The sequence below is a fragment of the Vanessa atalanta genome, chromosome 28, assembly GCF_905147765.1.
Source record: "Vanessa atalanta chromosome 28, ilVanAtal1.2, whole genome shotgun sequence".
In the NCBI taxonomy this organism is placed as follows: domain Eukaryota; kingdom Metazoa; phylum Arthropoda; class Insecta; order Lepidoptera; family Nymphalidae; genus Vanessa; species Vanessa atalanta.
Window position 1 is genome coordinate 6,301,927 of NC_061898.1, and position 63,074 is coordinate 6,365,000.

At 35.9% G+C, this 63,074-nt stretch overlaps 1 protein-coding gene across 1 annotated transcript; it reads right to left on the reverse strand.

Moving 5' to 3' along the window:
* Window positions 1-35,155: 35,155 nt before the first annotated feature.
* LOC125074848 lies at window positions 35,156-60,725 on the reverse strand. Its single transcript, XM_047686305.1, has 29 exons — window positions 60,666-60,725; window positions 58,839-58,882; window positions 58,348-58,538; window positions 57,524-57,616; window positions 56,913-57,035; window positions 56,245-56,388; window positions 55,398-55,519; window positions 55,032-55,188; window positions 54,225-54,319; window positions 53,701-53,869; window positions 53,071-53,317; window positions 52,655-52,818; window positions 51,788-52,008; window positions 50,361-50,553; window positions 49,243-49,380; window positions 48,241-48,334; window positions 47,556-47,657; window positions 46,941-47,055; window positions 46,399-46,545; window positions 45,103-45,223; window positions 43,854-43,945; window positions 43,305-43,499; window positions 42,478-42,622; window positions 41,856-42,086; window positions 41,052-41,156; window positions 38,603-38,729; window positions 36,781-36,895; window positions 36,329-36,427; window positions 35,156-35,328 (listed from the first exon to the last, which is right to left on the reverse strand). Exons 2-29 carry the CDS (start codon window positions 58,867-58,869, stop codon window positions 35,172-35,174), a joined length of 3,933 nt encoding a protein of 1,310 aa, XP_047542261.1. The 5' UTR covers window positions 58,870-58,882; window positions 60,666-60,725; the 3' UTR covers window positions 35,156-35,171.
* Between the last annotated feature and the right edge of the window lie 2,349 nt (window positions 60,726-63,074).

Here is a 63,074-nt window from a genome sequence, read left to right on the forward strand (position 1 = left end):
ATATAATAAATGGCAAACATGGGCAACACGAAACGCTTAACAATGTGGTTACCCCGGGAGATGTAAGGAGACCATATAAAAGAAATTTCGAAACACAGATGTAAATCTCGTTCTACGATGTAGGAGGGGCCTACGCCGTAGAGGCTGCTACAAAACATTTATTTTTAATTTATTTAATATTATTGTAAGCTAGATAAACACTCATGTTATGTTTAGTTGTAGTGGAAATTAAGCTTATTTATTCATTTAGCTTACTACTAGACGGTATAATGTTAATTAATATTGAAGTCCGAGCGATTAAAACCGATAATTTTACAAGAACACGATGTTAATAAAAAGGAATATGCTCATATTCTTACTCTGCACTACAACAAATATAATTGCATCATTAGCAGCCTGTAAATTTTCCACTGCTGGGCTAAGGCCACTTCTACCTTTGAAGAGAATGTTTGGAGCATATTCCACCACGCTGCTCCAATGCGGTTTGCTGGAATACACATGTGGCACAATTTCGTTGAAATGAGACACATGCAGGTTTCCTCACGATGTTTTCCTTCACCGCCGAGCACGAAATAAATTATGAACACAATTAAGCACATGAAAATTCAGTGATACTTGTCTGGGCTTGAACCCGAAATCATCGGTTGAAATGCACGCGTTCTAACCACTGGGCCATCTCGGCTCAGTTGCATCATACTATTATAAATGATATATTTAATATTCTGAGGTGGTAACATTATTTAATAATATAATTATAATTGTAATATGTAAATTATTTCGTATGTGTTACCTGCAAATAGTATTACCGACGTGATATTGTGGTAGTCATAGGTACTAGCAACTCATAAATAACTAGCTTAAGTTCGTGGCTTTGGTTATATTATTCAAATTATATGAAACTTGAACGAGTATTACAATGAAAATAATAGAGAAGTTCAAGAGGTTTAATTGTGTAAATCTCAACTCAAGACTGCGAATTTGAACCCAGATATGCACGTTTTATTCACGTACTCGCTGAAGGAAACCACGTGAGGAAACTTAAGTGGAGTTAACTTCTGTTTAAGAGGAGAAGTGGTCTGTTGTGTTATGTGTGTAAAAATAACATACATATATCATGCAAATATTTAGGCAGAGATAAATACATTTCTCAATGATAACTTAGTAATATAGTTATTAATATAGTTGATATTAAGTTGTAGGCGATTTGTTTTTATTTTCTTTGATTTATTTCATCTGTTCTATAATTAAATTTATTGATTTGAACTTGAAACTTGCCCTAAAGATGATCTATTTTAAGAATACTCATTTCTTCCGTATTAAAGGAGCAAGTGTTAGATAACCTGTGTTCCTTTTTCATACTCCTAGCAGCATGCAAGCTAAAATTTCATAAAAATCGACTAAGTCGTTGAGTTGTTAACGTAACGTATAAAATGTACTAGTTTTTGTTTACGGGTTTGCGCGCAGCTTAGAGGTCGTCAGGTATACGTACTTCCTTGAAGTTCGAGCTTGCTTCAAAGCAATTTTCATCAAATTCGGTCAGTGGTTTGGTCGTGATAGAGTTACTTTCCCGTTATAATATTAGTATAGAGTAATTAGGAAATCCAGACGTGTAGCTCATACTCGTGATTTTTAGGCAGAATGTATGTAAATTTAATTGTATTTGATTGACATTTTGTGACTGAAATGATTGATATACATAGCTGGTGTGTTTCATGTTTTCCTTTTGGTAGAATACGAGTATACATTCTGAATTGGCGTAGGTAACGTGTAGTAAAATTACTATCAAAGTCTAGATGGTCCAGTTTTTAGGACGCATCTTAACCGATAATTGCGGGTTCGAAGTCTGATAGGCAATGCTGAATGTGTTTAATTTGTGTTTGTAGTTCTCCTCGTGCTCGGCGGTGAAGAAAACACCGTGAGTAAACCTGCGTATCCAACCTGCGCTGGTTTCGATGTGTGATGAATATATCTTCAAGCCTTCTCCTCAAAGGGAGAGGAGGCCCAAGCAGAGGAAAATTTACAGACTAATATCAGGTACTAGACTATAGTGGATTACCAACGTCTTGAATATAGTATATTTTGATTTTAAGCCGCGTTCATATCAACTGGTATTGTAATATTTTACGACGTTATGTCAGCTCGCACCTGTCGGGGTCTTATTGGACATAATGCTTTTTTTATCAACAACGCGGAACCCGGTACTACATAAATTTCATAAAGTTTAAGTGCTTCGAGTAACATCCGCGCGGTCCGGTTTTATAAGTGTGATCGCGGCTTTAAAGTAGTAGAGAATAATGATAAATATGAATTGTAATTCTAACGTGATATGTCTTCTAACGATCATAAATACGGCTCATTATTTAATGTTTTATAAAACGATTACAATTTGTTGTTTGGCAAAATTAATAGTTACATCCTTGATTAATTTTTAATTTAATCTTAACCTTAGGGACTTCAAATGTTATGTCCGTTTTGCTTGTAAGTGTGCGAGCATATATTTCAAATTAAAATTTCGGTTGTTTTACAGCTTATTAAGGAATAAATCGAAACTAATGAGAAGTAGGCTTCTGTAAGAATTCACTTCGTATTTGACCTTTCCAATATTGACAACCAACTTACTATACGCCATTTTGATATGTGTGTTATATACATTTTATAATAATTTTAGTCATTGTCGCTTATTACCTTTTGATATATCAAGCTCGTGTTCTGCGGTAAGATTCGAGTTTCTTCCTGTAGAATAGCTCCACAGACAGGTTTCTTCAAGGAATTTGTAATTCATCTCATTTCCCGCGTTCTCTTTGAACGTAAATTAATTCCTTAAGATGCAAATGGACGCCCGAGCGGGTTTGATCCCGCGGTCGTTGCTTTAATTCTTTCTATATTACCACGTCCTTGCGTTTGATTTTAATTTTTTTATCAAATCGAAACTTTTTAATTCATTTGTGAAGTATGCTTGGACGTTTCGGGATTAAAGAGTTATTGATTTAACGTGAGAAACTTCTAGTTACTCGTATATATGTAATTATTTTATTCGTAATGAGCGAATGGACCGAGTAAACGGTAAGTGGCCGCCACCGTCCACAGAAGTTATTAAATGATCCCCTTACATCGCCAAAGCGTCACTTTGGGAACCACAATATTGCACAAATTCGTAAACATATAATTATAAAATGTAATATTGGTTATAATAATAAGAACCTTGAGCTATCGCAGTACATTTCTTCAACAAAAGTAATTATTTACATGTATTTATTTATTACTTATAAAGATAAATAAATCACGATGTTGAGGTCACCTTTGGTCACAATTGACAAAACAATACGTATAAATTATCCTGAATAGTTTTTACAAAAGAACAATATAAGCCGCTACGGAATGTCTGCTACGTGGGAGGTACGCTTGTAGAGGTTCCACGGAGCCCTTATGAGTGGGTTGTTATTTATTTATCTCAACTAGCTACCCTTCCCGACTCCACGCGTCTATATTTTCAAATCTGTCTACGGTACATTGATGTTTTAAAATGTGTTACGACACCCACCCCTCTTTTTTTTCAGCCATTTATATTTCTAAAACATTTGGTCTAAACTCTTGTCCAAGTAACGAAGCGAAATGAAGAATAAATAATAAATTTATTATTTTGTTACTATTCGATTGAATTAATTCGATAACTTTGACATTCGTCTCAGACGTAATGTTTATTAATTTAAGAACGGTTGAAAATTTAATTTATTTTAAATATTTTATAGTAGACATTACATTTACCATTATATAAAGTTCAAGAGTTTATCCCAAGATCTAACAGACCGAATAAAAAATGTTTTTGCGTCAGATAAATCATAAATTGAGAAAGGTACTGTATAACGTTACGATCTACGGGGGCGGAGCGGTGAGGAACACCAATGAAACATCGCGGGGCTGGAAGTTATAGCCGATAATAATAACTTATAAATGCCTTTATAAACTCAATAGAAAATCAAAACTTAGCAAGTACTAGCTTAAAAGCCCACACAAGTACTTTGAATTGTTATTTTAAATGCATCACACACGTGTACCACACACACAGATCTAACAAAACGCACTGGCGAGGCGTAGTTGAAAAAGGTCGAAGGATCTACGATCTACATAAGAGGATTCATTTGCCCAACTGTGGAGTATTTAGTGGGCTGTTCCTTTTTTATTATCAATTTTAATCAGCGTTTCAAAAACCAAAGTAAGTGTTATATATAATTTCTTGCAAGTCCAAGGAACGGAACACTCATAAAATAATAATAATCCGTTTCATTTTCAGCCTGTCATGACTGATAAAGGCTTGTGAGTAATGGTCAAGTGGCCAAACTTCGTTATGTAAAGAAAAGACCTTGACACTTATAATTGAATTAGTGACTTCCTGGGGAAGGGGGATTGAAGCTTTCAAGTCCCGGGTAACGGTGAAGTTTTTAATTTTAATAGTGACACTGAATAACGCTTTATTGTAATTATCGTGACTAATTAAAATCAGACTTCATGGGTCTCGAGGTTTTTATGTTAGTTGGGATCAGTTCTCATTATCGTTGTGTCTTTAATGCTTTAATTACTATTCTTCTATTAAGATGAAGGAAGGAAGAGCCGAGGTGGCCCAGTGGTTAGAACGCGTGCATCTTAACCGATGATTTCGGGTTCAACTCAGGCAAGAACCACTGAATTTTCATGTGCTTAATTTGTGTTTATAATACATCACGTGCTCGGCGGTGAAGTAAAACATCGAGAGGAAACCGGCGTGTGTCTAATTTCAACGAAATTCTGCCACATGTGTATTCCATCAACCCGCATTGGAGCAGCGTGGAATATGCTCTAAATCTTCTCCTCAAAAGGGAGAGGAGGTTTTAGCCCAGCAATGGGAAATTTACAGGTTGCTAATGAACGATGAATGAATGATGAAAGGAAGTTTGAAGTTTATTCCAACTCCCGACTGCATTGTGACTTAAGGGATGTATTCGAAAAATGATATTTTCCTTCGATGGTTACTTTACGATTTCTTTAACTATCGTTGAATAATGATAACCCATGTGTTCTTGGTAAGAGAGCTTTGTGCAAGTTGGACTTGGATAAGTTATTACTCATCACATATTCTAATTCCAAACAGTCGAACTCAGTGTTGTTGTGTAAAACGGTTGGTGGTGGATTAACCATGTCAAGTCAGTATATTTATGTTTATTTTAATTTTTTATAAGATATAGGTAGGTGGACGAGCAAATGGACAACCTGATAGTAAGTGGTTATCACCGACCAGATAATAGCCCCGTAAGAAAAATTAACAACGCCAACGTGCCCCCAAACTTGGGAACTAAGATAATATGTCCCTTGGACACTATAGCAACACTCGCCCGCTCACTCTTCAAGCCGAAACAAAACTATATTGGATAGTACTGTTTGGCGGTAGACTTACTGACAAGTGGGTGGTACCTAACCTAACCTACCCAGACGGGCTACCAGCAATTAATATGTTACAATGCTATTTACCGGTATTTTGGTTGGTTGGTTGGTTGTGGTATATTTGTGTTTTTCATTATGAATATAAAAATAAAAACAGAAATATCTATTTTCAGATGGATGTAAATGCAATACTATGATGATATCATAATATGAATATTTCATGTTATTAAAAAAACATTTGTCGAAAATAATATAAAATAAATTAACGTGCTCATTGTGCGACCAACCTTATAATCATTCTGATTTAATTAAACAACCTTTGTGGAGGAGTTGTTCTGAGTTTTTATGTTTATTAACTAAAGTACCTCGGTTCGGTTCCCAGAATTGATAAAAAATAGTTTTTGTTTAGTGTTCCTGAGATTTACCCTCTGTTGAAGATAATATTAAAGTATTTTAGTAATTATTTGTATATTTATGTGATGTTGTGATTGTGTATTATATGAAGTGTATGTGTGAGTGTGAAATACATATAATACTTCTTTAATTACGATTCAAAACCTATATTGAATATTTATTAGTTCAAAATTATCATTTAAATTGATTTTATTTTGCTACAGAAGTTCTACACATGCTACGATTTCTCTACGTGATTTTGATACTACGGTGATGCTACGGCGTAGACTAAATTGAGCAGAATTGGATAATTATTATTTATTTTTTATTATACAAACTTTCAATCTGAAGCGTAATATAGTATTTCGGAATGAATATTATTTTAAGTTAATATTTGTTTTCTCTTTATGTTACATTGTTCTCATGTTATCATAAGTAATTCGAGCGGAATTGTACTCTCATATTGAAATCTATAAACAATTAATCAATTTATTGAATATGTTTTACGTATTATTATTTTTTTATTTTACATAATATATTTAAACAATTTAGTGATATGTCTATTTGTCTTTTTGTAAAAATAAGTCTTCGTAAATATTTTATAAGACTTAAGCCATTAATGAAAAAGTCTTTTTGTGACATTACTCGGAACAGTTCATCCATCATATAATTTATTTAAGAAGACCCTCACAGGCACTTTTGAATCGTCACTTCAATTAATTGTAAGGTATTACTTGGTCGAAGTAAAGGTTCTGAGAAGAGGCGAAATTCTACTCAGAAAATGTTTCTGTAAACTAATTACATATTATCTCAAATGTTTTGCATGAAAATCAACCAACCAACTTGATGATTTTCTTATATCTATATTTATTAGTGTTTCATATAAAATTTAAATATAACAATTGTCAATAAATTAGTCTGAGAGTTTTTTCGTAAAAATGAATACGTTGTCCCGGTAAAGATTTATTGAGTTTGCGGAGTCGAAAACTTTGTTACAAACATATCTTCACTTCTGGTATTGTTATCGTAGACAATGTTCTCCGTGTTTCTACAATGATTATAAACAATATTGCCGTAAATATAATACAAAAAGTGCTCATTTTCTTGTTTTGTTAAAAATCTAGCAAATTTGATTTTGGCATCAAAGCTAAAAATAGTATTACGACAACTTATTAATAATATTCAGTATTACGCAGTTACTTAAGGATACAGAATGTGAGACAAAATTTAATTACATTTATACAAAATCAAAATGTAATTTATTCAAGTTTCAAGCTTTTACAAGCACTTTTTGATGTTGATTTATATGATGTTATGTTTTAAATGGAAATATGGAATTTTTAATTTGATATGTTTTATACTTTGTCCTGTAATAATTAAGTTCGAATTTGCATGACATTGTGTTGTGTAACCGTTATTTACCTATTTTTTTGTACCATATTCATTTGTTACCATGTTCATTAATTAAATACCACTATGTAACATTTTTTTTTTGTTTAAATCCAGTTAATTCAATATTAATTAGCTTAGTTTGGCAATAGAGCAGATGGCTTATCTCATGGAAAGTGGCTACCAACGTCCATGGACATCACCGAGGTGCTTGCGGGGTGCGGCCTTCAAGAAATGTGTAAGCTCCTTTCTTGAAGGTCCCCAAGTCGTATCGGTTTGAAAAAACCGCCGAAAACTGGTTCCGTAAAGTAGTGGTGCAAGGCAGAAAATGGCTTAAAAATCGCGCTGTTAAATTGAAGGAACACATACATTGTAAAACATTATAGCACGATGTAATGTACTCATAAATGTGTTTCCTTTGTTGTAGATCCTTAATAAATAAACTTTAATTGACTTTCACCGCGATCCTATAATAATTAATGGTGATTAACTTCTCTGGTTAAGTTAAAGCCGTTCTTATAATTGTACGCCCTCCACTGTTGTTTCCTGCTTACAGATTATTAAAAATAAATTCGCTGCGTTCAAAGATCTATACTAATATTACAAAGAAGTAAAATTTGTTTGTATGTAGGTAATATCTAGAACTAATGCTGCAATTTCATTTTCTTTATTAATAAATTGCATCCGCGTGAAGTCGGGATGGGTCGCTAGTATTTATATACATATATGGGAAAGACAAAACATTTCAGCGCCCTTTTCTTACCCGTGTGTCAAATTATTTCCTTTTCTATTGAAGAGTTTCATTGCTGTCAATAAATTATTAAAATAAAAAAAATTCAATTAGAAAAATGTTCGCAACATCTAACTTATATTTTGCCTTTTATTTTTCACTAATGCTTATTATGGAATTTTGCCCACTTCGCTGACACTAGTTAAAATAAATGTCTAATATTTTTATTTTGAGTAGCTTTGCGTTTAAGAATACTTGCGTTTAAGAACACTTAAGAATTTATCCTAGTAGACGATTTGTATAGTAGATTGCCCGTGGAATAAGTTACGTATATATAGTATATACACGTAACTTATTCCACGGGCATAACGAATCGCTTCTTGAATATACTAACCGAGCATTACATTAAGTTTTAATAAACAGGGCAAATGCGTGTTTTCGCTTGTGCGTCTTAGTAAGACTTCAACTTCTTCGATGTGATCATCACAAAAATTTATATTAATAAACAAAGAGGCCTTTCTTTCGTATTGTCTAACTGAGAAAACGACTAAACCATTATACATAAAATCCTTACCTGAAGATGCAGCGCTTTTCGGAGAAGGTACATGTTTAGCTATTACAATAAAAGAGGTTGAACTTCGCAGTTCAACACTTAAAATTTAGAATATTTACGTGGCGAGCATGAATATCATGTTATTGTTTGAAACATTTTATGAAAATAGTTACTTATGTAACTGCTTTGAGTAAACGTACTTGTCTACTAAGGTACCGTCCACGAATTAACCGGCAAACAGTATTTAAAATATACAGGGTATCTCAGAAATCAACGTCAAGCCGGCAATAGACGATAGGCCAATTGATAGGGGTTATCAGAAAAATAATAAGCCGCTGTAGAAAAATAAGATTGATTATATTTTCATGTTTGTTAATATATGATCACAAATAAGAAAAATAATATTTAATTTTACACGTTAATTATAAATTAAAGAGAGAATACACCCAAGACCAGCTCTGCTGTCAATTATAAGTCACTATTGTCCCGTGATGGCGACACGTCCCGACGTGACGGCGCAGATATACGTCAACTCTTTATTAACTTTTCATAAAAGTTATCCTCAATGTAGAACCACAGTAGATGAAAATGCCTCATTTTATATTTTTGTGGTAAGACTGAGAGTAATAAGTTACTACAGGCGTAAGGGATACGAATCTCGGTGCGTTAGATTTAAAAAGATATTCTGCCAAAATAAGCAGTATCGGGCTATTAATTAATTTTCCAATGTTATTAAAAAATCTTTTGATAAAAGGAAAAAAGTTAATAACATCGAAACCCGAGGGCGCTTTGTATACTTATTTCTATTACTTCTAATTGTTTTTCTTTTATTTAAACTAAGTGGACATGCTAGACGTACGTTGCGTGGGTTTAAATATATATTACATTTTCAGCTGACAACAATTACTGCGATTAAAGGCAACGTATCTTATTTGATTTTTAAGTTTATCGATGACTTAATGGTGACCTCTACGATACCAATATGATAACTAGTATACTTAAAATATTTGTTTTTTTAGTATAATATGATTTTTTGCGACAATCATTCAAAGGGGCAAATGGCTTGAACACGTGAATCTTAACAAAGGATAGCGAGTTCAACCAGGGCAAGCGTTACTGTTCGAACGCCCGACCTGTACTTAAAATTCATCTCGCAGGTGATGAAAGAAAACATAGTAATAAAACTTGCATGCGTTTAATAATTATAAGAGCATTTAGTAAATCAAAATCCAAAAAAAAAAATATCTAAGAAAATAAATTATAAATAAAATTCGAGGCCATTGAAATTTTCATCTCGTATGTGTTCACACAGGTTGATACTTTTACTTCTTGATAGTTTAAATTGTACCAAATCGGTTCATTAGTGACGAAGTTTTGAGGCAACGAACTTTAAAATACAATCGTATTGAGAACTTTCCTCTCATTTTGAATTCGGTTAAAAATTTGCCTCGTGTGTATCCAAATTTTCTGAAGTAGCTGTGATGCATGGTGGTTGTTGTTGTTGTCAAGCTGTCGTACACGTTAATTGATGTTTGTACAAATATATATATACATATATATATACATATAAAAACGAGATATCACTCACTGATTAATCACAAAAACTCAGAAACTATATAAGACTACAAACTTGAAATTTGGCAGGTAGGTCCTTATAGAGTGTAGACATCCGCTAAGAACAGATTTTACGAAATTTCACCACTAAGGGGGTAAAACGTGGGTTGGAAGTTTGTGTTTTATCAATTTTCAGATTCAGCAAGTATAAAATAAAAAACTCGGTTGACAAATGCCACGGCAGAGTCAATCGCCTCAACTACCTTTTGATTAAATTTTACCAATTTATCAAAGAACAGATCTACAGGCTGATACTTAATTGTAATTCCCCCCCCCCCAACAATCCTCTTAACATGGCTGACATCACTTGAGCTGTTTGAAGTCGACCATCAAAATAGAATGATTCTAAGTACGATTTATCAACCGTATTTTGACATCAATCGAACTTTAGGTCAAGGTTAAATTTACATTCCTTCCTCCTTACTTTGTAACTTAATCGCGTACTTTTTTTTATTCATATTGCGTAAGTTGCAACCTGATACCGAGATATGGCGATGATTTAATATGACATCTTTGTTACCTTTAAATAAGTGTGATACGATATCTGATGAATTACTATTACTTGGTTGTAGGGCGTTGTTTACACATCTGGACATCTAATGTGGTTAGAATTTGATACATAGATTGTTTGAACATTGAATAAAATCTTAAATATAAGAAATACGTTTTATTATTATAGAATAGAATAAAGAATATTTGTAAAACAAATCATTAGCTCAGATTTTTAAGTCTGTTGTTAATCGCTCACTACTGATAATAGTTATCACACTAAGCTGGAGTGCATTGCTGTTTTGAAACTATAAACTGTTTATTTAGTGGTAGAGTTTTGTTCAAGTTCATCTAGGAAGGTACCACATACTCGTCTAAGGTTACAACGCTGAACAGTAATGCTTAGTATTGTATTTAATTGTTTTATTCGACATTTTAACAACTCAATAATGCTTATTTATAATAATGTATGTATTATTCTGAGTCTCCATTTTTTACTAAATTGTATTATGTTTCGTCACTAATGTGTTAATACTACAGACCCAAAATATAAACAAATATTAACGTAAAAATACACTTTTAAATTATATTTTGACGTAAGTTGTCTTTGTTTTATAACAATTTAGTCTCGATAAGGTTATTTTTTTAACTGAAAGCTCTTTTAACGAAGGCTAAACATGTGGGAAAAATGTTCTAATAATGTAGTATTAGTGAAAGAGGTCAATCGCCGAATCTAACACGATTAGAAGGCGTTCCTGGAAGCTGCGTTACATGTAATTGCTTAGTCAAAGGCTAATGTCTGTTTGTCCTCAGCCATTAGAGCTTATACGTGGTCACTGTTAGTGTTATAGGAAATGTCTCTCAGATGAATAGAATAAAATCTGAATCAAAATATACTTTATTCAAGAACGCTTTTCAGTAATTTTACAGGATTACACAAATGTTACGTAATCAAGCTAATAGTTAGGCAAGACAGTCAGTAGTTGTTCTTCAATTATTTCATGACAGAATTGTGTTAATCAAATCTAATTAAATTTATTTATCCACTTCGTAAAAAACAACAAGTATAATAAATAAAGATAACATTTTACTTTTTTACTATACATAAGTTACGCAATAGTATGTGCCACTGCTGGGCTAAGACGTCTGCTCTTGAGAAGAAGACTTAGTGCTTTTACCACCACGTTACTCCAATACAGGTCAGATGTACGTGGCAGATCATCTTATGATACAGGTTGCCATGAAAGAACAATGTTTTTATACAGATACGACATTGCAGTCCAAGCTATGAATGAAGGTTTATCCACCAATTCCCAGTATTTGTTTTTATAATAATATATTTCTTCACGCATCACATAGTAATAAGTCAGACTCTAATAAGGTATACCTCATTTCAAATAACCATATAAAGGCACGAGACAAAGACACGATTATTCATTAATAAAACACATTCTCGTAATAATTATGCTCCTATGAAAGCTACGGTGTAGCTTTAATGTAGAGGATTCGTAGCGTTTTGCTACGAATATTTGAGAGCAATTTTAATTATATTAAGTATATTATGTGTAATTCATGCTTTGCTATCGCGAATTGTGTCATAATTTACATTCGAGAATATTCACGCATTAAATATACTCTTAGTCACGAAAATGTGTTCATTAAGTCAATACACATTTCATTTCACAGCGATATACTTATTTCTATAAAAACTATTTATGTTTAATATTTTATTTTTGGTCTGTTTAAAAAACAAGTAAAAAATATATGTCTGTGTGAAAATAATCTACGATTTAAAAATAATTTTAATAATGGTAATGCCCTATTAAAATATACCTATTTACTCCCAAATTAAGCTTAAAGCTTGTGATAGGAGTGGAGGAACTGAACTATGAACCTCTGAACCACTTAACGGATGTAGATACGGTTGTCTCTAAGCGGAGAAGGTGTGTGTGTGTGTGAGTGTTTTGTACAAAATGGCTCATATGTTAAAGTATTTTGTCAAAAAACTTTTTTAAGTTGATATGGTCAACAATACATATATATTATCTTAAAGAATACTACAGAAAGTCCACAATAGCACGTGTCTATCTTTTAAGGTAAACTCATATATATTGTTATCTACCTATTATAAGTTCTCTTAAATTCATTATTAACAATTATTCAGATAATTTCGGGTTCAAACCCAAGCAAGCCACTGAATTTTCATGTGCTTAATTTGTGTATGAGGAGGCCTTAGCCCAGCAGTGGGAAATTTATAGGCTGCTAATGTAATGTATGTAGATAAACATTTGAATTACCTTGTATTTAATATTTTATAATAGTATTTAATATGGATTAGAATTGTCTTTTATAATATAACATTCGAATAGAGGATATCATTGTTTCCAAATGACGCGCAACAATACGAAATTGAATCGTTCGCGTGTGATCTGATAGCTGGCTAAAATATATAACAATAAAGTTTTGACCTACGCAGTTAAAATAATCCTTTGAATCTATAAATCATGGACACATTGATTAAACAATGAACTACTTCTTACATTATTCATACAGTACATACTTAAATAAACATTTTAATACAAATCTGCCCACTTTTAGTATAAATGATTGTTAATGGTATTAGTTTGACGTATGACGTAATTCCCATCTCGTGTGGGCCGCGGCAACGTGTGTATCGTTAGTGAGTCGTGATTTAAAATGAGCTAGTGTAACGTCCATCCCACAAACGACACTTGCCCTTAAAACATTTAAAGCTCATATAAAAGTATTGATAAATATTACTTAATACAAGATTATTTTAATGATAATAAAGTGTGGATTTAGTATTTATTAATTTCAAGGCTAGGATAGATATATGTATAAACATTTAATTATATTTTACTGACATACTCTGTGAATAATAGTTTCTTACCGGTTTTTTTCGGTAGATTTTACTTTCCAAACCGGTGGAAAATTTAATTCAATACAATAATTTGACGATTCAAAAGTGCTTTTATGAATCTACTTGAATAAAGTATATTCTGTTGTGTGTTTATGTGTTTTTTTTTTATTTAAAAGAAATTCATAAGACTTCCCCAGTAGTCTAAATAACTCGCAAGATCAACAGAATTCATTACGAGCCACTTACCAGCGAGGTATTAAAATACTCATACTTTATATAATATACTTAACCCGTAAAGGGTAATACAAACTTCCATCAAACATCCAAGCATCCCTCCCATTTAGGAGGCCTATATCTCCCATTGAAGTTGAAATTTCCATAAATCATTTCTTAGTGAACGTCTATGTCACGAAACGTAATTAGTACGTTAAATTTAAATTCCAATCGATCATACGATCCATATAGAAACTATAGAGTTACAAAGATCTCGTCAAGTCAAAAAATCTTTATTCAATACAGAAGTGTTTACACTTGCTTATTGATTGTCAAAAATCTACCACCGGTTCGGAATTTAGCAGCTCGGACCTGAGAAGAACCGGCGAAAGAAACTCAGCGGGATATTTTTTTTTCCAATTAGCATGTACAATAATAATTATATTTTAGTTATTTGAAACAGCCTGGAGGCGATCATTTTATTCCCGTCATGAGTCATTTTGCTTTAATATATGTTCTATTATTAACATATAATGAGAAGACATGTTCTGAAAGGAGAGAAATAATTTTTTTATATCGGTAGGCGACCTGACCTAGACGGTAGACCTGATAGTAAGTACTATACTTACACTAGCTCACTCACCCTTCAAACCGAAACACAACAATACTGAGTACTGCTATTTGGCCGTAGAATATTTGATGACTGGGTGGTACCTACTCAGACGGGCTTGCACAAAGCTCTACCACAAAATAAAGAATTACTAAACCAATATCTATAAAACTTATACTAAAAGAAGCAATGCCTTTCAGAGAAAGTTTAATATACAACGTCTGCCGACAGTTTCGCTCGTGTTAAATAAATGATGGATGTACGATAATGGGAGGTTAGTTGATTATAGAATCGCAGCCTCACCGACGGTTCCCGCTCGTTCACGCGTCGCTGCGCCGCTGATCAAAGCGTACGTTCAAAGGACACGCGAAACGCATCGTTCGTGAACCGTTTATTAACTAGACGGATTAACTGTCGTGTGGGTTTAAACAACTGTGAACACGTGGCCTGTTTCGTTATGTATGGTTTATTCTCTAGTGAATTAGCAAGCTGCTATCCGACCGTAAGTTCCCTCACGGTTAGATAGAGGCGGTATGGGAGAGTTTAATACTATAATCTTACAAGGTTTAAATAGAAATTAATATATTCTTTATTCAAGTCGGCTTTTACTTTGATTCGTCCTGTTACGAGATTAAATTGAACGAAAACCTAGCGGCAAGAAACGATAACAATTTTTATATCTTAAATATAAAACATTAAACGTATTTTTAATCAGTGTAATAGTTAGTATCGTTTCTTTGGATTCCGAAGATCTGGGTTCTAAGCCTAGGTCGGGCTCGTAAAAAGTTTTTGAAATTTTTCATTATAAAAATTCTCACTAGCAACCCGAACTTGGAAGTGTGCTCTACCGTGCTTCGCTACGCACGTAAAGCCGTTGGTCCTGCGACTGAACTCATTCCGGTTGCGTCGGTCACTCACTCACTCTTCAAATTGCCACCATGGCGGAAATAAGTCAGGACAATGTTATTATCAATAACAATACACGCAAACAAAAGTGGCTGTTTGTGATATCAAAATAAAATGTAACCGATTGAAAATGTGTTTCAATACGTCTGGTATTAATACTAAAACGATTCGACAAAACTGTGAAGGCACTGGTTTCGCGTATAAAGCTTTGAAGTGAAAACTTCTTTAGCCGCATTCGGCACTTTTCGGTAAGGGAAAATCTTATGGATCACGTAACCCGTCACCGACATGCTCTGGACTGGCGCATGCGCAGGGGCCGTGTGCTGTGCGCGATAGACGCTTTATGGACGGATAATATCTCGGGTGTTCTCGTCACCGACATAGTTAATAGTATATATTTGATTATTATTTGATTTTTTAATTTTAACACTTAAATTTTAATTCTAAAACTTCTAACAACCATTTTTTTTAAAGAAAAGTAGGAGCATTAATGCCCCATTTTAAGGAATAACTAATACTCCAATTAAACTTAAAACTAGGAGTGAGGACGACAATAGCCCAAGAGTCAAGATCGAACTTGCAACTTTTACATCGCCAGACGACCCGTTTGCCACTGCGCTATCGACGCCTTAAATATCCGCTTATTTAGTTACACTTAAAAGTATTTCTTGTTAGTATTTAATATTTAAAATCATGTTGTTCTCAATCCTATGTTCCTGCACCGTACGAAGTAATCCCCGGAGAACGAGTGAGCATCGCCAGTCCACTGACTCCATTTGAATGGGCTCATCCTGAAGTTAGGAACACATCTCTCGAGAGACTTAAATGGCTGCTTCTAGTCCGATTTATTTGATATCATAATATTCACTTATTTTGTAATAAAAAGTGAACTAAGAGTACGATTACGTCTCATGTGTTATTTTGGGAGGAAGTTCCACTAAGGCGCTCTAATGCGGAGCGTTAGATACACATTATATGTACATATTAGACTCACGATGTTTCCAACGCCGAGCGTGACATTAATTATAAACACAAATTATTCACATGAGAATTTAGGTGCTTGCCCAAGTTTGAACCTGAAACTTTTGGTTTATGTATTTATGCGTGTGAAAACGAAGGTGTGCGTTCTATTCGGTCGCTTTGTAATCCAACCTCCTTGAAACGTCTTTTTTAGATTCGGCCTTTTCGATTTTCCGAGACATGGGAGTCAACACTGGTGGCTTCCAATCTTTAGACTGTAAGTTAGTTTTTCTCGACAGAAAACTGAATTAGTTTTTATTGAACCTTTAAGGTTTGTGGCTTTAATAGATACTAAATGAACGAGACATACAGACATGCCCTATTGTCATGTTCTATTGTTGTAATTATTCTTGTCGGAGAAAAACACCACCACCACTACCCTCCTCGTCATCATCATAAGCAAGTCTTGTGGGCGTCATTCAATAATGCGAGCCAAAAACAAAGCTGTCATATTAATTAAAGTTTCACAATATTCAATCACTTCACAATTATTATTTCACAGTTTCTAATATAAAACATCAAACATTACAATCGGCGGGGAGTTCGCGACACCGATATAACTCCACTTTTCGTACTAACTTTTTAACAACATTACTCTTTCACATTAACTTTTCCAATGATCCACCTCGACCCAGCTTGCCGCCATATTGTTTGTTACGTATTACCCAAATTCCCGTCACAGATTATATAACCACTACTTATGTATTTCCCGCATAAAAGGTTGATGGCGCGTCGACCCCACTCAAGGACAATCCTCGACTCTGATCGGTCGTGACGTATGATACAAAATTATATTAGTAACTTTGAATGTATCAGTAAGATTTAACACGATAATAAACGTAACATTACAAATACAATTGAAATAATTATATAAATCAAAAAAAGTTACTCCGATAAATTATAAAAAAAAAAACACGAATGTACCTACATAAATATAGGGGAAAAACTAATTTAATGGATGAAATTGTTTACAAAAAGACCGAGAAAGGTTTCGGCGTGAAGAGAATCTTTTAACCTTCTACTTAAACAACTGACAATAACGTAGGTCTGACGTTAACAGGCCGACAGACCACGAGGTACCGTTATAAGTAATTCTGGGGCGCTATCTTGTAAAAACTCAGAGCTCAACGCAGAACACGGCTGTGTAGTGTTAGGTGTAGCATTAATTGATATTGTATTGTGTTTTAATGTACTTAGAAGTTGTTAGGAGTAAAATTTAAGGTGGTTTAAACAATTATTATGCCATTTTAAGTTTGTATGTATTACTTATTAAATAAATAAATATTTATTTTGACGACCTCCGTGGTCGAGTAGTGTGTACACCGGTTTTCATGGGTTACTTGGTGGTAGGGCTTTGTGCAAGCCCGTCTGGGTAGGTACCACCCACTCATCAGATATTCTACCGCCAAATAACAGTACTCTGTATTGTTGTGTTCCGGTTAGAAGGGTGAGTGAGCCCGTGTAATCACAGGCACAAGGGACATAACATCTTAGTTCATGCCATAAAAAAAAAACGTCACTCCAAGGTCCCGGGTTCGATTCTCGGCCGATTCGATGTAGAAAAAGTTCATTAGTTTTCTTTGTTGTCTTGGGTCTGGGCGATTGTGTAACTAAACTGTGGTAAGTGCATTAGCTACTTACATTGGGATCAGAGTAATGTATTTGATGTTGTCCAATATTTATTTATTTAAATAAATGTATAATAAAACGGCGTATCACTGTAAGTTGATTCTGCGCGAATGAGGTACAACTTAAGTTCGTAAAGAATAGTCCAGTATCAGCTTGTAAATATCCCACTGCTGGGCTAAAGCTTCCTCTCCCTTTTGAGGAGAACTTTAAACTTATCTGAATATTTAACACCAAGTGGTTCATTTGCTCCATATATCATTAAAAAAAAAACTCTTGAACAGTAATACAGAATCTTATATGAGAGCTAAAAATCAGTAATTCTTTATTTTCAACAGTGCAAACAATATTTCACCAAATACTTCAGGGTATCAATAAGCTACTAAAACAAAGAAACAGTTGAACTTCAAGTATGAACCAATAATGAATGAAGCTTTCGTATAAAAATATCAGTTCCATTAAACCTGTTCGAACCTTTTCTTAGTCTACTTAAAAATCTCAGTAGTAACTCGATGAATACCGAAAAAATGGGGAACCTGTCCCCCTCGGGCTTCGAGTGAAAGTCTTCGGATTTCTTCGTCCATTTAAAGTTGTCACATTAGTAAAGTAGAGCGCGACGGCTCTGCTCAACTTCGTTTTAAATATCGATTGACCGATAATGTCACTGTCGGGAAAAATATCGAAATTCGTTGAACTTTTTTGAGGGCTTTTCTCAATTATTATTTTTTTTCTATAATTGTCATTGTTGAATTTGTTCGAAGTAACAAAAAACAACAATGTAAACGCGATGCATAGCACATAGATTCTTAGGTTCATAATCACACAATGTTCAGGTGTGTGTCAACACAATTTTAACCCCTACTGAATCAGCGTGGTGAAATAAGTTCTAAAATTCAAGAGGACCGACCGACCGACGATGCAGTCAGTACTCCAAATCAAAGCCATTAAATTCTCCCTGCGCGCAGTATTCGTGTCTGTTATAAATGCCGCTGATATTTTTAACTTTGTATTCTAATAAATGTAAATAGATCATTTATTTTTATATAAACCTATATTGACGATAATTGATTCGTTAATTTCCGCACAGGAAATGTGCAATTAGAATTAATTGTACATTAATATGCCCTGGGATTATGAAACTTGTTTTAACTTATAATAGGTATATGGCGCGGACTTTTTCAAGAAATAACATTATACGATCTTGCTCTACCATTTGTCACGATAAATAGCCATAGAGTAGTAATGCTATGGTAGTGAGCCTCAACATAGTTATATATTCTATAAAAATACTAGCTACCCGCACCGGCTTCGCACGGGTGCAATGCTGATACTAAGAACTACTAAAGAAACCTCTGAAATTATCAGTATTTCTACTACTATACAGTGCATGTATTATACATATAAACCTTCCTATTAAAAACAACTGCATCAAAATCCGTTGTGTAATTTTAAAGATCTAAGCATACACAGGGACAGACAGCGGTAAGCGACTTTGTTTTATGTAATGATGACGCTTTGATAACAGATTATATAATAAGTCACACGGCGCGCGTGCATTTGTTCTTTAAGTACTTTTAGGTCGTTAGTGAGTCATTGGGCAAGTCTTTCTTTTCCCTGACGGAGTCCCAATGTATTTGGGATCGGCGCAGCATCATGTCTCCTTCCATTCTCCTCTATCATTTGTCATCTGATCGTTCAAATCCATCTCTCTCATATCCTTAATCACACACTCCATCCGTGTCTTCTTAGGTCGTCCTCTTCCCCTCCCTCCCTCTACACTCATTGAGCATGTATGAGAAAAAATAACTAGTAAGTTCTAGCCAGTTCTTCTGGCAAGAATCTAAATTAAACTATTGGTAGCTTTCAATTCAATGTATAGTACGACACAGCTTAGATCGTGGCATCGGCAAAATTCCTAAAACCGATCACGTCCGAATAAGTGCGCCAAAATCATCAATCTTTATTTATTTCTAACGTGAAAATTTTCTTTACGCAAACGTAATAATTTGTAATACATTCGTCAAATTATTATCGTTTTTTTTTTATGTCATAGGTGGCAAACGAGCAGGAGGCTCACCTGATGGAAAGTGACTACCACGGCCCATGGACATCTGCAGCACCCGAGAGGGGAGGAAGTCTTGCAGGTGATTGATTGTTTTTTTTTTATTTGTCGATGCTACATATAAAAAGTGTCGTAATATGACACGTTGCTTCAAGTGTCTATCAGCCTACTTGAATAAAGATTGGTTTTTATTCATAAGCTGTGTAATTGCCAGTGAGAGGTATATGTTATGAATATACATGAAATAAACTAATTTAAATACTCGAGGTAAGAGTTGATTTAATCACAAGTAATATTTTAATGAGAACAATACTTGTGTTGGCCCGAAAAACATCGCACGTTTGAACTCAACGAGTTGTTGAGCGAGTCGAAATTATTCAAAGTAACTCTCGGTTATATTCCAGTGCTGGTCTCGGCTAGCCTACATATGCACCACGCCTGCTCCTGACACTCATCTCCTCGGGTAAAGCCGCGACGGAATCTATTATGTATACAAAAAAAAACAAAAACAAAATATGCTTTATTCAAGTAACATAAAACCACGTTTGAATCGTCATGTTACATTGTCGAATTAAATAATTAACTAATACCGGTTCGGAAAGTAGATTCTACCGAGAAGAACCGGTAAGAATTTCAGTAGTAACTCTTTTTCACCATTTTAATTACAGAGTATACAGAGTCAGTAAAGTACAATTTATTTTTTATATATCCTGCCTAGAAATCAGTAATTACTTAGTACACGCTTTTATATCCTAAATATAATCTTGTATTTAGTAATAGGCCTTTTTTATTCATGTTTTTTTAAAGGAGCTTTACATTTTTTAATAGGTCTTTGGTCATTGTTTCCTTCCAACATAAACTCGCCACACAGCCAAGTCAGACCTTAATTATATTTAATGTAGTTATAAATAAATTTCAGAAAGGACTATTTAACTTGGCACAAATTTAGATCTCACTTCTTTTGCCGTTGAAGTCAACAACCAAGGTATATATCATAATATTTAACTTGGCTCTCATTTTTACATTTATGTTTTTGATGGGATATAACGATATCACGTACTATAACTAAGAAATGCTCTGAATCTTCTGGTAAAAGTTTATGTATATTGGTTCTTTAGGTTTTTACTTAGGCGCTACGAAAAAACGGCGCCCTATTTGTCAGACTTGACTTAACAAACGAAACGACAGCTTCCTTACGAAAAAGATCGATGTTCTAGTATATCTTAAGGTGTAAACGAAGCACGGGATGAGTATCGTTCTGTTTTTTAGCTCCCTCTAATGGGCTACATTTGTAATTAAATTCCACTGATGTTACTTCGACTGCACACTGGTGACTTTATAACCCAATTGCAATAATCTATATTAATTATCATAAGTTTAGTATTATAAGAAATTAAAATGCTTGTATGTATGTCGGGGGTAATCTCTGAAACCAAAGGTTTTATTATAAAAATATTATTCTGGTAGAAAGCTACATTCCGGACCGGTGGTAGCTTTATTTAATATAGTTTGTGAAATGACGATTCAAAAGTGCTTGTAAATGCTTACTTGTACCATTACATAGTATAAAAAAAAATCATTAAAATTACACAACGGATTTTGATGCGGTTGTTTTTAATAGATAGATTGATTCAAGAGAAAGGTTTATATGTATAATAAATGCACAATATAGTAGAGAAACAATGATTATTTTAGATGTTTCTGAAGTGATGTCGTAAATAAACACATTTTTTGCGCTTACGTTGCAAACGCTGGATGAACCCTACAAGAAAAATAATAATAATGTACTACAGTATTGTACACCTTAAATAGATTTTCAAAAATGTCTACGGTTGTGTGTCTATCTCTTAGGAAAAACCCACAATAATTCTTAACCAATAAAGTACCTTAATACATTGTACTTTTAATATGGCTCTTTAGAGCATGTCATTTAAATGAATATTTTCGAAGAAATTACATATTTAAAACGCAGGGACATAGCAGTTTGTATTGTCTAACGACTGAAAAATTGTGAACGTTGTAAAACATTTTGTAGTATATTTAGTATCATCATTGCACCCGCGCGAAGCCGCGGCGAGTCGCAAAGTATATTTTAATTTGATTTGATTTTTCCTGAGTGCTATAGTTTGTATATTGTATTTATATTGAATCATTTTCTGTTTTAGTAAATTAAACCGTTAGTAGTTGGAGCGGGACGCCAGTTATTAGTTTTTAACAGACTGTATTCACAACATCTACAGTTTTAGCTTAAAAGTACTACTAGGCATTGTTGTGCTCTGATTCGAAGGCAGTCTCATTACAGGCACATGAGGTAAACCTTCTTAATTTCCAAGGTCAGCAGCTCTATAGAACGAACAATATTTCTTACAGCACCAACTAGTGGCTCACTGCCAGTTCGCCTACCTAGTATAATTAAAAAAATTGCCATAAATCTCGACTGGTCTGCAATATGCGCCCTCGAAATTAAAACTGGCTCGCTCGGACAAGTCGAGGAATTTCCACCAGGGTTAAAACTACGTTATGTGCGCTCGTACTCGCTGTTTGATTGAATTTGTAAATGCTATCAATTAAGAAATGTTTGCTCGGGAATGTTAACTAGATGAACGTGTGCTTCATTTTCACAAGCTTTTATTTGAAATAAAATTAAATTGTGGATTTAATTGCGTTCAGTTTTGCCTCTAGTGCATGCTATTTCGCCGATGGCACGTAGGTTGGAGACGGAGGAGTTTAATCGCTGTATCAGAGAGCACAAAATTAACTACAAATTCTTATTTTTATCTGATATGTGGCAAACGAGGAAATTCACCTGATGGAAAGTGACCACCATTGATATCTTCAACACTTGCGTTGCCGGCCTTTAAGGTCTGTGTAGCCTTCGACACCAAATATTCTCACAGAGAATGTTCTCAAAGTGTGGAGTAACTGGTAATACGACAACTGGTGCCTTCTTAAAGATTAACGCAACGCAACTCGTGTCTTTTTGGTGTTGAATTGGACTAAAATTATCCGGCCCAAGTCTGAGACCTCGTTTAGCAAATACTCGATTTCAGACATAAATTTCTTCCGGTTATCGTCGACTTTTCACCGAAAAATATCAGTGCGATCGGTGTATTAGGTGTCTATGGTACTGTAGTCTATCATATCAGTGAATGTTGCTGATTTACGAGGCATTGATATGCAGAAGAAACAGAGTGGGGGATAGTACACAGCCCTGTGGAACACCAGATTATAAGTCAGAGCATGAATCGACAACGATTTGGATGAGAATTATTCTTTAAAAATGTGCCATTCTTGTCCTTCGTCGATCCAGGAGCGAGCACGCGTATGAAATGATTCAGCAGTCTCTGCGATCCGTATGGAGGACAGCCCTCGTAGGGGATTAAGTGGGTTTGAATCTCATATTACTCGGTTTCCACTTTCCGGGACAAGGGTGGCTTCCGAGAACATTTATCTATCTCGGAAAGCCACAGCGAAACAAAAAAGTAGGGTTAGCACGACCCTTACACAGTAAGCCGGTGTCCTATCCAAACAAAACGATCAAGAATTATGCATAAATTAACAGTAAACTTTATTATTGTCAAATATTAAATGAGCTATTTGTAAGAAAATGCGATGTACCCACATTTTTACAATTATTGTATAAAACGGGCTTAAACGTAATTCGAGACCAGTTCGTCGTGATTGTGTCGTGATGTCGATGTCTTTAGTGATTTTTTTTAATATACGGTGCTTATTAAATTTATTAATTACTTTTTAATTATAAAAAAATACTTATTAATTATTAAAAATAACCAACATCATTTACGTTAGTTAAAACGTGCCAAAAAATACTATTTTAAGCTAAAATTTTGACGTGAAAACTAATTCCGTTCATCCAATTATATAAGTGACATGATGATAACATGTGTGCTTACCTCCAGGGATTCCTGTCTTGGACTGGGAAACAGGAACGGAAATAATTGAGCCCTTAAAATTGCGATATATTATGTAATCCGCTTGGTAGCTTATACAACAACGGAGGCCATTTAGAAGTATAGAGATTATATTGTAGTTTTGATTATATGATATATTTGACGACCTCCATGGTCGAGTAGTGTTTTCATGGGTACGCTACTCCGAGGTCCCGGGTTCGATTCCCGGCCAAGTCGATGTAGAAAAAGTTTATTAGTTTTCTATGTTGTCTTGGGTCTGGATGTTTGTGATACCGTCGTTACTTCTGATTTTCCATAACACAAGTGCTTTAGCTACTTACATTGGGATCAGAGTAATGTAAAAAGAGTAACTACTGAGTTTCTTGCCGGTTCTTCTCGGTAGAATCTACATTCCGAACCGGTGGTAGCTTTACTTAATATAGTTTGTTAAATGACGATTCAAAAGTGCTTGTAAAAGCCTACTGAAATAAAGTATTTGACATGACACTTTTATACATAATAATCCTCATTATTACACTTTATGGTTGTGTCCTCGTTGAACGCTCAAGCCAGAGTGTCAACTATGACAGAGGAGCCGCTGTAATTGGCCAACGCTCCTGATTGGTTATCGCAAATGTAGTCAAATTAACATCTCATAATCGAAACATTAACTGATCGGGTAAAAATCAACCTCAGCTACTAATAATACATTTTTATAAGTAAATTGGTAGCTTGAAGATTTTTCACAGGATTATATTTCGAACTAGTGACGCTGAAGTCTTCAATAAATCTTATAAATGACAATTTATATTTGTCCGTGCGCTCGCAAATATAATCCGCAAGGACCCCTCCTCGTATTCCGTCACATATTTTCCGCATTCACTTCTACATTCACTCAACAATTTCTCTTCCGCTGCCATCGATCGCGTCGCAGAACTTGGCCACCTGTGTTACGCTCTGTGTAATACACTTTCCTTAAGTGCTTACTTTAAGAGTATTTCAAATCAAAATCAACATCAAAATATTACACCTTGTTCAAGTAGGATTACGTGATTAAATTAAATTTAAAGATGCGAGAAGAACCGGCAAGAAACTCAGTAGTTTCTATTCTGACAATTAGTTACTTAGATTATTATTAAATTCTATTATTGAGCAACGCCACCACCAACGCCACACTTTTTTGTCATCTTCGTCACCCTTCATCGAGCAATACGCCTTATTGACCAAAGTATTTTCAACATGTGAATGAAATGTATTACCAGACAATAAATTTTATATCATGTAAATCTATTCTGAGTGTGTTTTTAATCAGAAAATTTTTATTGTACAAGACATTTAACAAACTCAAAATATACTCTATTCGAGTGAAAGTGAAGCTACCACCGGTTCGGAATGCAGATTATACCGAAAAGAACCGGCAAGAACCGGCTCTATTTTGCAAAATAAAAACAGATTAAATATCAGTAGCGTTGCCCCAAGGTCAATCACCTACTCATTAGCGGCTCACCCTGACGTCATACAGGAGAGAATTTCCAAAAATCTGCACTTAGCAGTTACTTAAGTTATAAAATAAACCTATACAGTTAAGTGTCAAGTTGCACGCCTTTCATTTTCGTTTACATCAACGATAAACTATAATAATTACACGATACGATACAATAATCAAGTCAGTAGACGGCGTTATCACTCGAATTCCAGTACAGTCCAGATGGACTGATGACCAGAAGAACGTAGGGGGGCCCGGATGAAGGATCGTGATTGGCTGATGATGATGATTTAAAAATATACTAATCAAAGTTTGAATTAATAACGTATTTAAGATTAAGGCGCGATTCATTTATTTCACTGATGAAAGCGTAGATCACATAAATGGCAGAATTAATAACAGGTTCGGCGACAGAGACATACTTAGACAGAGTTCTAAATTAGCTTGATTCTAAAAATAACAAGTATTTTTATCACCCATCAACTATAAATTCCAGTATTTCGTACAAAAAAAGAGGAAATTAAATCAATCACCCGATAAACGAAATCAGAACCGTGAAAGATAGAAATGGCGCGGAATTCAATTTTTGAACGTTTTTTGGCAAACGATTCGCGACACAAACTCGACTCGCATACGTGTCGCGACGCGCTACTCTACACTCAAATACATGATTTTTTTGTTTATAATTCATCTCGAGCTCAGGGGTACAGAAAAACATCGCGAGGAAAGATGCATGTGTCTAATTTCAATGAAATTCTGTCACATGTGTATCATCCAAACCGCATTGGAACAGCGTGATATAATAAAGTCTAAACCATCTCCTCATAGGGAGAGGAGGTCTTAGCGCAGCATTGGATCATTGACAGACTGTGACTTTACTTTAAATAAAAAAAAAAAAACATCTGGCGGAACCTTTTCCTCGCGACGTTTTCGCCGCCGAGCACGAGAGGTTAAGTATAAAAATATCTCTCAAGATGATGATGTCATCTCGATCAATTTCAGTCACAGTGAGCAATTAAAAGGAAGACCAGCCAACTATGCAGGATATATATGTCACAGGTACACTCTCATAACTTGATGGGACGGCAAATTCGACACGATTGAAAACCCCGACCTGGGGTTTGAACCCAGGGATCTGCGGCTTTGCAGCCACCAGACAAAGACAGTCATCTCAGACAACTTCAAACATGATTCCATTAATAGCTTTGAATAACATAGAAGAGCACAGGGTTAGTGATCTCAGTGCGGTATTCAAATGCTATATGTATATTTAAGTCGGTACATACGTATGAAATAAAACCATTTAAGTGCGCATCAAACATTCAAACCTCTAATAACGCTTGCTCGTCACGCAGAGCCGGCGCTTGGCCGGTTTTAATGAGATTTCCTGCAGTGTCTGGGGATCATTTCAAGCCAAAATGCTATATGATTTTCGCTCAATTGTTCGTTTGCAGCTTGCGAGCCGGATGCGGGCGGTCATTTCCATTTCGGTCCGTCCGTATTGTTGAAACAGAGCGAAAACTTAATATACTCGAATCTCATATTACACGAATTGAAAAACAAGCTTAACGTTGTACGTACGTATGTTAAGCTGGTTTTTAAAAGTTTTTATTAAACATGCAATGTTAGTATGTACGGATGAAACTTGCAACTCAATTTAGAAGCTGATATCTTCAACCGTTTGAGCTGATATTTTGTATACACGATCATGTATGATGATGAATGATATATTGTACAGACGATAATGCATGCTTAACCGTGTTATGTCATTCTAAATCCATCATGGCGGAACACGCAAGATGGCGTTTTTTTTGTAAATTCATTCCTACAATATGAATATCAAATAAAAGAGCTTGTTGAGAATATATCAAAAAATTAAGTGACATCACTGTAAACCAATATGGCGGAATCATTTTTTAGTGCTTGCCTTTAATTTGGGTATCAAATGAAGGGACTTACTGTGAATACGAATGCGAAATTTAAAATTTAAAAATGCGAAAATTAAAAGCAAAAACCTTTTTAAAAACAAGCTTTTATTTAAATGCGTTAGCATAAGCATTAGCATTTTAGCATTAGCAGCCTGTAAATTTTCCCACTGCTGGGCTAAAGGCCTCCTCTCCCTTTGAGGAGTAGGTTTGGAGCATATTCCACCACGCTGCTCCAATGCGGGTTGGTGGAATACACATGTGGCAGAATTTCTTTGAAATTAGACACAGCAGGTTTCCTCACGATGTTTTCCTTCACCGCCGAACACGAGATGAATTATAAACACAAATTAAGCACATGAATAGTGGTGCCTGCCTGGGTTTGAACCCGAAATCATCGGTTAAGACGCACGCGTTCTAACCACTGGGCCATCTCGGCTCAAAAATGCGTTAAGATAAAAATAATCTTTTACTTTTATAAAAGCTTGTCGCGAGATCAACTCGTGTAGATAAACAAGTAAATTTAATCATTCATGTGAATAATTTTATTAATTAAAATTTTCAATCTAAGTAAATATGACTATGAAGTAAATCTCATTATACTTAAACCACCGAGGTTTGTTATTAATGCAACGACAGACGTGCGTCGTGTTTTTACAACAAAGAATAAATATTGTATGAGATGAATAAGGTACGGCTAGAGGAATGGGGGAGGAGCGCATAAAATGAGATGCCTCACCAGAATCGCTCTCTTCGTCTCGGCACTCATCGTGGTAGCGCTGTAGGGCGGTTAGTGTTGACTTAGTGTTTTACATTTTTTACATTAGCAGCCTGTTTCCCACTGTTGGGCTAAACCCCTCCCTTTGAGGAGAAGATTTGGAGCATATTCCACCACGCTGCTCCAATGCGGGTTAGTGACCGTTGAAATTAGACACTTGCAGGTTTCCTCACGATGTTTTCCTACACCGTCGAACACGAGAACACGCTTGCCTGGGTTTGAACCCAAAATCATCGGTCAAGATGCACGCGTTCTAACCATCACGGCTTGACTCGACTTAATTTTAGATTACCCATCATTTTTGGTAGCTTAGTATTTTGGTTTAGATTAAGTAAGTTTGGTTAAGTATTTTTAAAAAAAAAACTCTTCTGGTCCAATTATTGCCTCGACTGTTGACTTTTTTGGCCAGAGTATTACTAATAGCATTCTTGCCACCATTCCACGCGGTCATGATGACTTAATTTTGATAATTCTTATGTAAATAAAAGTAATAACTAAGACATAATAACATAATCATTTACAATTATATAATCTAAAACACTAAACCAAGAGGAATACATAAAGAACTGTATACGGTATTGATACAGAAGAATACAAAAAAAAAAAAATTGTTACGTATTATGAAACCACTTAAACTAAATACATGCTTCATATTCCGTTCAAAATGTTGTTCGACAAGTAAATTTAGAAGTTTTTTTTTATGTATTTAAAGTTGTTATATTATCCTTTTAAATCAGAAGATATTTAAATAGAAATTTAATTGCATTTAATTGACACAACTGAACATCAAATGTTGATAAAGAGCAATTACTGAGTTTCTCTTTGTTTCTCTGAGTTTTTTCTTTCTTCGCGGTAAAGTCTAAATTTCGAATCTGTGGTCAATTTTAATTCACTAAGATTCTACAAATGAAGATATAAAAAGAAAAATTCTAGTTCTTGTAAAAGCCTACTTGAATAAAGTATATCTTTATTTAGATATTTATGTAAACCTTTCGAAGCGAGAAAACCATTTAAAAAAATGGTAACAATAGTTAATTGGTATTTTAGTTAAGGCTCTTTTTTATATCAACAGCAATAAAGTACGATTTAAATCTGATACTAAAAAGATATAAAAGTAAAACACACGTTATTAAAAACAATAATCGCATGTTTAGATTTAACGACTAAAGATTCTTTATAACCGAATCGCCCACACAGAACCTTTCAACACAGATAAGCGAAAAGGTTCACATTAAACGACCAATACACCGCCAAGTGATCTTTCGACGCCCACGCCATTCTTCAGCGTACTTTGAAACCCTGTTAATGTTTTCCAAATTAGTTATTGATTTAGGTTTGAAAGTATTAATATTAGATGTACTTTACGGAGTTTAACTTTCCTATAAAACCTTATTGAAACGAATTTGCTTATCGTACAGTACAGTATAGTCCGAACGCTAATTATTCGACCGTCACGACAGTACTTGCTGGACGAGCAAACGGGCCACCTGATGGTAGGTGGTCACCTGTCAATAATACATTCCTTATATCCCCAATACGCCACTAATCTTGGGAACTAATATATCATGTCCCTTGTACCTGTAGTTACACTGGCTCACTCAGCCTTCAAAACGAAACACAACAAAACTGGGTACTGCTGTTTGGCGGGAGAATATCTGTTGTGTGGGTTGTACCTAACCAGACGGGCTTGCACGAAGCTACCACCAAGTATGTGCATTTACCACCACTGCTGTGAACGGTCGCGAAACAGTTTTTGTATTCGAGTTTGAAGGGTGAATGATACAGTGTAATACAAGGGACATAAAATTTTAGGCCCCGGGGTTGGCGGAGCATTGACCGTGTAAGGAATTCTTGTATATTTTTCCTTTTTTTTATTTTATTTATCTTAAATGTGTTTTATTTCCCGAATATATAGCGAAAAGCACTCCACTTAAACCGGACGTCCCGACACCTCTCGTTTGTTTGAAACCTTGTTATTTGAGAGAAACTAACTTGACTTCCGGTAGCTTGTCGGTATAAACTCAATACAAGAGGAAGCAAATACCTCATGTTCTTTTAGAAATCTTAATCCAAATTGAGTTCTACATTACACTACATTCATAATCTAGAATATAATATACTAGCCGCTCGTCCCGACTTCGCTCGTGTTACAGATTATGTTATATATGATTGGTGCGAAACTTGAACGGTTTACGCACCTTCCGCAGCGAAAGCTCTCACAAGGAAAATTTTTCACCGTCGCACAATTATGGTACATTATGATGGTACTTTTTTGATAATAGGCTATACTCTGAAAGATTTTTTTAAATCAGACCAGTAGTTCCAGAGATCAGCGTATTGAAACAAACAAACAAACAAATAAACTCTTCAGCTTTATAATATTAATATAGATTAATTAATTAAGAAATAACATCATTGGCAGTGGAAGATATAAATATTACTCACGATGATCAAATACTATCGAAAACAAGACCCCAACGAGCAACGAGGTGAACATAAGACGACCTCCGTGGTCGAGTAGAGTGTACACCGGTTCGATTCCCGGCCGAGTCGATGTAGAAAAAGTTCATTAGTTTTCTATGTTGTCTTGGGTCTGGGTGTCTGTGGTACCGTCGTTACTTCTGATTTCCATAACACAAGTGCTTTAGCTACTTACCTTGGGATCAGAGTAATGTATGTGATGTTGAAAAAAAAAAAAAAATAAGAACCTTGAAAGGAGGTCTGAAGGAACAGCGACATCAAATGATCGGATAGAACGAAGCAGAGGTGACAAAGTATATTGGATTTATAAGAATTTCACTTACAGTAGCTTCCGGAAGTCAAATTCGTTACCGGAAGTGAGTCCGTGTTTCGAAAATTAAAGGCAAAATTGTATTTACGTGTAAAAAATACAAATTACATTTCAAACCTTACTCGCAGTACAAACGTCATTGTTTCCTAATAAAATATTCTCGTCGTATAAATACGTCCATTTATTTTCATTCTTTAATGTTAAATTGATCAGAATACAGTGTACGGCTTACTTTACTTAATCCTCAAGCAGTTAAAACACCAAATGTACAGACTACAGACTATATATTGACAGAGCTTTATTAACCGACGGAACAATAGACCAGACGTCTCTATTTTAAATAAAATGAGTAAAACTGTCTACATTGTAGATATTGCTACACCCATTACTTATAATTCTCTTTTTATTTTTTTATGATATCGGTAGGCGGACGAGCAAATGGGCCACCTGATGGTACGTGCTCACCACCGCCCATAGACAATGGCGTTGTAAGAAATATTAACCATCCCTTACATCACCAATGCACCACCAACCTTGAGAACTAAGATGTTACGTCCTTTGTGGCTATAGTTACACTGGCTCAATTACCTTTCAAACCAGAAGATAACAATAATGAGTACTGCTGTTTGGCGGTAGAATATCTGATGAGTGGGTGGTATCTACCCAGACGGGTTTGCACAAAGCCCTACCAGCATGTAAATTCTCAAAGTACTACGTTCGAGACATTAGTAAAATACACAGAATTTCAGGGTAAAATAACCATAACTTATTTACACCTATAAAAATTACTATAGAACCGGCAATAATTCTTTCACACGCGTCAATTAAAATCACTCAAAGCTGTTGACGTTTATTTAACTACTGAAACATGTGCATAGTATGAAAAAGAATTCAGTGAGATCTACAGTAGATACTACATCGCCAAACCGTCGTTCTACGTACAATTTAAGGCAAATTGAATTAGGATCCAGATGACGCCCACTTGACTTTAGTCCGTGATGTATAACTAATCAGTGCAAACTGAAATTTAAAACAATCAACAAAAACAAAACAAAAACCCTTTAAAAGTACAACACATTTGCAGTTATGATTTTCAAGGTCACAACACTATCAGATCTACCAACACTACTGGACCTCGGAATTTATAGCTTTATAGGCTCACCACTAAACGATCGGACAATTCATGCTACAATTCACGTAGTTGCCACGTCGAAACATTAACTACCGATTAATAACGACAACAAACATTTATCGCGACCCAGAATAGACCCCGCTACCCCACTAACTGACTAAGCAATGCACACAAATTACCTACATGTAAATTTCGCAACCTAAAATATATTCCAAATAATTTTCATCGCACACAAAACACAATCTATCGCCCGATGCGAATTGGACTGTATTCCCGAACGATTGGGTCGGTAATCGATCAAACGTCGCCTCGTCACACGTCGCTAAACCGGTTCAAAGAGGAAAACGATCAAATAATAATCTCATTTCACTCGCACGAAATTTTTCATTCGTAAAATATCCGAACGTACTAAAGCCGCGTCCACGCGATGTTGGAAAAACATTAAAACAAAACACGTTCGCAATGTGCTGACCGGGTTAGGGATTTGTTCATTAATGATCTCCAACAAATGATACACTCTTACGAATGTATGATTTTTTTATGTTATAGGGGGCAAACGGGAGGCTCACCTGACGGAAAGTGATTATTACCGCCCATGGACATCTACAACCTCGGCGGGCTTGCAGGTGCGTTGTCGGCCTTTAAGAAGCTCCTTCTACTATAGGAGACCGCATCGAGCTCATATGAACTAAACATAAATTTAAAAAGAAGCTGTGTTCCTTAATAAATTAACACAAGGACTACACACAAGGTAAATAATGTTTATTTAAGGGAGTCTTATGCAATAAAATAAATATAACAAAACAACATACAATTTAAAATGAATGATAAAACGTAACAAAAAACAGTAATACAGATTCTTGGCAGGCCCGTCAAAAGTTATTGGGTTATCTGTCGGAAATAATCTCAAAAACAGTACTGTGCCGCTGGGAAGGTGCCAGTGTTGACACTCCCGAGACGCGAAAAACCCGTATCGCCCGCAGTCCTGTGACTGAATTATTTCTGTTCGGATTTGATGTCCCGTCGGATTATGAGAGTGTACCTGAGTTTGCGCACACACTGGTGCACCACAGTAAGTTCCGCGTAATTGGCTCGTCCCCCTTGAGTATGACCAACTGTAGAAACTGAAATTTCCAGATTCCAGCTCTTACGGACTGCAAATGAGTGGACTGAGTAGGGGCTTACACTCACGACCTCGATGTATGAAGCTTTATAGGCTAATCACTAGACAAGTTGGTGAAATATGTACTCAATAGTTCAGTCACTGTCGCTAACAGGATATGTGGAGTCTGTGGCTGTGGAGTCAACCTCTTTCGACGTCACGCTGTTGCATGCCTTACGTTTAGGTCATTATCTATTCCTCTCTTATATCATCTCGTGTATTTGTATCAACGGCACAGTGTGTTGTTTGTAACTAAACTGTCTATATATATAGCTATAAAAGAAATGTAATTATATTATTATATGTATTTCTTAAAGCATCGCAAGCTCGTAGAGTGATAATTTAGTAAAACCACACCTTAACACTGTCGTTTGTTCACAGCCTCGTATGTATTGCTTCCATAATCTGAGTCGTTAATAAAAGTTATTTAAAAATAACTTTTATAAACGGAATAAAATGAATTTAGGATTTAGAGGGATTTTTCAAATGATTTTATTAACTTTTTATTCGTTCGAGTTCAATTTCCGTTACGTAGAGGTTTGTTTGAAATGTTAGTTAAAAAAATCAAATCTAGGAAGTCGATTGTAAAAGTGTTTATGGATTTAAAACATCCGAGCGAGCCTCGAAGGTAAGACTGGTGTCGTGGTCGTATACCGTGACGGCAAATAAGGCGTCATGCTCCTCTCCTTTGCTGCTCTACTGTATTTTGTGTGTGTGTTGCGAATACTTCAATGTCTTATATAACTATTATAAGAAGAAAAATATTCTATTTTATTTAGTAACGAAAGTCTATGTTTTGTATTTATTTATTAATAATAAATGAATGTGCTTAATGTGTGTTTATAATTCATCTCGTGCACGGTGGTGAAGGAAAACATCATGAGAAAACCTGCATATATCCAATTTAAATGAAATTCTGCCACATGTGTATTCACCAATCTGCATTGGGGCAGAGTGGTGAAATAAGCTCCAAAACTTTCTCCTCAAAGTGAGAGGAGGCCCTAGCCCAGCAGTGAGACATTAACGGGTCTTACTAAGTTACTTCACATTACGAACAGTCGAGTAAAAAATACACACTAACCTATTTTTCGCATGAAAAATGTTTTGCTTAAACTAACCCATTATAATGCATAAGCGACCCTTTGTAAGATTAAGGCACCCGAGCGTAAGAGCGATCAAAGTTGTCTCTGCTCAGTGAGGCCACACCTTATTAGCTATGGTCACCCTGACCAATCACTCGCGCTCACCGCGTTCCACATTTAAAGTGACGTCAATACGGTCATTCGAGCGTCGAACGCCGAGCGGGTCGCACGTCTTTTGATCACTGAAGTGGCGCACCGTTTAAAAATAATATTTAAATATAAATCATCCTTTGTAGATATACGAAGGTGATTTTCCGACCTGATTATTTATCAATACGTTTTTCTGCGTCGCCTTAATGGCTCAAAGACTTACCTGTTTATTTTTCCTACACGTAGCGGGGAGCGTTTTTATAATTACAATAAATCATTTGACTAATGGGAATACCTTTTTTTTTTAAATATTCTTGATCATACAGGATATAAATAATATATTATATGCGTATTATATTCAAGTTAAAGGCAACTAAATCTTTACTTTCATGATTTATGTATAACATCAAATGAATATTTTGAACTTTTGAATTAAATATCAAGACTACACATTCCACATTAATAACATTCAAACTTAGTAGAGCTTGTCCTATCCACTGAACTAACTCGTCTCAAAATACAATTTCCTTAATTTCCGTAAACAACTCACTGGAAAATAACTCTCAGAGCGCGGCAGTTTTATGTTTTAACATATTTATATATTATATATATACGTTATGTATGTAATAGTCGAATCAAAATATATTTTTTTCTTATATAAATTAATCAGCGTAATCAATCCTCGTCTTCGTCGACTTGAAAATATATATCCACTGAGTTCTCCTTTGCCGATTTGAATTCCCAAGCTGGTCTGGATGACATTGTGTTCGATTATGGCTTTGACTTTCACAAGAAACACGCTAAGTAGAGAGGTCGTAATGAAACAATCGATTTTACTTATACGAAATTATATTTAACAGTTATTAAAGTCGCTGCTCCCCGCGCACTCGCCGCAGACGGATGGCAGGTACGACGACGGTATCAGGATGACCGTTTCGTTGTACCGCCTGTATATCGTCACTCCCGTCGAATTAGAGATTACCTTCACGCCGTCGTCTGTTGGTATTAATCTGAAAACAAAAATACACCGTGTGGTAAGTGATCACCATCGTAGACGTTGGCGCTGTGAGGAATAATTATTATATCTTATATCGCCAATGCCGCATAGACCTTACCCAGGTTATGATATTATATACACCAGGTATAGACAGATTATACCAAGCACAGGGGACATCCCTTGCGCCGGCTGTTACTGTCTTTCTTCTCATAGCTAACTTATAATGTTATGGATTCAAACAGGAATTTAAGTTACTACTATTTTTTTAATAGTAACAATGCCCTAAATTAATCCAGGAATTACTAATATATCATTTACCACTCGTGTTAGGAGTGGGGGCGACAATAGCCCAAGAGGTCGAGATCGATCCTGCGACTGCTAATATCGCCCGGGGGCCCGTAAACCATTGCGCTGTTTACGCTTAGTTTAATAAATGCCATTGGAAAAAAGTAACTCTGGAGTTCCGCGGCGGTAGATTTTATATATATTGATATTGAATTTAATCATGACACATTTGATACCAGAAACTAAAATTTTCTATGGAAACCAGGTTTCTATAGGATCTTGACTTTTTAGAGTTGTCATTTTTGGAAGGTGTGTGTTTTATACCTGGGGTTCAGTTCAAATAGTTGTATAGAGTTTTTGTGGAGAGCAAAATTATTGAAGATCGCTATCACATCAGACTGAGAGCAAGGGTTGGCGCAAATGGGAAGGCTTTGAAATAGATCGCCAAGCAAATTGTTGAATTGAGACAAATTGCATTCTAAAATAATAAAGACATCAAATGTAAATAAATTACTGCGGTCTTTATCATAAGTCACGACACCAGACTATACGTATGAAAGTCTAGGACCGCGAATATCCTAATTGCCTGTAAGTCTTCAAGCTACTCTAGTTTCTTATCGGGTCTTCTCGGTAAGATCGAGGATCCCACCGGTGGAACATTAACGATTCAAAAGTGCTCGTAAAGCTAACTTCGAAAAACTATGTTTAAGAAAACATAATAAACTCACGCTGTGTTTGTGCTCCTGGTGGAGGTGTCGCTGCTGTATGAGGCGTGCTCTCCGTCGTACATTATAATGCCGCCATTTTGTTGACGCAATATTACAAAACTGCAATTAGACATTCATGAAAATTTATTCATAGTTGTGTAGAACACACTAAAGAATGTTTAATTGAGCTTCTCGTGAACTTGTAAAGCTGTAGATATCTTAGTTATTAATATCTCTGGGCCCATAAACACTTTTGGGTACTTCTGTCAATTTATTCTCAACAACAACACTAAATTTGCAAGTTGTCAGTGTGGACAACAACTCACGTCGTTCACGGTGCGGTTTTGACTCGGTTGCGTCAGTCGTCTTCCAAGAATTCGTTTTTACATATAGAACTTAGTATTACCTTCTGCGTAATCAATTATAGGTGGGGACCAAATGAATATTAAAAAAAAATGTAAGAATCACATTACCTAGGCGTCTCGGAGCAGTCAGCGAGCACCAGTCTCTCAGGACACTGCAGTTGCTCGAGTTGGTCCACGTCACCGGATAACGTTTGTATCGTCGACTCTTGGAGACGACATTGACCTGGAGCAATGATCAATTAAAAACTAAAATCTAATTACATGATCTACGAGTTGGCAGCTCGTCCGTGTATCAGCTTGGCAATGCAAATAGGTTATGGTGCCAGGATTTTGGACTCAATATGATAACTAATATTTGATATATTTTATGATATATTTATACTTATATCGGTGTTTTTTAATTCGTAATAGAATTAAAACCTTAAAAATCTATCTTATTTATTAATGAAGAACAAATTTGACTTTTAACTTTGAAAATATAGGATTTGAAATCATCTAGAAAAACTAGACCATATCTCTTAAAAATAAAATGTGCAAAGTTATTTCTCGCTTCATGAATCAGTTTAGTTTTTATGTTATTTATATTATTATTTATATTATTAATATAAATATATTAATATAAAAATATCACACGAATAGAGTTACAAAAACTAAAAAAAGCAATCTCAATATACAGGGTTATTGATAATTTGACGTATTCCCGTTAGGAGGTAATAAGGGTGATTATTTGCGATAATTTTAATCCCCATATGCATACTGCAACAGTGAATCATTTTTGAGATACGTGATAACGTGATAACGTTTTTTAACTTTGTTCAAAATAAGTAAAATGCGACTTAAAAAATTGATTTTAATGAACTTACGATTTAAATATCATGTTTTCTTCTAATTTATAAAAAAGATTAGGAAATGGTTATTTGTTAATATTCAAACAATAAATATCGGTCCTAATTTAAAAATGTGAGACGAAAAACGATGATATTTCAAATTTTTTTCCTCAAAAATGATTTAAAAACAAAGTAAAAAACGAAAATCATGTCTTGTAGATTATTTTAAAAACATTAACGTTTTCTTGGCTTTCCAAAAACATAACAACGTAAAACAACTAGGAACTTATTTCAAAGCAACCGAAATGAAATGACCACACAGGACGCTGGTGGAAATTCGTATTCGAACAAAACTTAAGGGAATATTTCGTTTGTTCTTTTGTTTTAACAATATTGTTGTTGTTGCTGATTTTTCGAAATTGCAAACTCAGTCAGACTTTGTCCCGCCTTTTTTATATGGCATACAAGTTGATGTCCCGCTCCGCTACCCAGCGGTGCGTAAGAATTAAGTAGATCGTATTATTACCTCGTCCATGAACACGCGTAGTGTGTGGCAATTTTCATGCTGATCGGTCAATAGGTGTCGTAGGCTATTAATCTCACAGATATACCGACATCACTTTTTATTTATTTATGAACTTTATAGAGCAGTATATAAAATATGTTGACATTAAATATGAAAATACAGAAAATTGCTGTTTTCCATTAATTTATATATTTCTTTTTTGCCCTATTTATATATATAAAATGTCAACAATAATTAAATTTGTTATAATAGAGATTTCTGTAGGTGTGTTTTTATGTGTGTGTGTGTGTGTGTGTTTTCTGTTGAATATGGTTAAATTGTCGTTCTCGTTTTAAAAATTGTTTTTTTTTGTGATTTTGATGACCGATGGACTATATTAAAGGGGAGGATTTTTTTTATATATCTCTATATAATTTTTATTATATAGAGAGAAAATGCATGAAAATGTTCAGAAATAGGGACTTGTAAAAAATACGAATAGACATTACGAGTATATCGAAAAGAACACGCGAGCGCAACTCTCTCTTGCTAACCGGAGGGGAAATTTATAAGTAGTAGTAGTATCACTGGTACTCACGGTACACTCCGAACCGCTTCATCAGCTGCATGGAGGTCCAGCTGTCGAGCAGCCACGCGAAGCTGTCCGACTCGAACTGGATCTCCGCTCCTTTGTTAACGATCACTGATGCTATCCCGTCTTTTTCCTATTTTAAAACGAAAATGTTTTTCATGAAATGAAAACATCTTGATCGTAATCAAACAAATCAATCACGCGCCAAAAATAAAACCAAATCGTATCTTCGTTCGAAACGGCAAATCTGGGGAAGTTGAATCATTATTGTTATATCATTATTATCATATTAGGTTTAAAAATAATATATTATTATATGTTTTGTTTTATAAAAATACGTCCTCGTTTGAAAATATATTTACAGGAAAATAGTAACAACTGAGTTTCTTGGCGGTTACATACAACGGAAGATACAAAAATAATCCGAACAATTTATTTATAATTAAATACGTATAGTTTATATTTTACGGTTCCGCGTCCAAATCGTGGAGGCCAATTACTAAGACTATTGTATATCTCGTCTATATATAAGAACGGTAATACAAATCGTTCCGGTAGGCAGTTGGAATTTTCACAGAACACGACTGCTATTATCTTGTACTTAAGTAAATTTTAAACGAGTGACTAAAATACGCCGCACAGCCTAAACTGGCGCTAATGTGATGAAAAATTGCGCAAGAGTTCCTCATGGAACGCAGGTGATATTTCACCCAGAGAGGATATTTCAAAATTCATCTCATAGGGGGACTAAATCAATTGTACTTTTTTGGCAAAAACTATGTTATTAAAATGATGGAAAAGAGTGACTACTGAGTTTCTTGACGGTTCTTCTCGGTAGAATCTACATTCCAAGCCGGCGGTGGCTTTATGATCAGTACAGTTGTGTAAAATGACAATTGAAAACTGCTTGAAAAAGTCTACATGAATAATGTATATTTTGATTCGTTTTGCAAAAAACTACACGGAAAATCAGTGGCGCTCGACCGGATTTAATCTCGATATTCTTTCTCGGGACCCAAGATATATTGATACAATTTAGTGTCGTCTTATTCTCAATGTTTTAGAGAAGAAAAATTTTATTTCATTGAAATTTCCCGAGGCGTCCCTGCGGAGCAGACACGTGTCCAAGTGTCTCGGGTGCAATCCGAGCACGTCTTTACGAGACGCTTCATTTATTTGTTTGTTCGCATCCATCGTTCTCTGCGGTTGAGGATCGTGAAGGAATCAGCATATTCCTTTATGCTACAGCTACATCTGCGGTACATTTATCGATAACGTTTGAGTCGATGTACGACAGAATGCACTTCTTTAATAGTTATGTGGACAGGCAAATGGGCCACCTGTCGTTAAATGGTCACCACATTGACGCTGACAGAAATAATAACCATTTATTACATCGCCAATACGCCACCAACCTTGGGAGCTAAGGGGGCACCCGTTGCCTGTAGTTAAACTGGCTTACTCAACCTTCAAACCAGAACACCTACCGGGTGGGTGGTACCTACTATTTTAAACTAACATGCTTATAATAATTTATTTTGTAATTAATATTCTAAAATATCATCTAGAATTCCATAACCATTTTTCTGTATTTATTTATGGAATCCCCGAAAATGTCAAGTGACTTTGAGTATTTATTATAAGTTCTACCTTATCTTACAAAAGGTGCATTTTGTCCTAGTTTAGTTTTCTATGGTCTAATATGGTATGTAAAATACCCTTATTGGATAACGTGGACATAGTTTCCTAGGCACGTTAAAATTAATTCCCTTAAGAATTTGAAGGCAGTCGATTCTATGTCTGACAATTTTGTACAAGAACAAAAGATCCAAGAGGACTCTACGACTTGAAGGGCTACACATGTTATAAAGTTTTAACTGATCTGTGTAGTTGTAATTTAGTTTAGAACCTTTACTTGACATTATTAAGCATTAAGATTATAATGTGGGCTGAGTTCGTTGGCTTCACTGTTCACACGCGTCGCACACTTCGATGTAACTAATATGAATAATGGTAGTAATATTTTGAGAGACTTTATAGGACTGTCCATGATCATGGTAAAGAGGAACAAATCCCAAGTGGGGCTAATAATATGGGTTTTCTGATCAGAATGTCTTAGTGGAACCCGCATCCCAAAAGTTAGCACTGCTTCCACTTCGTTGGTTCTGCTCTTGAAATCTTCCCATTTCCGGTAACTCTCGGAGTTAGGAAATCGAAAGTGCTTGTGCATTATGATCGATGTCTCCGACAGCTGATTAATGTTCGTTAATAATGGCAATCAGGAATGAAATCTGCTGGTACGGGTAAAACACAATAGTATGCGTCAGGGCGCAGATCGAGCCGCGGCATAAATATATCTGGTATAAAACGACGCAGTTTTAAGAGACAGTTCTTTGCCCAGTGTGAGAAAATCAATGCAGGATGATAATTGTCTATGAAATACAAAAAACATTACCTTAATAACCGCGGAGGTGTTGATGTAGTCTAGAGTGCCCAGAAGCTGCGCGATGGGTGTTCCGGGACCTAGACCTAATCCTGGGAGCAAGTCGAACTGGTGCAGCTGGAAAAGCGACATTAAATTGTCTACAAAATCAATGACGACAAACATCACGAATGATTATACAAGCGATGGAATATCGACAAAGTTAACAACGTACTTTCTCGATTCGATTTCTCATGTTCTTTTTTGTTTAATGCGACAGGTCCACGGCTTGTAAACACTTCAGGCTATTCTGTATAGATGTATCTTTCAAAAATCCCCAATGAGTTTCTTTAGTCAGTTTATTTATTTATTTATTTAATTTTAATGGAAACAAACAGTACATAATAATTTTTATACATATCAAAAATATTGATTTGGCAGCTTTTTTGTGTTGGTGTATTAATTATATTTCAAATATAAAAACTATACTCAAATATCAATACGCTCAAATCTGTCTAATATTGTACCGAGTAATCCGACGTAGACATTCTTTTTTTAATTTGTGATTTTTTTAAATATGATATAGATGGACCGGCAAGTGCGAACTGATGGTGAGTGGTCACCATCATAGACATTGAATCTGTAGAGATATTAATCATTTCTTACATCGCCTTTTCATTTGAATTATCAACCTTGTGAGCTGTTATGTCCCTTGTGCCTGTAGTTACACTGGCTCAATGGCGGTGGAATGTAATACTATGAGTGGGTAGTACTTATCCAGAAGGGCTTGCACAAAGCCCTCCCCCATTAGTAAAGTATAATTGGAATTGGTCTCACCCTTTCCCCTTTAATGTCAACTTCGACGTATCTCTCGACGTTTCCGTAGTTGTACTTCGGCGTCCCCCGGTACTCTATGGTGAGCTTGCTGTCGCCGGAGCCGGCGGCGCAGGTCTCGTAGGCCGGCGACGTGCGGTAGGTGACGGTGGTGCGGCCGTGGTAGGCGGCGGGGTGCGTGTTCAGGTCCTGGTCGGCCGGCGCGTGACTGGTGTCGTCTTCGAAGTAGCACAGCTGCAAGTTAAGAGACATGGTTTTCATTTAATGACGATTGCACGTAATGGTTGTAAAATGTAAAATACACCTCAATTGAATGGGTTTGGGTCTTAAAAAAATTATAAAAATGGAATAACTTCTATTGGCCGTGGATTGAACCCAGAACCTCAGGATTGACAAAAGTCAATGACACTCAGAATGATTTGCACAATCAGCACTTCAGACCAAACAAGATAAGGGAATGACTCAGTAACTCAGTTGTAAGTTTTCTTTTCTTTTGAAAATCTTTTTAAAAACCAGTTCTTTATTATTGTTTATTTTGTCTGTGGTTCCAGTTGTATTAATCAAGTTAAAATTACTTGAATTTATAGAGCAAACGAAGTAGTAAATGCTCATAAGCCCTGCTCACCTTCCAAAACCTTTTATTCGGATCATCTTTGAACGGCTGGTTCACATACAGAACCGACTGCACGGAGACGTTTCTACCGACACATTCCACGTTTGTGTCCGCGTCGATTTTCAAAAACATCTCGTCGTCTCGGTCTTTGTTTTTTCTGAAAATTTAATTGTAACACATAGAAAACATGCAGGCTAAAAAGGACATTACAAGCTGTGTGCACCATGTACACCACGGTGAATAACCTTATCACTTTAAATCACTGAGCAATTATATTGACGTAATTTGTTTTTATTCATCATAGAACGGAAAATATTATTCAGTAATAAAATAAACTCCTTTTGATTCCCTCTATACTATCTTCAGCACCTCGTCGGTCTGTTCGTAAGTTAGTGCGACCGAACAATCGAGTTCCATTTTCGGGGGTCGTCGAATCATAATTCAGAGTTAGGATGTTGGCAATTTTACACACCTGTGCCTCGGAAAGAGAAAACTAAAATAAGAAAATGTTTATGTAGGTCGCAACGCAATAACAACTAAAGTACATTATACTTCTGAAAAACGAAAGTCTATAATAATAAAAACTTTTTAGTAATTATAAAAAAGGACATGTGGTTTATCCCAATTAGATGAACCATTCATCTTTAAGCCAGTACCGACGTCACCTTACGATGCTGCAATAGATATATTTTCGTAAGAGTATTGGCACTACAACATCTCCTGCGTAGCCGGAGAGATGCTATTTGGAATGGCAGTCGTGACCAAAATCGTCCAGGATACCTCCGTCTCTTTCTTCCGTGTACTGCATACTATATGTATATACAAATTTAAGCACTTACTTGAAGTAACGCAGAACAGTGTTCAATGTGAGTCCCATTTTATCAAACTCGACAGTATTTTTGAAACTGAATGCAACATGCAGGACCTCATCGAGCCCGAGGGTGGGGCGCGTGGGGGGCACGACGAGACCGCAGCCGGTGGAGGTCATGAAACGTTCCACCGAGTTCAGTACAGACTGCTGTGACGGTAACATGCTGGAATATAAATATTGATAATTTCAAAGGGTTTATAAATTCAAAAACATCAAAATCATAATTTTCTTTATTTAAGTAGACTCATAAAAGCACTTTTGTACCTCAAATTTTATGTTCACGACTCAGAAAGTAGACTACCGAGAATTGACAAAATAAAGTTACTCTATTCTAACATTTTAGTTACATATTATGTCAGTAAAGTAGATAGAGTAGAGAGATTGGAGAGTATATTTATTCTTGCACACACAGATCTGCACTGTAACATCTCCACAGCACAGTTGACGAGCCTTTGAGAGCGTGGACGCCATTTAGTTAGAAAGATATTATGTTTGATGTTCGAAAGAGTTCACTTACTCGTAAGTTATAAATTTGGACATAATGTACTTTTCTATAACTTCCGCTCCGGACATTTTTCTCTCGCAGTCGAAGAAGACACCGCTGTCGTCCTGAATACGAATCGTTATTTCAGTATGACGGTAATGTGCGTCCAAACTGTACTCATACAAAATATTTTCACGTGCGGAACATGATTTAAGTTAATATTATCACTTAAATTACCTTCTTCGGATAGGAGGTCGAAATCCAATAGATATAAAATGCCTCACGGTAACGTTACAATTTTATCAGGGTGGGAGTTTTGAAAATATCTCACAAATGTTAAGATAATTTATCATAATATGTTAGTAAGTTTTATAGTGTCAGTAACAAAGCATTAATATTACACAGTAACAGGCCTGTAGTCCTACCACTAACAACAGTTCCCTTTCAAAGTTCTATCAGTGATAACATTCATCTATTGCTCTTGTCAGTAAGGGTCGGTCTGTCACTTCACAGTTCATTCTCGGTACGATCTCGATCATTAACAATCAATCAATTTTGTAGACTAATGGTCACTGGAGTTGGATTAGAACGGAACATGTCTTTGGATTGTATGAAATGATAAATTGTGTTTTAGTGGAGAATATCTAACCAGAGAACACACTGTGATCCTGTGATCTTAGTAGTTACAATAATGTCACTTGCTTTGTTGGTACAAATAACTAAATGAAAGCCAATTGATGATGATAGTATTCATTAGCAGCCCGTAAATGTCCCACTGCTGGGATAAAGGCCTCCTCTCCCTTTGAGGAGAAGGTTTGGAGCATATTCCACCACGCTGCTCCAATGCGGGTTGGCGGAATACACATGTGGCAGAATTTCGTTGAAATTAGACACATGCAGGTTTCCTCACGATGTTTTCCTTCACCGCCGAGCACGAGATGAATTATAAACACAAATTAAGCACATGAAAATTCAGTGGTGCCTGCCTGGGTTTGAACCCGAAATCATCAGTTAAGATGCACGCGTTCTAACCACTGGGCCATCTCGGCTCTTGATAGTATTCAGTTCACTGATAATCTTTTTTAGCACACTGGAATTCTTCAGAAAGGACCCTAGCGGGCCAGTGGAGGACCGGCTTATGTTGGATTTTTACACAGTAAAACCACTAAGATTTCTGCCTTCGGCACGGCAATTTTGCCTTTTAATTGATGTGAATTATTATTATTTTTTTTAAATGTTGATAATCATATTTATTGAATATACGAGATAATAAAATACCAACTTCCCCTCCATTGGGAGACACCGAGACGACCTCGAGTCCCTTCTTCGAGTCCATCTCGACTTGCACTCGGGAGTGTATCGCCAGCCCAGCGTGTTGCGCGAACGGGTTCGGCCAAGTCAGACTGCAAACAAATAAAAAATAAACTATAATCTACATTGCATCAAAAACATTCCAAAAGAAATTCGGTAGTTAGTCCTTCCCTCCAATTAGATACACATAATTAAAGCATAATGCATCAATGATAAATAAAAAATCGCCTGTCACAGAGCTTGAGTTTACTTTTTGGCGCGAAATTTGGGTGTTTCGGATGTACTATTTCTGAGCCATAGAAATCATGTCGTTTCAGTTGGTTTTTGGTATTAATTATGCGTAAATAAAGTAATCAATGTAATCGTTGATTATTATTTGTTATTATAAAGTCAGATAGTTATTCGTTTATTTTTAAAAAATCATTTTCATTTCACTGGTTCGTAAGAATATCTATTAAGAATATAAACTTAAACATAATACGTGTTAATTATTATTGTTTTTTTTAACATCAGGCTTGAGTTAACGAATGGGAAAAAGTCGTAAAAATTGAGGAGTAGAACTATAGAAGCGAAGACCTCGCCGCAAAAGCATGAATTGACCTTTTTAGAAAGTGGACGCTACACGTGTGTCTTTACTTCTCGTGCTCATACAATGTTTGCCGCTGTATCTATTAAAGTTTTTGTTGATATATTTAATTTATTGTTAAGTTTTTTTATTAAAAATCGCTAAATTATATTTAATAAACTTTGAAATAAAAGTACTCATATGAAATCTTTGATTATTATTATTATAAATTGAATATTTCGTACATTAAGCGAACGGTTGAGGATATCTTTAAACCTCAGCCTATAGTTTAACGTTATCGCTCGTACGACATTAAACACTAGCCGGAGTTGCCGGTAATCCTTAAAGAGTAACCCCATGGGAAACGGTTTCATTAATGATGCAAATAAGCAAATTAAATACCATGTTTACATTATGTCAAATTGTGCTGGTTAAGGAGTGTCCTCGCGCTCATTGTCACATAAAACAGGCTTTCAAACCGGGAATGACCCGACCTATACATTTCGCCACCTCGAGTCTAGTTACTATCTCTTTGCGAACCAATCTGATTTCGGTCTTTTAGGAAGAGCACATGAAAAACAACCCACCAGAAATAGCATTCCCTGAGTACACTCCGCAGTGCTTGACTGCTGAATGTTTTTCAATGGAAAGTTAAAAAAAACAAACTGTTCAATGTCTGTGTCAATGATTAACAGAACTCACGTGATTTTCTTATGTTCGACGGGTTCCACGCCGACCTTGAACTTGATCGGCAAATGCGTGACGAGAGAGCGCTGCAAGCGCACGCCGTGCTGCGAGCGCAGCAGCGGCGCCGACGTCGACAGCGACGTCACGCTCGTCGCCTGGTACCTGAGAACAAGCGGTGACTCGGCGCGGCTGACCTCAACCCGCAGCCAAAAGAAATGTCGTATCTACAATCGAAGGCTCCAATCCATCTTTGGTACTGATTGATATTCTTATGATTATCTCAATAACGATACTGCACTTTCGTACGATAACTAAGCCAACTCTTAACGAGCTACATTTTTTTTTATCAAAAATATATTGATTGCAATACAGTGCCTAATTTTCATGCATTTGTATTTATAATAATTCGGCTTGGTGGTGAAAATCGGGAGGAACCTGGATGTGTCAGAAAAAAGTCTGCAACGGACAGTTAAAACATGTGGCGGAACACGCTCCAAAACCTCATCTAGTTGAGTGAGGCGTTAATTGTGGGTTTAATTCAAAGGATGGTTATTTACCGTATATGCAGGTCGTTCTTCCAGTACAGCATGTCGGCGGGCTCGACGGGTGCTGTGATGTTCCCTCTCACTGATGTGAACGTGACTACTGACGACTGCAGACGGATCGGTGTGCCTGCAAACAACAATAGAGTAATCATAAGAAGAAAAGATTAAAGACTTTATAATTGCCAAATGTATCGAACCATCTAATCTATCAATCAAAGAAATCATACAAATACTTTGGCTTAGGCTTTGTGCAGACCCATCTGGATTGGTACCAGCCACTCAATACAGACTCTACCACCGAACAGTAATACTATTTTTACAGGCTTGAAATGTGTGTGTGTGTTGTCCAGTGTTAAACAGGCACAAGGGATATAATAACATCTTAATTCCCTAGGTCGAGAGTTTATTGGTGATATGAGGAATGATTAATATTTATAGTAATGTCCATGAGCATTGAGGTAAGTAGTCATTACCTGCTGGAAGCATTAACTATGTTAAATAAAAAAGGCAATTCTCTTTTCTAAGCTATTATATATCTAGGGTCGCCTCGCGAACTTTTCCAGGTCCTAAACAACCTCTTCGAGATTTTTATAACTTTAGCATTTACAATGTCAGTCGGACCCTTACCGAGTTCAGTCGGCAAGTAGACATCCATTTGCACCGGATAGTACGCCATCTGTTGGTTGATGTGACTCCCGAAGCGAAGAAACTCCATTATAGATTTTTTAACTGAAAAAACCATAAAACTTTTGCAAAATATTCATGAATATTATCATAAAAGGTCCGAATTTTTTCAGGCGTTAAGCTCGTGAGGTTTTATATACGGCTTTGGGCCACTCTGTATAAAGTTTTCGAAGTGGCGAGTCGATAGAAAAATTTGCTCTCTATTTTATACGACATCTTCAATATTCATAGATAAAAATAATACTCGTAAAATTGCTGATGAAATTTATTGGTGGTTTGCTCAGTGAATGATTTTAAGTGAGCCAGTGTAATTACAGGGATAAGGGAGGTCCCTTGGGTGGTTGGTTGGTGGCGCATTAACGTTTTTAGAGAAAATAGTGTCTAGAGGAGTAGATGGTGGTGATCCTTAACGTCTTATAGGTGATCCATTTGTCTGTTTTCCTTGACCGAATAAAAAAAACAATCAAGTAAAGTTAAGACTTTTTATATGGCGGAGACATTTGAAACTGGAGTTCTTTCTTGATATCAATCCTTTTTTGGCCCCTGGCTTGAGTCTCCATACGTTCATCAGCTGAGTGACGCTGTTAAGGCCGAGGCATCTTACAACAAAATAATATAAAGGGCTTACTATCATTTTCGTTCCAACTTTCGAACCTGGACTGGTTGACGTGAGTTGCGAACACCGTCTTATCGTGAACCTTCACCACGATGTCGATGTGCACCTGAAGACACACGGAACATTTATTTCCACTCAAAAACACTGAAACGTGTCTGTCACATACATAATATTAAATACGTGTGTATTGTCTGTATGTCATTGCAGGAAAAGAATTTCTAGCCTGTTATGCTTCAGTAGAATTAACATTCCGGAGGAGTACACATTTTATATGGATATACAATTTTGTTTCGAAACACTTTGCCCTTGGAAAAATGGTGCAAAAAGCTTCATTAATAGTATAACACATCTGGTGACAGGAGGGCTGGTTCGTTTTTTGTCCAGAGGATCGGAATTGCGATTCAACGGGTAAATGCTGCTAGCATTCTTGCCACCATTTCACGCGGTCAAGATTTATACAGTAACTATTTTTAATTCATATTTGTATATATTTAAGCACTTAATGCTATCAATTTATTTACACTATTTTGTGTCATTATGATTTAAAATTAATTGCTTTTAAGTTAAATATATAATAATTTTAAATTTTATTTTATTAGTTTAACGAGCTTAAACTAACTACTAAAGCCTGATATAATTTTAATAATAATATATTTATTTCATCGTCAAAATTGTAATTGAATAGACTTTAAATCAAATCGAATCATATTACTTATTCAATATAGAAGCATTACACTTACTCATTGATTTGGAAAATAAAATACCCTGACTTGAAAAGAATTGGCGAAAAAATCCAATGGGCTTATAGTAGGGATAACATGCATTTTTAATAATTAATTCGAATGCCTGTTTTAGAATAAGCACGTCATTTACAACTAGAAAGCATATACGAATATGACTTAACCTTCTACATAAACTAAGAAATTCCAGACCCACTTGGTTAGCGATTTAGCATGAAAACTAAACTCGCCGATAAAGTTAACAAATGTTAAAACCATCATAACATCCACTCACTTCTTCTGGTGTCTTCAAACTCGAGACCTTCATTTTTTCCAAAACTTTAACTAATTTTTCCACATTGTCATTTTTGGAGTTTAGTTTGTATATTTTCTTAAACAAATTCGAAGCAACGCCTTCTGCTATGATGTAGATCTAAAACACGCCAAATATGTTAGAGAAATAAAAGAACCGAATCGTTGTTTACTCAGAATATAAAACAAATGGCAGACGGAACGCGCGGAACATTATAGTGAAGCAACAAAAGCGAATACAGAATAATGCTATGGGGTCATTTTTGCAACCCCTTCTAGGTGTAGCCAACTCACTCACCAGATATTCTGTATTTCGGTTTGAATGAGTGAGCCAGTGTAACTCAAGCACGAGAGACATAACATCTCCACTAACAATGTTGGTGGCGAATTGGCGATGTAAGAAATGTGTAATACTTCTTAAAGTGCCATTGTCTATGGTGGGGACCACTCACCTTCAGGTGGCCCATGTTCAATTATGTATGTCATAAAAAAATCAACGCACTCCATCTGCTTTAGCGATAGGCTGTTTAGCGATAAGTCGGAACCTTTTGTTATCTTCTTAACGCAACGTGGAGAGTAACAAGGCGCATTATTATTGTGTAATTATTTAAATGTCGTCGCCGTTATATTTTCACTTCTCATTCATTTGCATGCGAAAACTTTTAGTTTAAAAGGTTTTAGGGTACAAATGTTGGCTCAGCGCTGTTCGGTAATTTCGCATAAAATAATCCAAATTGCGGGAGACTCGCCTGCTCGAGTTCCAACATATTATCTTACTCGGTCATTGTCTTGTGTTATTCCTGTGAAAGTAATTGATTTGGAACAGAATATGCCGTCACGAAAACAAGGATGAAACTACTGTTTTATTACAATTGAGACTGCGGATTGAATTTAGTAACGATAAAAATATTTTTTTCCTTTTTTTCTGGTGCAAGTAAACACTACTAGAAATATTTGAATTTGAAGACGGTTCGACCAATTTTTTCTCATCCACCGGGCTCGGGTCTAATCGTCAGTATGGGACGGTATATAACTCCGTTGAAATTGCATGTCATCAATAGATATGTCGACTAATGAATGCACTCCAGTATGAATACTCACAGAGGCCACGTATGGTCTTCGTCCTCCGGAAGACACAGTGAGCGCCGCGAGGCTGGGCGCCGGCTCGGCCCCGACGCTCATCAGCTGCACCCAGGGACTGAGCTCGCCGCTAGACGCTATGTAGTTATTCGTAGCCCAGTAAGTTGTGTCGGGATTCCTCACATATTTTGCAACAAATGGGACGTAGTCGGCTCTGAAATAAAATTTTAGAAATCAGTTCAACTCGATACGTGGTGGTTGCTGATGTACAGTTTTATACAGGTATACTCTACGTCAAAGTGAGTTTTGGAGCGTGAAGTGCAGAGTTATCCTTCATTCTGTATTAGTATTATAACCAGACCGCGATTATCCGCGTGACTGGGCCTCCTGTCCTGTTAGTATTGGAGCTTATTCAAATAAGATCGAAATATATTCTATTCAAGTAGGTTTCTGCGAGCACTCTTGAATCGCCGAGCAGGATCAAATTGAATGTAAAGCCATCAGCGGCTTGAAATAAACATCCTACAGAGGAAACTCAATGGTCTCAGTAGTTTTTCTTTTTCTCAAATAAAAAATCACGGGAATTGCGAATGCGAATACTAACCTCATACAGTTTTGTTATACTAATATTTCTGTACGACTTAGTCGAAACATAAATTGAATCATCTACGCGTATTAATAGTTTTCAACAAAAGATTTAAACTTGTTAATAAGCCAAGTTCAAAGTTGTCCCAGACCACTCCACTGCATAAATATAAAATTACCTGAATATACATGCGATGGAATTCCATCCGACAAATGCAATATTCATAATAATTCCTTCCATGTCGAGCACGAAATGAATTTTGAACAAAATGCTCACGGAAATGCATTCGCGTGACCGACACGCAAACTTCGGTTAAGGTCTGTCGGCGTTTTATTGGGATTAAGAGAAGATCTGTGACATGATTTGCAACATTTTTTTAATTTTATTTCTTGTCTGTATTTCTTACTCGCCGGAAATATTTTATTTTAACGTGAAACGTCTATTGCTTATCTTGTACACAGTCTTGTCTCTCCACCGCCGCTCTCTAGTGCCTCGTGTGTGCGGCGTGTACTTTACACTTTGTCGCTAATTTACATTTTATTAACTAAGCTCTAAGTTTTTATTGATTTTTCTGTACGTTTTTTTTTATTTAATAGGTAAGTGGTCCCTAGTGGTAACTGGTCACCACAGCCCAAAGACATTGACGCTTTCTGAAATAGTAAAAAATCCTAACATCACACGCACCAATCTTGAAAACTAAGCGGTAGAATATCTGATGAGTACCACCTACTCAAGAAAGTGTATTCGTTTCATTTAATTATATGTACATTATTTTAAAAAACCATTAGTTTCGATGTTCACATCCGTTGAAGGTCACGTGATTGCCACTTTATTTATTGACGATAATATCAACAACACTTACACATTTCTGTATCTGCTGAAGAATTTGTTACTGTCCAAACTTTTCACGGTGGTATACCAGAACCTCTGCAGCTCCTTGCTGCTGGAGGTCGCTATGAAGTCGTGTATGAAGAGGAAGTCACTTTCTCGCATCCCAGAGCTGAGGATGTCATGTAACGCCGCTATTCTAAGCTGGATGTCTTCTTGCTCGTCTAATAGAATTGGTAAAGATGTCTCTAAAGCCTAAATATGGAGTAAAGTGGTTTGAATAATATATCTTTTAATTAATTCACCTGGTGGTAGGGCTTTGTGCGAGCCTGTCTGGGAATACAATAGCAATACTTATCATTTTTGTGTTAAGGTTTGAGCCATTGTAACTTTCCCTCGTACCAGTAGTACGAGGGAAATAACTTTCAGTCTCCAGGAAAGGTGGAGCATTGTGGTGGCGATTTAAGGAAATGGCTAAAAAAATTGCGGCACCAATTAGCAGTGGTGACCACTTACCATCAGGTGGCTCATTTGTACATACAATAACCATTCATAAAAAAAAATCCAATCCTGATACCAGCATAATCATAATCATTTACACTTCCAAGTTTGGTTTAAACTTTAAGCATACACAGTATGCATCATTAAAAAAATGTTTATAAATAAAATTGGCCTCATAATATTATGATTATTTATCAAAATATCCAACAATCCTTGGGGATAATAAATCTTGGAGGTAATTCGCCATGATCAGAAAGAAAGCAGGTTTGACGTAATTTCCGAGGTAAAGGAAATTAGACAAGACAATTTCTTGACAGAAAGACTGATGAAACTTAATTGGTCCGACCCGAGATTGGAATGCAGGCTCCCACAATGTCCAGCCCAATGAGCCAATACTCACTGCATATCCTCGATTCTCGTGTCCACAAGCCAGTGACGCCCAAAGTCTCTCATGTCTGTTTCTCGTCCGATCCGCGTATATTGTGCGAATGTACGACTCTGCCGTGTACCCTAAACTGCAGAGTCCCTGCAGCCAGACCATGCGGTCTAAGTATTGAGGACAATCTGAAAGAAACGTTCGATTAACAAATACGTGAATCAAGTCAAAGTCAAAAATCTTTATTCAATATAGAAGTGTTTACACTTGCTTATTTATTGTCAAAAAACTACCACCGCTTCGGAATTTAGCACCTCGGACCTGAGAAGAACCGGCGAAAGAAACTCAGCGGGATATATTTATAATATAGGACTAATAAGTATAAATATTCCTTGTACTGATTTCTATGTGAACGAGCCCGTTCTTAATCAATTACTTACCACTGTACATCCTGAAGTATTTGACAACGATATTGTCAAAATAGTCCTGTTTGACCTTTCTCGCTTCCGCAGTCTTAGAGACCAGAACGGCAAAAGAAAGAATTCCCGCATGCCTGATGTCTGAAGGAAAGTCCAGTCCGAGCTTCGTGAAGGTCTCCAACTCCTCAAGAAGATTCTGACTGTGGTTTGCCACATTGAAGGGTAGCTTACGAATGAGGGAGAGAAGAGTTGCATCTTCAATTTTCTCCTGAAATTTTAGGTGCATCATTAAGATTTGTCATGCTAGGGTGGTCCCCCACCCTGGAGTCCGTAATGTAACGTCTAGGATTCGACATTGAGCATTCGCCAGTCAGTTGCTTTTAGTGTCAGACAAATTGTATAATTACAGATTCTGCACTTTATGTGTGATTGTGCTCCCGGTGAGTAGAAACCGACCTCACTTAACTTTTACAATAATAAATACAATTATTCGTTACAAGCGATAATCAATTAACTAAGCCGGCTTGGCTTATTATACTTCTAATCAAAAAATCTTGTAAGCAAAAAAAAAAATTGCTTATGAAATGTACGTTTTTAAATTGAATCTATTTTTTAAAAAAATAATATTAATTAAAAATTGAAAATAATAACCTTTTCCTCTACAACTAAATACTTGACAAATCTTGCGCAGGCGTCGCTCCTCCCATGCGGCAGGACCTCCAAAAATATATTCCTCGCCGTCTCCAAGTCGTAGCTCGTGCCCAGCACCAGGTCCTCGAACAGTTTTACAAGAGAAGCGTATGACAGACGAGTAACTGTGCTGGAAATGACGAGATGCTTATATTAAAGTTAAATAAGACGCACCACACATATATGTATGTACAAGACGGTACTGTCGACCTCATTTGCAAACTCATCGGCTGATAGCCGATGGGGAAGAGAAGTTCTGGAACGTATACCTTGAGTCCAAGAATGGAACGTATGCTGCAAAGGACCAGATGGTCTGATGTCTTGAAGGTGACTGTGAGGAACGTTAGAATCAACGAACACAAGATCAATCGGAGTAGCGCAAATTACAGTTAAGTTTTTTATAGTAAATGTTTGTTATTACGGTACATCTAAATATGCTTATTGTTAGTGTATTGTTTAAATGTAAACAATCATGAAATACTTACTTCAAGAGATGAATGAAATCCAAATTGTGTATGACGGACGCATTCTTCACGATGTTATCTGCGTCTATTCCTTTCTTAGCTATTTTTAAAAGGATCTGAAATTAATAATAATAATTTACTGTTTTATGAAATGTCTTTACAGACAATAATGATGAAAAATACCTTCCTTTAAATCCAATAACAATTCCCTTATCATCGTTGCTCGAATTTTTTACTGACCCGAGAATCGAACCCAATACCTAAATAATATCTAAAGGTAGCCTCTTAAGCAACTGGGTAGTTATTAACAAAGAAGTTATTTTGATGACATTCGGTCAACGAACGCGTAAACCGTCGTGATTCCATGAACACACGGAATCACGACGGTTCAAACATCACTCGGGCAATAAAGTAACGAACACCGGAATAGGTGATGATGATAATGTCCGTTCTCAACGTACACTCGCTAACTTTGCACCGTCTCGTGCACAATATTATTTTTATTATTTTTATTATTTTTATTATTATTATATATTGCGTGTACAATATTAGGAATAGTTAAGTGTCTCTTTTCTTATTTTTCCAAAGACACAAATACAATTAGTGTTAATTCATCTTTGCCCATTGATGATAGCAGTGCAAGAAGTATAAGCAATGCATTATACGTAGGATTAGTCCCCATATATAAGGAATGCGTTATACGTAGCACACTGGCTCACTCATCTTTCAAATCATAACAGCATTATATAGTATTTTTCGGCGGAAAAATAAACTTACGAAACTATACCACCGATGGAAGATATGTATCTTTAAAGTTGATTTCTGTACCTCATATGTTTTGTTCCTCAGCTCGCTCTGAGAGACCGTGAGGATGCCGGTGGTCCAGTCGTCGAAATTCCCGGCCACGTACTGCAAGCTGGTCCGAGTCATGTTCAACTTCTCTACCGTCGGTGACGGGGAGTCGGTATCGTAGGAGAGCGAGAGCCTGGTATGAGACGCAACTTTGAAAATATCAAGTATTTATTGATTTCTAAATAAAACTAAAAATATGGAAAGTGCCTTAACGGATCTTCTGGATATATTACACATACCTTAAGGGCAGCTTTACTTTTATCTACCTATCTACTATTTACCAAATAGCAGGGGCATATAGGTCGAGAGGACTGTCTTTACTTTTCACGAAGACGTACTTACTCAGAAGTAACCCCGAGCACGTGCCCACTGACTCTGTACTGGAACACGCCTCGCATGCTCAAGCTGTTGAGTCTCTTCCCATTAAACTCGTAGACACGCTCGGACGTCGCTATGTTTTCTGGCTGAAATAAATACAAAAACTTTTAGCGCACGAATAATATTATAAGGAAATGTTTTCCAAGGTTGCATCTAAGTTGTGAAGTACATTGATTTGTTTGAGATTTATTTATTTTCTATTTTTGATCCCTGGTCATTAAAACAATATCTCAGAAAAAGAACAAACCTGTGAAACAGAGACTGTTGCTAAATTTAATTTACAGTTTGCATGCTAAACCGTGAGAGCCCCCACTGGTTACAAGACGAGAATCTAAATCGATGTTCCTGAGTTCAAAGCACCGCTGTAATCATGTGCTTAATTTGTATTTATAATTTATCACGTGCTCGGTTATGAAGGAAAACATTGTGAGATATGCTGCACGTGGTGGATAAGAATCTGAATAAGCTCTACAACTTGAAAGGGAGAGGTCTCTGCCCAGTAGTGGGACGTTAACAGGTCGTTACTATTATGCAAAAGGTAATTATGGTAATGAAACGAACTCTTCATCTGCTGATTTCTTATATTGCAAACAAAAGCAATTATGAAGTTTTGCAAAAGTAACAATCTGTTGGAGCCTCTCAGTTCTGGGCTTGTATTTTCAGTCCGAGCTGGTGTAAGTTTTACTTTAACTGTCAGAAATTAAGTTAAATATTATATATTTAATATATTTGCGTAGAGGAGGTTGAGTTAACTCAGCTATAAGAAAAGCAAACAATTTTGCCACGTAGGAAATTGGTAAGCTGTACTAACCGCTCCTCTGCCATTATCACCACCCCAAGGCACAGAGCTCCAGCTGGTTTCGGACACGACAGACGCCTTTTGGTACGAACTGTACTTCCTTATGGTGTTACCATTCGCTGTGTACACCATGAGGCAGCTCTCGTAGAGACACGGCTGGAAAATTCAAGGTTAGGATTTCAGTATTAACTCAGAAGTATGTATCTTTATGATAATGTTATGTATGTACGCAAAAACATAAATGATTTTCCCAGAAATTGTGACGTACATTCTATTAACACTAGGTACAAGAATAAACTTGTTACTCCAAGTACCCGATTACACAGGGTTAGTAACTCTTTTTTGGGGCAATGTATACGTTTTTACAACAGGATCCCAGAAAACTTTCAAAATTATTCAATTATAAAATTCAAAAGAATCGTTAAAGAGCGTTTGTGTGCTAAAGGATATTACAACACTAATAATAATCCCATAGTAGCTATCATAGTATGGTGCATAAATAGTTTAAGTATCTCCAATTTCTAGATAAATTTACAGACTTTCTAGACATTCATACAGGAATGATCAGATCTATTTAAATCAATTTAAGGCAACTGGCATTTTAGAAATATCAAGTCATCTTTCTTTGTGTGCATTTGAAAATCATTAAATTCGATAATCCAAGATGGTTAAATATTTACCTCCTCATTAGTATAGGAGCCGATGTCTTTCCTCAGTTGGAAGTTGTTCGAAATGGCCCTCTTCAGGTTAGTACACCACACCGGCTCGTCCGTCACGTACAGGGCGCTGATGAAGCCATTTTCCTGGAGCGATTGAGTTATAATTAATTCAAATTTAAATATATTTGCGTTCTCTTATCCGGAAATTAACATTTTACGGTCGTGTGGAATTTTCATTAGATTGGATTACGAGAGCAAAGAAACAGTGAATATCCGTTTGAATACACGCGTCTGTGGTGCGGCTTATGTTGAGTTAGCTTGTGATTTGCTTCGGTTTACGAAGTTAATTTAGGAGACATTATTACACATAGCAAACAGTATAAAACGTGACATCAGTGTTAGTTCGAAGAATGAGTATCTACTAACATACACTTGTGGTTTAATCTGTGGTAACTTGGAACTCGGAATCAGATATTTGGCACAAAGAAAGCTTGAACCCCAAGGAAGGAAGTAGATTTTTTTTTACATAAAACCAAACGACTCCACGCAGATGAAGCCACGCGCCAATACTAGTGATAATTAGATCAGTATTCACAGACAGTTTAGTAAATATTTGCTAAAGTTTGACTAACCTGATAATCCACTTCCCAGGGCCATTTGAAATACTCAGAAGCTTCCTCTAACTGATACGACAAGTAGCCAGAACTCTGGCTGTAGAGCGACGTCTGGAAAAAAAGAAAGAAATTTGGTTCGATACATATAATTGTATTTAACTAACATGACTATGTTTAAATGTTGAAAAAGAGTACCTAACTACTGAGTCTCTTGCCGGTTCTTCTCTGTAGAATCTACATTCCGAACCGGTGGTAGATACACTTAATATAGTTTGTTAAATGACAATTCAAAAATGAGTGAAAATTCAAAAAGATACGGAGCCAATTATTGATGGCGATGTCCGTGATCCCAACATATATAAAACTGAAAGTTGGTAAATCTGTGTGAAAATTGGCATATGGCATGATTTCCTGTAATGAAATGCATCCGTACACTAATCACTTTGTGGTCATTCCCCGTTAGATGGCGCTACAACACATCAACTCCAGCTCCATTCAATCGATGGTTATGACTCTTGGTTTATGTAAAAGTAAAACTACGTCTGTCCGGTTTTGCAATTATAATAGAAATATACTTTAATTGGTGGCAGGTCTTCGTTAGCCCGTCTGGATAGGTACCACTCACTCATTAAATATTCTAAATTGTGTTCCACTTTGAAGGGTAAGTGAGTCAGTGAACAACAGGCACAAGGGACTTAACATCTTATTTCCCAAGATTGGTGGCTCCAGGGCGATGGGCCATGGTGACCACTTACCACTAGGTATTCCATTTGCTCGTTCGCCAACCTCATCATCACCAAAATATCATAAAAAGAAAGAGTTATTAGTAGAAGTAGAGTTACCCCGTAGTCTTCTAACTTGAACCTGATCCTGGTGTAGTTGTCGTAAACTGTGAGTAGTAATCTCGCTTCTATAGTCCAGTACGAGTCGGTGGAGGGCGTTCCGGTCGACACGTTCGTCTTCAAGATGTAGCTGTACTGTCTTAGCTCGGGAAACAGTACTTGGACTCCGGCTGATGATGAGAGGGAGATGCCTGGAATTTGTTTATTTAAATTATTTCTACTTTTAAAACAGATCAATTTATATTCTATTAAATAAAGAAGTTGAGCCTTTCACAAAGATAAAAGGGACGTAACGTGTTTCATAGTCTAACCGTTCTCAGTAAATCGGCTATCAAATAGAACAATTTGTTTTTAAATCGGACTGCTACATTCAGAGTTTAGCGCGTTCAAATAAAATTATTAGAATAGATTATTAATTTAAAAATCACTAATGACGGTACTTAAACCGACCAAAATATAAAACAAATTTTAAGATATGAGAAGTAACTCACCGACTAGTAGTAACAAGCAATTAGATATCATTATGTCCCGTTATCTGTAAACAAACAAAACGTATACGACAACAACGAAACGATAAACGTCAACACATTCAACTAACGTGCTGGCGCTTACGACATTCTGCTTGTATTGCTTGTATTAAATTGGAATAAACAAATTTGATTACACTCGCGCCGCTGTATGATTTATTGCTCAGGGATGATGGTATACATTGTGAGGAAACCTGCATGTATCGGAAACTGCCACGTGTGTATTGCACACTGCCCCCTGCACTAAAGCGGTGTGTGTCATCTAAATTGAAATGCCTCAATGGGTAGCTTTGCCACGCCTAACAAATCTATACAAAAATATAGCGTTAGCATTTTTTTTTTTACAAAAATATAACTTGGATTCAAATAAATATTAACATTTTCTATAATTATAGGTGTGTGACGTCACAAACTAGGAGAGCCTTAGATTTTAATTTCAATCCCAACTTACGAGTATGTCTTAGGGTCCCAACGTTTTATAAGAAAACAATATTGTTAGCATTGGGCACTATTTAACTCGATTGATTGCATTTCAATAACCAATGTAAAAATAATACCAGAATTTAAATTCAACGTCAAATTGTAATTGATGAAACAACGAATCAAAGGATTCGTGTGTAATCGACATCACTGTCTCGTAACTATCGACGGATACGTATCTAAGCCCGTTCGACTGTCCAGGTAGACGTGCCAGTATGTCGAGCGACGGGTGGTCACAACCCCCGAAGATAAACTTTGTTTACAGCGTCGCGTATTGATATTCTCAATATTATTAACTTCCTATTCGTTTCAAGGAGGTCTGTACGATAAATATATATATAAACAAATGAAGAAAGTCTATTATTGTTTTGGAAGCTGAGGACCTGGTGGTGTTCACCTCGCCCACAGAGACTGGCATTGTAGGCTGTAACTGGCTCCCTCACCAATCAAACCGGAACAGCAATACTTTACAACAGTGATCAGATAGCGGGCCAGTGTTAAACATTCACTGTCTGACTTTTGATAATTAGTGAAAATCGTTGACATGCGAAATTGATTGCATTAATTGTAACAATTAGAGGATGTAAGTGTCAGAATAGCGTGCGATCGCATCGCCTTGAGACATTACGATCGAAACGACGAATTAGAGACTGGCCTCTGCGACCTGCGCCGTATCAAATTATAATTTGCTAAGATTTTTTATAATAATCGTTTAGTGTATATAAATTTTACTAATGTTATTTATAATATATATATTTTTTAATAATATAGGACGGACGAACAAATGGGCCACCTGATGGTAAGTGGTCACCACCGCCCATCGAAAATGGCGCTATAAGAAATATTAACCATTTCTTACATCGCCAATGCGCCACCGACCTTGGGAGCTAAGATGTTATGTCCCTTGTGCCTGTAGTTACACTGGCTCACGCACGCTTAAAAACTGGAACACAACAATACTGAGTACTGCTGTGAGGCGGTAGAATATGATTATGATGAGTGGGTGGTACCTATGGGGCTTGCGGAGAGCCACCTCCACCAAGTAACTAATTACTTATTTAATTATATCTACTTAAAACATTCGTTTACATAGCGGTACGAATCAGGCGACGCACAATAATACCACTTTCAATATTGGAATCAAAATAACACCAAAAGTTTGCGAGAAAAATGATGCACACACAGAAACAAGAAGTATTCATCACGAGACCTGTGACTACTACGAAATCGACAGGTTGAGACGGATCATTGCCACTTATATAACACTTAATATTACACACGAAATATTGATTAATGAATTATCGTACTCACTTTGTGAATCGTTTAAAGTGTGTGTATGTATGTGTAACACGACCGGCTCCCTACACCGTGTCTTAGTAATGATATGTATTAAGACGCTGCGTAGCAGTGTGTTGTAACTTTAATGTTTTAATGTCTCTGATGATTAACGAGTATAATAGGATTTTGTGTTTTGTATGTCACTTTATTGATTTATTATTTTAATCAAATTATAATTGATTATTTCTAGTGGATGGTATATTGATTCCATTGCTGTCTCAAAATGTGATAAAAAACTGTTGTATGTCTTTTGGTTTGTTAGAGACTTTAAATGTCCCGCGGCTGGACTTTTACCAATATCTCTAAGTCAGACAAAGTCAAAAATCTTTATTCAATATAGAATTGTTACACTTGCTTATTGGTACTCAAAAATCTACCACCAGTTAGCACGCACGTAACGCAATATACGAAGTCGCATCTCTTTTTGCGCTGACACTCGTGATTGTACAAACTAAGACTTGAAAATGAGATTATTACAAATGTAACTATATTGACCAGTTAATTCCCTCCGCATGGTTAATCTAGGTAAGAGGTAATATTAGGCATTAAAATATCTGTAATAAATTAAACATAGGCTATAAAAATTATATTCAATAAAAATAAATAACATTTTAGAGTTACAACACTTTTATCTCAGCCTTATCGGCGAGATGACGAGTGCGTGCACTCTGACCCGTTGAATTAAACATTTATTAATACCTGACCAATGTAACTCGACCCTCAATTACTCACGAGTTACATTCGAGTAAAGGGTCAAGTCTAAACCTCTCATTAGTGGAGACCGATCTTTATTGATCCTTTTGAAATGACTGAAGAAAAAATTTAAATTCGTAAGTTTCTTTGAGCAGATTTAAAGCGCACCGACAGTCCAAACACATCTGATCCGGCTTCTTTGCGTTGTTTTAGGTGCGGCGTGATTTATCGCAGCCTGTGATAGCTGTATTATAACCACAACGAGCGCCTGAGGGCAGTGCTCTTGTGATCTTAACACACAAACGATTCTTTAAAGACCTTCTGAGGCCGCGGCTCCATACCCTGCAACTTGTCGCTTTCTAATATATGGGGTAGATATACTTTAATTATATTTCACTAGCGACCCGACCCGGCTTCGCACGCGTGCAATGCTGATACTAAATATGCTACAGAATGTGTTACAACGTTCACAGCTTTTTTGTCATTAGACATATATATTGTCCCTTGTTATTTTTAATTTATATTAATAAAGTTAATAAAATTGGCTTATTGGGACATATCACCTTGTATGCTGACGATACTTGCCTTTTTTTTTTGGTCCAAATATAAAAGAATTAGTAGAAATTGCTAAACGAGATCTAAATAAATATAGCACCTCGTGCCAGTGCAACTTATTAACTATTAACAAAAATAAAACAACACATGATATTCAGAGCTAATAACAAGAAAATTTCCGACTATCACCTCTAACTATAAACAACGACATACTCTTTAAGTCTGAACAGGAGAAATACTTAGGTTTAATTCTAGACAAGAAATGATCATGGAAACCTCAATTTACCAAAGTTAAAAACAAATTAATATCGCTAATTAGCTCATTACGCAAAACGGCCTCCTGTGTACCATACAAAACGCGATCAACGGTGTACAATGCACTTGTTAAATCCAACCTTGACTATCTATTAGAAGTCTGGGGTTGCGCTCCAAAAATTAGTCTTAAGCCTCTCCAAATAGCACAAAACAAAGTTATCAAAGTACTTTTTAATTACGATAAACTTACAAACACGCCCATACTATACAAAGAAACAAAAATTATTAATTTAAAACAGACATACACAACATATGTACATTTATAAAAAAAACTCAGCTTGTGAAATTCATTACTAACTAATAAAACTTCTACACACAGCTAAAGAAATAAACACAAAATACCTCTTTATAATCCTAGAACTAAATACGGCAGTAGAAGCGTTCTGTATAACGGGGTAAAATTATATAATAGTTTGCCGAATAATACAAAAGCGTGTACAAGTAGAACTAATTTTAAAGAGAAAGTAAAAAAAAATATAAGTGAAAATATGTAATACCATTCACATATTTAAAACACAAATTTAATGTTGCTGAAATTTAAATTAATACATTCTTTTTCCATTTTTTTTTTATTTAGTTTATTATTATATTTTCTCTTTTTTGAGTCTACCACTAAAACAAACTTTATTTATAAGTTATATGTATTGCTCATTGTAAAGTGAACTGTAAGGCTCTTTATGAGTAATAAAGTTCTTTCTTTAACCGTGATCTATTAAAAAAAAAAAAAGGTCACAGTCACGGAGTCGCGCTCACCAGCTACTGTATAAATAAAACGTTTAACAAAAAAAACTGACTTTAAATTAAACACTATTCCAAAAC

Bases quoted from the DNA above. Each gene is read 5' to 3' on its own strand.
- LOC125074848 (XM_047686305.1), bottom strand. From the start codon at position 58,869: ATGATATCTAATTGCTTGTTACTACTAGTCG. The intron at 53,870-54,224 runs GTAAGTATTTCA...CGTCATTTCCAG, and splicing joins GATTTCATTCATCTCTTGAA to CACAGTTACTCGTCTGTCAT. The intron at 48,335-49,242 runs GTGAGTGGATGT...GTGTGTCTTCAG, and splicing joins GTTTGAAGACACCAGAAGAA to GTGCACATCGACATCGTGGT.